This window comes from Merops nubicus, unplaced genomic scaffold (assembly GCF_000691845.1).
Source record: "Merops nubicus isolate BGI_N331 unplaced genomic scaffold, ASM69184v1 scaffold22816, whole genome shotgun sequence".
NCBI lineage: Eukaryota > Metazoa > Chordata > Aves > Coraciiformes > Meropidae > Merops > Merops nubicus.
The window spans coordinates 1-55,981 of NW_008617247.1; the positions used below are offsets into that span (position 1 = coordinate 1).

A 55,981-nucleotide genomic window follows, 5' to 3' on the forward strand; every position below is an offset into this window, starting at 1 on the left:
CCCGCCCAGCCCTGGCTCGACTGGTCCAGCAGGAACGTCAAGTGCTCCAACCCCCGCATCACCGAGGTAAGAGCTCCTCTTTCCAGCCCTTTCCCCTTCCCCGCTGCGTTTGCGTCCCCGTCCCCTCAGCGGAGCGTCCGCCCCGGCCCCTGCGGCGCTGAGGGACGGGGGATGAAATGTTTTCTGTGGGTTTAATGTGTGGATCTGCCGGGGCGTGCAGCCCGCTCTGCCCCTCGCCAGCGGCACTGCCAGCGGCGGGGTGACCGCCGTGGAGGGGTGCACGAGTGCTAATTGAACTAGGGAGCTAATTAGGCTGTAGTTGATGCTTCTCATGTTCCTGTTCAGACCACTGAGGGATGCAAAATGTCTCCCAGGAGCATCTTTACCAGCAAAACTACACTCGGTCTGTTAACGTTACTATTAGGAGTGACACTCCTATCAGGTGGGAAGCAAAAGGAGGTTTTGTTTTCTCGCCTAATTAACTCCCCAAAAAGGCTCCCTGGCCCTGGGCACGTATCCCCGCCACAGGAGGTGGAGACCATGGGTGTAAACCAGTTGGGTCCAAGCACCCTGTTGCACTGATGCAGTCTACCACATGTATGGGTGGAAGTTTCCTCTGAACTCAGATGAGTTTCTACACCCGCTCAGACTCCCTGGGGAGGGATCAGCCTCTTACTTATGGAGGACGGGAGGAAACCACAGAGTTTGGTGATGCTGTATCAGGGCTGGGGCTGTCTGGAGGAGGATGTTGCTGAGGAGGATCCATCTGTCCCACAGGCCTTTGGTATTTCTTTCTTAGACCTTGTGCCCAGCCACCTTACCCCTCTGATGGGCAAGTGTCTCTCCTGTGCAGTGTTTTGTAACAGCAGTGTGGAGCTTGCGAGGCTGCCGAGGAGCAGACGTGGTGCTGACTCTGCAGCGACGTGGAAGAGCTAAGAAATGTTGAGAGTCTGTCCCTTCCTTGTGGGGGTTTTTGTTTGTTTGCTTGGCAAGTTGTAGCTGTCTTACAGAGAGAGAAAATGAGCCTTGAAGGCTTGCCTGGATAGTCACCTTGTCCTGCCAGTAGTCAGAAACCAAAGTTTTCTTTCTCTGCTTTGCACAAGCTTCTGCTACAAGATGCAAGAAGCAAGACAGCCTCTGCCTGAGATTTTCTTCTCAGTAAACTGTTCAGACAGTTGTAACACTGAAGAAGTCCTAGATGTATTTATTCATCCCTCCTTGAGCTAAGCAGAGAAGGGGAAGAACACTGCTCCAGCCACCAAGCCTTTATCACTGTCCAGCCTGAGAGCAGTGCTCCTGGTCTCCATCCAAGGAGAGAAGAGCAGAGCTCTGCCATTGCAGGTTTCTTGTCTCCGTAACCAGGTCTGTGTCTCAGCCTTCACAGCAGGAATCGTGGGGTGCCTCACTAGGTGATGTTTTGAGTCCCAGGAGATTGCCCTGAGTGGATTTGGAGATGGGAGAATTGAGTAGGAATTCATTGTGCTTTCATTGGCAGATTGGCCTGTTCCCCAGCGAAGGTCAGTGAAAATACAGGTTTCAGGGGGGTGTATTATCCCCTGGCCTCTGCTGACCCTGGCAGTGCCTGTGATTTTATCACAGCTCTTGCTATTTGTTGTTTTTCCTTCAGCTCCCACCATTCTCCTTACAAATTCACAGCTTTGATTTTTTTTTTCATGCCAGTCAAGTTTGCAGTTTTTGCTGTTGTAGAAAAAGAAGGGGGAAAGCAGAGGGAACTGGTGTCCTTTTTTGTGTGCTTTGAGATCCTCTGATGGGAAGGGCCTTGTCATAGGGCTAAAAATCATCACAGAATTTTGCTAAGTTCTTGAGCAGTTAGGTCAGTAAGTGCTGTAGAAACTACTGCTGTAGTAACTGTAGAAAATGGCAAATTCCCAGTAGAAACCCTGCAGGGTCAATATTCCTAAACCCAAACCTTTCAACAGCACAGGTTAACTTCTCTCATCCCCCTTCCCCTTGAGAAAAGTCTATGAGATTGTCTTGGAGACCATGAGACCTTTACAGCCTTCATTGCTGTCAGGTCCTTTTTACTGGCATCCAAGTTTTTCAGTATTTTAGGGACCATTTGGCAACATCCAGAGCTACAGAGCTGTGCCCTGGGAGCCAGGGAGAGACCTCTCTGCTGTGCTGGGAGCAGCCTGCTCCTGGCAAGTTTAAAGCAGGCACTGGTGCTCTCATAGCAGGGCTCACATCCCAGCCTGGATGACTCAGATGAAAAGAGCCTTTACCACAGGCTGTTTTCTGCTCCTTTTGCTTCGTCTGGCCAGGTTCACTCTTCCTGTCAAGCCAGAGGTCAAGGGCCTGGCTGCCAGGCACCGGTGCCTTCGGGGGGTGCAGAACTAGTGAGAAGAGATTGTGTTTTAATGTCATAAAAGTAAATGAGCAGTAGGATATACTCAGCCCTTTCCTTTTTCTGAGTGAGAGCCCAGCTGTCGTCGGCGGTGTCCCTTTAACGGCGTAAAACTTCCCCACGGTCTGTGGTCGTAGCAATAAATAAATAAAAATCAGCTTTCTTGCGAACAAGTGGCACTCTGATCTCCTATTCATTTATTTGCAGGCCTCATTAATATAACATCAGTGCAACAAACAGCTGAAGGGGGGCCGGTGTCAGGCTGAATAATGGAGTTGCTCTGCTGAGATAACAATTAGGTTCTGAATGTGCTATCAGCTAAGGCAGAGACAAGGAGGGATCATGCCGGGATGACAATGCTTATGTGCTGGTTCCCTGCTGGGCTCATCAACTGGGATCCAGCTAGCTTGGAGCAGGATGAAAGAAGACAAAGAGAATGAAGGTGGATGACATTTTGGGAGGGAGCAGGGGTTGTGCCACTTATTCTGCAAGCCAGGCACTCCCGCCGCTCCCTGACAGATGCCAAGTGGTTGTTGTGCAGAACTGTCTGGGGCTCGTGGCTTGTCCCCAGCTCTGGGAGGAAAGTCCTTTCCATCTGACCCACAGCCAGCCCGGGTCTCCCTGTCTCATGCACAGATGACTTCTGGAGGCTGAATGTTGTCTGAAACTCTGAGCCATGCAAGCTCACGACATGGGGCTGAGAACATTTACCCTGCATCCTCATAGCTCTGTCTTCTGCAAGCTGCTGAGGGAAGCGTGGTAGCACCTTGTTGGGGCTCCTGCATCCCTGGGATCCCTTGGATTACAAACCCAGGGATCCCTGGGATCCCTAATTTGGTTTCAATTAAGCAGGAGCACCAACAACAGAAATGCAGCAGTTCATCTGCATCCCTTAGCTGGTGTAAAGGTAACTGAGCTCCCACCACCACCCATCTCATCCCTGCAGCTGGATCCTTTCTGTGAATAAGACAACGCTTCACACTTGCATAAATCCTTTCCCTGAGCAGCAGGAACAGGCTTTATTAGGGATGGTGGATTGCTGATGTGTTTCATGCCAGGTGAGCCTGGTGCAGAGGGAAGAGGGGACCTGTTCAGAATAACTTGGGAGATCAGTGAAACCAAAGGCTCTGCCTCCCACACCTCACCTTCAGTTTTGCAAACAACCTAAAATATTTCCAGCAGACATGCAGACCACTGAGCATGAAATGTACAGCTCCTGATAATGGTTTTGCTTAGCTGCCCTTTGCAGGTTCTTTTGGTCCTCTGCAGACCTCTGAGTGAGAAGCCACTCTGCTGAAGTATATTTCTTGAAATTGGGGAATATTTCTTCCTAATCGTGTCTGTCTCAGACCAGAAGTCTGGGCTGTCATTGCAGCCAGCCCTGCAGCCTGAGCAGCTCCCCAGCACCACCAGACTGGGGGTTTGGGGCAGACCACGCTGCTGGCAGCTGCCCCGGGCTGGGTTTGCTGGAGGTGCCTGGGCCAAGTGTCTGCAACACAGGGAGGTGACCCAGGGGTGCTGCTTGGAGGGGTCACCAGCGCTCCGTGCAACGGGACCTTTAAGACTTATCTTCTCTCTGTGATTTTGACTGAATCTCTACAGCTGTAATTAATTGAATGCATCTGTTCTAACCCTGGGGCTGCTTTATGGCACAGTTACTTCAAAACTGTTCAATTAGCGGCCACTAAAATCTAGGTCGAGTGGAGCTCCATATTGGGGATTTTCCAGGTCAGGACATTTTGAAAATACAGCATCAGCTGGGCTTTGTTGGGTGAGGCCAGTCGGCTTGGCTGCTCGTGGTGAGGTTGGGAAATGGCAAACTGTGACTTTTTTTGAAGGGCGATGAGACGCCGAGCCCGGCGGTGTAAGAGCTGCAGCAAACAGGTTTTAACATCACCCAGAGCTGCAAAGGACAGCTGTAGCTGTCGAGGACGTGCAGTGATGTGCTCGGGTGATCCCCAGTGAGAGATGTGAGCCTCACCAGGGCCAGGCCTTCAGGACTCACTGTGATGCAATGTTTGTAGTGTCTGCTGTGGCCCTGTGGTACTTCATGGGGCTGAGGTGCAAGAGGTGCTCCATGGTAAGAGTTACAGAGAACAGCAGCACAACAGACAGTGCATGGTGAATAAATCAGAAGTCTCAGTCATGCAGTGGAGGGGAGAGGGAGGCAGAAATTAAAGCAGGTGCAGAGGAAGGAGGTGGTGGTTTGGTGTCCAGGGTGGGTCATGGCTCTGCTGGGCACAAGGAGCTGGGTGAAGCTCAAATTCAACAGCAGCACCTTAAAAGGGAGCAGAGGTGGAGAGCAAGAAATGAGGAGGTGTGAGCAAGGGAGAAGGAAGATGCCTCCTGCTGGGGTTTGAGATGCAGGGCGATGCTGAGGGGAACATGGGGCCACAGAAGTGGTGGGGGGCAGGATGTCCTGGTGGTGCTGGCAGTTCCCATGGAGGAGGAGACGTGCCCTGTGGCACGGGGCAGTGCAGGGGGTCTCAGAGGGGCTGCTCAGGCAGCACTGAGCCCGTGGTGCTGCAGGTCCCCAGGCCATGCTTTGGTGGTGGGGCTGCTGTTTGCCACCTTCCCCACCCACTCACATCCAGGGAACAGTGAGCTCTTGAGAAGGGGAGAGAAAAGCAGCCATCCATCCAGAAATGCCAAGGAAAAGGTTTTGAAGAGCTCAAGTCTCCTGGCAAAGACAAAGGTGGAACAAACAAGCGTAAACAAGATTTATCCATTAAATTAATTAGATTGCATTGTTATGGATTATGGTTTTTTTTATTAATACCAGCTGTAACATGGGGAAGATGAATAGCTCACCCAAGAGCAACAACAGGCTGGTAGCAGATTCAGGGCAACTGTTTGAGAGTCTTAGGTCCAAATTCGGTGACTGTTTGTTATTGCAATTTACACTCCTAATTGAAGAGGTTATTGTTCTTAATGAATAGAAGCAGAGATGATTATGCCTGAGACAGGCTATAAACAGGAAGCTTTAAAGCACACACCTCACCCTTTAACATTTGTAAGTCATTTGATGTGCCAACTTACTAATAAAATGTGACATTAACATTCAGAGAACAGCCAAGGCAGAAGTTAAAGTTCTCCAAAGCAGCAGGCTCCTTCTGGAAGGTGACATACCATCTTTTGTGTATGTGAAAGGACCCAGGCTCATCCTTCTGCAAGGCTTTCCGGAGGATGGCATTGCCTGCACCTCTTGGCAGGCTCAGGGACCTCGATGTCCTCTCTTGGAACGTGGCACAGATGGATTTCAGCTTCCTTGGGGTTCTCCAAGACATCCAGAGGAGTCATGAGAAGGTGGCACTGGGCTTGGCAGCGGGAGCAGGTGGAGGTTGCAGCACTCGGCTCCCCTGAGCAGCCTGCAAAGCAAAACCCGGTTTCCGAGCCAGATATGGGGTTGAAGAAACACGAGTGTTGTGGGGACACCAGCTCAACTTCCCTGTGTTCTGTTTCCCTCTAGATCCTGACAGTGTCAGGCCCCCCAGAAGGAGGGACGAGGGTGACCATCCGTGGTGTGAACCTGGGCCTGGATTTCTCGGAGATCGCCCGTGGGGTGCAGGTGGCTGGGGTGCAGTGCACGCCCCTGCCCGAGCTCTACGTCGTCGCAGAACAGTGAGTGGCCTCTCGCGGGTCCCCAGGGCTGGCCAGCCCACACAGAGCCCCTTCCCTGGCCTCCAGCAAACACACAGGAGGCCAATAACTCCCCTGGGTCCCGGGCACCATCTCTCCACTCTTGCCAGCCCTGCAGGGAGGGATCTGGAGGTGGGTGGTGCCTGGACCAGGGCACGCCGTTCCTGCAGCAGAAAGGGGTGAGGTGTTTGGCTGCTCTCTGGTGGGGTTAAGCAGCCTTTAAGCTTTCATTAAGTGTTTTGTTTCCTTCCACGCTGCAGTTCCTGCTTTGCTAAGCAACTTTTCTGATGAGCACCTCGCTGTTGGTGCTGAGCCTCTCTGCCCCCTCACTCCTCCTCCCACTTGAAATTCAGCCGGTGCCGCCGGCTGCACGCAGCCATTTGTTAGGCTGCCGAGGTGGTGACAGCCACCTAATCCAAATGGGCCTCCACTGGAGTCAATTCATTTATTTCACTAAGAAAAATGTCAACCAAAAATTAGAAAATAGGCATGTAACAGAGAATGGGTGAACCAACCTCCCCAAGTGGCACAAGCTCCTGTTGCCGTTTAGGAGGTTCGGGTGTAGCCAAGGTGCTGAGGGGGCTGTTTGGGGGCTGGAGAAGAGCAATAGGTGATGTCTGTCCCCTTGGGTTGTCTGATCTCTCCTGCTGGGGACCAGGACCCTTGCTGTGTAGTGGAGCTGTGGCTGTGAGTGCTTCCAGCAGCATGGATCTGCCCCAGCTTCAGGAGCAGCAGGGAGCAGTTGTCCTCTGGTGGTGAGATGCGCTTGGTGGGTCCCAGTCTGACCTCCAGCGTGGTGGAAGGACCTGTCAGGAGCAGGTGTTGGTGTTGGTTTGGGGTTTGCTCACTCCTTGCCCGTGTCCCCAGCTGTTGGAGCAGCGAGGAGGTGTGCAGCCATCAGGGTCCCATCCGGTCACTGGGTGAAGGGTGCTGTGGGTGTGCAGAGCATCGCTGCTGCTGCTGCTGCAGGAATGGCTCCAGCAGTACCCTCACTGCTAGCAGTTTGGGCTGTTCTGCTGAGTGGTATTTTGTTTTATTTTATTTTTCAAATAAAGGACGGAAGATTATAAAATTATCCTCCTTTGATGGTATAAAGCCCTGATTTTATAATCATGACTCTAATTACGGCTCTTGAGCTTTCAAAGTTTGTTAACATCATTAAAACATTTACCCTGGGCAGATAACAGCAAGCGTTAGCATGAGAGCTGCCTTTTAAAGATGAATACAGATAAAAGGACCCTCTTAAGGGTTCTGTGGGCAGACTGAATTCCAAGACTGTAATGACTCACCATATGCTCCAGCCACGCAATCTATCAGCCAGCAATTAGGTTAATGTTGGTGAAAGGGCCACTTAGCCCAGCAATCAGCACCCCACAGCTCTGCAGAATGCATCATTTTGTAACAAGGTACCTGCTGGGAATTTGGCTTTTATCAGGAATTGGGCTCAGGTGTAGCAGGTCACTTGTGCCCTGTCCCATGCCCAGTGCTGTTGGGCAAGTGCTGCTTTACTGGCAAATAGTTGAGGATTCGATATTTCCCCCAGTATCTAGCACTTGGGGTGTCCTTGCTTCTCGTGGGAGAAAACCTCTGCTCTCCTCTCCTGCCTGTGGGCTGTCAGGGATCACTTCCCCTTGCTTTGTCTGGCTGTGGGCTGGCAGGAGCAGAGGTTGCTCCCTACCCACCTGGGCAGCACAGGAACTGGCTCCTCGCCCCGCTGCCAACGCTGGGCAGGAGGAGTAATGGAACAGGAGGCAGAGGAGAGAGGTGCATGGGCCGTGTTGGGATGAAAGGCAGAGAGAGGAGCGCATGGCAGATGAAGGCACACAGCTGAGATGCTTCAGTTCCTGTTCTCCAAAGGCAGCATCTCTCTAGGCAGCCCGTTCTGATGTGCTGCAATGAGGACTCTCACATTAGAGCTCTTTACTAGCGTGTACGTATTTCATTAGGCCTCCTGGCATCACTTCTGCATGCTGGCTGCAGGTTCTTTCTTCCTTTAGTCTTTTTATTTTATTTTATTTGTGGTGAATTTAATGCTGCTGATGGCAGCTGAAACACTGCCTGCACAGGCTGGAGCCTTTTATGCATTTGCACGTGGTGGGCAGAGGAGCGAGCGTCCGTGCCAGGGAGATGCTCTGGCCCTTCCTCTGGTCTCACTGTCAGGGCCAGACACTGAGTGTCTCATCACCCCCCTGCCCCGAGGCAGGCTGGCAGGATGCTCCTGAGTTTCTCTTTCCAGTGTTGCTGTGCAATCAAGCAGCATCCATCCCTTTCAGGTGCTGATGTCCCTTTGGAAAGCTCTCTCAGACCTGCTGCCGTGACAGGCACCTCCTTGGTCTCATCTCCAGTAGGCTTTAGGTATTCCCAGCACCCTGGGATTTTTGAATTATGAGCTCTCTGGGGTTTCCTCATCTTCCAGACTGGCCCTCTGTGGCTAACCCCAGCAGCCCTCCAGTCCTTATGGCTTTCCCTAACTCAGGATGTGCTCATGGGGCTGAGCTGGGCCATGTGAGGTGTGTGAGCTTGGTGTGTTTTGATGCCACTGACTCCCTCTCCCAGCATCAGTGTGTTCTGTGCTGGCCAGCCCTGCAAAGGCTGCTCTCCACAGCTGCTTCTGCCACCCCTGAGCAGGTGTCACGAAGGGAAGGGGTGGTTCAGATCACTGTCAAAGGTCTTGGCAGAAGTGGCTTTAATATTGTGGGGTAAAAGTGCAGCTTAACAAAGTTCAAAGGCAAGATTCACTCTGTTGCTGTGTGGCCCAATCATCTGAACAGTGATTCCACACTATCAAGGCACAGATCAAAGTTGCCAAGGTTACCAAACTATAAGGTTATGCACAATACCAGTTGCTTACCAAAGGTCTGCCATTGGTAGAAGGTCTCTCTGCCTCAAGGAGCAACCTTGAGAGATGTCCCAGCTCAAAGGGAGATCCCCACCGTGCAGCCACAGTACCACACAGGGCTCACTTAGGCTGTCATATTTGTAGGATAAAGTGGTTGTCTCATAGTCAAATTCCATGCAATGGGAAAGGTTGACTGGAAGGAAATGAGGCTGCTTGTATCCACAGCTTTCCTTGCTCCTTGATAAATGAGTCTTGGAAAAACACACACTATTGATGTGTCACTCTTGTGATCTGTGTTCCAAGCTCATCTGCATCGATGGTGACTTCAGGGGTTTGCTAGAGGAGCTCTTGACCCAACTGCTCAGGCCTTCACCTCCTTTGGAGCCTGCACCAAACTGCTGCTGGTGTGGTGAAGGGGCCGAGTGCATCCCTCACAGCAGCTCTCTCCAGTTTTGATTAACTGGGAGACTGCAGTGTGAGCTGTTCCCTTAATGAACTCATCTGTTACTCTAAGGACTTCGCACTCACTTTGCTACTGGCTAATATATTGCCATTAGTGCTCTGCTTTGCTCTGGAGTTTACAGCTTGTAATAATTATGTCTACTTTTGATTTTTTTTCTTTAAATTAGTACATGGGGTAAAAATAGACTCAGTAATTAACTTCTTCTAAAGAGGCAGATATCAAAGTTAAAGGGGGCGGTGGGGGGGAAGAAATGGAGCTGCACAGGGCTGGGTTGGCTCCTCCTGCCAGAGCCTCACAGCAGCTTCTCTGCTTCCAGGATCGTCTGTGAAATGGGGCAGGCACTGCCCGGGATCAGCTCTGGCCCCGTGCTCCTGTGCATTGGAGAGTGCAAGCCGGAGTTCATGGCCAAGTCCACGCAGCAGTACATGTTTGTGGTGAGTGTCCTGCCCGGGTGGGAGGGCTGGGGAACAGCCAGGCTCTGCGAGTGCTCCTGTCGGATGGAGCGGGGTCAACGCCACGGGACAGTCCCAAAATTGCCAGCTTGTTTCTAGTGCTTTCCCCACAGCACTGCACAACTCCATTGTAGCCCGGTCAGTCAGCCCAGTTTGCAAGATCTGCAGCTCGCACACAGCTACAGAATAAACAGGATTTGTGTGGAACCAAAACCCAGGGTTGCCCCAGCGTTTTGTTTCAGCTTTGCACCTCCAAACTAGTGATAAGTCCTGAATCACGAGGCTGGGTTCCTCCTCACAAAGTGCATTGCTGTAATCCCAGCAGGGGCACTGCGTGAAGCATTTGTCCTGTACCTGAGGACTTTCTGTGCATGAGGAATTGTGGGGGGGTTGGAGTCAGCACTCACTGTTTTCCTTTGTCTGTAAGGGATGTTGGTGCTTAGTTAATGAGGATGAATCCAGGGTGCTGCTTCTTGCTGATCCTGAAGCTGTTCATGTGCATCTGTGTGGACATGTACCAGCACTGAGAGGCCTGTTGCACCAACACAGACACAACAGGAGAGCAGCACCAGAGCCCATCCTTCTGCACCTCAGGTCCTGCTAGAAACTTAGTTTTAATCAACTCCCTGTGAAACCTAAACATCTCTCAGTTTCTGTGTCTATAGATTTAATCTTGCCCTTTGGGATGGAAGGGTAATTCTGCATCCAGATATTCAGGGATCATTTTTTTCCCCTCCCAGGATGCTATGTCAGTGTAGGGCTTTCTCCATCTGCCTAATGGGTTGGTGGCTTTCAGCTGGCTGCGCGGCTCGTTTCTTTCCGTTGTTTAATTAGCAGCCTTTTGATTCATAAACTTAAAGGCACAACTGGGGTTTCTCATATCTCCAGCTTTGCCTAAACAGGGCACTTCATCCAGCCACATTGATTTTGTGCTTAGTGGGATCTGTGTGCAGGGGGATGCCAGCGCTTGCCAATTGTCCGCAATTTGTAAACTAATTGAGGGATAAATCAGGCCAGCCCCTGCCACCCTGTTGGCGTCGAAAGCAACACTCTCCCCTGGGAGTTCAGTTATTCAGCAACACAGGAAGGGTGTAAAATACCACCACGTTTTCCTCAAACATGCCAGAGACCCCTCTGATCATCACGAGGTGCTGCCGCCGTGGTCCTGGGATTTGCTGTTGTCACAGGTTCCATGTGGCACGAGGAGGACACTCTCCTGCTTTGTGTTGAATAATAACCTGGAGCCCGTGGAAGGTAATTGGAGAGATGAATCTTGGGGTGGTACCTTGCAGCAGCCTGGTGAGCGTATACTGAGCATTATCATCCTTTGCATTGTTGCTTCTGATTTCCAGCCCTTACCTTGATTATATCGCTTCTTTTTCTCAGGCATCTAAAACTTCCAGCACATCATTTCCTTTTGTTAGTCAGCCTCTATTTTTCTCTTTAGTGCCGCCACAAATTCCATTACAGCTGGTTTATGCCATTAAAGGCAGTAGTAAAATTGATTGGTACCTTAAAGCAGAGCTTTGTTCTGACCCTGAGAGGGTTCATGCCTTAGTGAGCTCATCTGGTGCCTGACACCGCACTGGAGCGATGCTGTCACCTTAATTACACCCGTTTTATCTGGGGAGGTGGAACCTTGGAGCTACTTTGGATCTGTAAATCTGTCACAATTATCACCAAGTCATGAGTTGGAGATGGAAAATTCATATTCAGCGTTCAGGCCCTCGTCCGATGCTGGCCTCGCCCCAGCCTTGGGGGTTCCTGCAGGTCTCTAGGACATCCCTCAGCTCTCCTGTCTTTTCCTTGTTTACAGGAACAACTGCTCGGGTTTACAGCCTGAGTTTCTATTTTTGGCAATACTTTGTATTTCCAGGGATTGCAATGCTTGAGCAAGGTGATGCTCTCACCAGAAGCGTCAGATGCTTGTAGCCAGGAGGTGTTTGTAATTGATTTTGCATGCAGGGGGCTGTGCTTTCCAGTACACATGCAGCTCTGTCACTGGTGTGTGAATGGGAACTGCTGGAGCTCACGGACATGTTCAGTAACTGCTCCTGGCTCTCCCCTGGCTCCCACGAGCAGAATGACCCCAGGGGTGGGGCTGGAGCAGGAGCGAGGCTGGCAGTGGGCTCTCACTGCTGGAAGTGTTCACAGCATTGCAGCTTGTTCCTAATTCACCTTGGGAGCAGTCACCAACCTTGGGCTGGAGGCTGAAGGAGGTTTTTGTGGGCAATCATACATGGAACATCCTTTGGAGGTGTTTTGCATTTTGGAATCACTCCTCTTGATTGTATGAAGTGCTCCCAAGCCTGTCTAGTGTAACCATTGCTGTTACCATTCTGATTGTCTGGGATTGTCATTAGCTGGGGTAATCACAGAATATCCTGACTTGGAAGGGACCCACAAGAATCATCAACTCCAGCTCCTGGCCCCAGCTAGGAGAAGAGCTGTGAGCTGACCATAAGCAGCTGAGGTACAAGTCTTTCCCTCCTGTGATATAATATATCTCCATAACTATCCATAACAGGGCGGATTGTGTGTTTTTCTCTGGACTATTCAGCAGTCAGGGTCAAACAGACTTTTTTTTGAAGCTGCTTTGGCAAATGCTGCAGCACCCAGAAAAAAAAAATATGTTGTGTTATGAAAACAGTAGAGAAAAGAGGACAAATGCACCGAGCTGCCAAGCAGGTGGTACCAGGGGAGCAGAGCTGGGAGGCTGCCAGCCTCGGAGATGAGAGTCACAGAGAGGGTAATGGGAAAGCATTAGTAAAGCAGTTTGGTAATACCCACTGATTGAAAACAAATAAAAAGGTACCTGCTTTCTGCAGATTCTGTTAATGGGGATGGAGAGCTGTGGTGGTGCAAGGCAGGCTAAAGAGGTGGCATTGCTGCAGTGATATTGCCAGTAAAACGTTAGAGTGGGGTCTGAGCTTGCCCAGCAAGGCTGTCCTTCCATCAGCAGCAGGAAACAGGCTGTGCCCCTGCAGTGCCATGGCCGGCGGGTCGCATGGAGCTGGGGCTGGTGGAGCTGCCTCTGAGTTTGTCCTTTCCTTTCCCCAGAGTCCAGCGGTGAGTTTTCTGCACCCCAGGCGCGGGCCGGAGTCGGGAGGGACCGTGGTGACCATCTCCGGGCACTACCTGGGCGCTGGCAGCCACGTGTCTGTGCTGCTGGGAAACCAGACCTGCGAGTTCTACGGGTAAGGGCCGAGCTGGCCAGCGCGGGCTCCTGTCATGCACAGCCTGGCTACCACGTGCCTGCTGTAGCTGAACGTGCAGCCACGGCAGGAATTCATCTGGGACCCCCTGTGGGCTCCCATTCGCTCCTTTATTGCATGAAGCCATTTCCCTCTCGTTGTGAGCGAGCCTTGCTTGCCAAGGGAGGGGTTGCACCGGTATTAGTGTTGTCCATTAGTTCATTTTAATGCCATTATGATGTTAACTCATCCAAAAATCTCAGGCAAGCATCACTGCGGCTGTAAAATCTTTATAGTGGTCATCAGTACCTGCCCCCAGCCTGGCTGATCTGAAGAAAAGGTAACGTTTTTAAGAAACATCCAGTTTCTCTTTTCACAGATCAACAGCTTGCAGCACTTTGGTTGCAGCCACTGCTGCAGGTACCTCAGCCTCCTGGAAGGGCTCGGAGCGAGGGCTGGGCTGCCACAGGGCAGAGCAAAGCGGGGACCTGCACGTGCCTTCTGCTGAGAAACTCACACAGCCATCGATCTCCTCTGGGATTTCTATGGCAAATTTGCTTTTTACCCAGCAGTGTAAACACCGAGTTGACATTTGCAGGGTTTAATGGGTTTTCTTGGGGCTTAGTTAAAAAAAAGATACAGGCAGGATACATCTGTGTGCATCAGGTAGCCAGCCGTGCCCCGTGCCCAGCACCCCCCGGTGCCCCAGAGCAGCTGGCAGGTCATGTGGTGGGGACCTTGGCGAAGCAGCACGATTTGCAGAGGGATTCTGCCTGTCAGATCCTCACTCTGGCTTCCCAGGAGGAACCGAAGAAGTTGCTGGGAAAGTAAAGACCCTCAGAGGTGGATTTTTCATCTGGAAGACTGAGAGGCTCTCTGATACAGGAGCTGTGGGCGTTCAGACGTGCGAGCGTGTTGGGGTATTAGCAGTGTTTATTCTACATACATCCTGGGATGGTGCTTCAGGAGGTCTGGACATGCCAAGGTCTTTGAGTACAGATGAATTCTTCGAGTGCTGAGCACTGCAACCAATCCATCAACGTTTCTGCCCATATCTGAAGCAAAGAAGCCAGATTGCTTCCTCAGATGCACACGGGGAACGGCGTTACACCAGCAGAAGCAGCCTGCACGCTGGCCTGAGAGCAGAACCCCCTGTAATATAATCCCTTAAATATATGATTATAACCAGGCAACCTGCAGATACTGACCTGCAAAACCTGGAAGAGTTTGGAATTCTCTGTGTGTTCTAATGACAGCAGGCAAGCAGAGACTGAACCAAAGCAGGCGGCAGTCCCCGAGTGGCACCAGCCTTCCTGCAGGGTCAGCTGGCACTTGGTTTTGCTGGGACTGGTTTGAGGCAACGAACTTCAATTGTACTCGAGGGTGTGGGGGGAGCCTGATGAGATGAAGCAGTTTCTAATGAGATTCACTCTAATTACAGCTTCCCCCATTCTCTCCTCTCAGATCGGAGGAGTGGGTAGATTCACCATGACGACATAATAATAGTGCAGAAAGCTAATTAATGGATCCCAGGGAGCAGAGAGCAGCTCTGCCGGCAGCACCGCGTCACTCTGGGTCTGGCAGGGCTGGGCTGCTGTGCCAGCGTGGGATGGCAGAGCAGGCAGCAAAACAGGCAGCAAAACAGGAGCTGCCCAGCGCAGCTCTTCAGCTGCCCAGACATGAGCAAGGACACGCTGAGAACCAGCAAGGAGGGTGGAGAAACGCGCTCCTCACGCAAGGATGCCTTCGTGTTAAATTGGACCTAGCTGGAGAGGGAGAGGGAGGGAGGAGGAGGAGGAGAGTGGGAAGGGCTGAGTGCATAATTGCATCAACAGAAACAGTCGAGTCCGGTTTGCTTCAGGTATTTCAAGAGGTTGTTTCTGTTCCTTCAGTTGTGGTGGATGAGTGTGGCAAGGTGTGAGCTGGGAATGTTGTGGTACCCGCTGTTCCCTGAAATGCCCGGTGTTGGGAGATGTGCCCACACTCCTTAGGGAGGATGAGGAAGATGTTAAGGGCCCTGAGAAGGAGCACGTAGCACCCCCTCGCCCAGGCAGAGAAGCAGGAGGTTTGCTGGAAGCAGAGCTGGAGCTGTGGCTGTTCAGGTGCCTCCACGAGCTGCCCAGCCTCTGAGGAGGGCGAGGGTGGCAGAGGCTGGATGTTCAAAAGTGCCAGGCTTTGATTTCAGTGCCAAACTGGCAGCAAGGTTCTGAAGACCTGTTTGCCCTCTGCCCCATGAGAAGCCAAAGCTCAATGAGCCACAGAAACAGCACGGCCTGTTCTGCAAGCCAGGGGCAGGTTTGGGCAGACAGGACGACCCAGGGGTGGCTGTGCAGGGACACAACCTTCCAGGGCCATCAGCCTGGCACTTCTCCTCGGAGCAGCATCCAGGCTTGCCACAGAGCCATGCAGCTCCTCGCAGCTCCGTCCTGTCCCAGAAGAAGCCATTCAGGTCTCACTCCCCTTCTCCATCCATCCACACACCCACCCACCAATGCCTTTGTGCTTTGACAGCTCCTTGCTACCCTGTGCCTCGACCTTCTCCAGGGCTTGGTGGGAGCAGATGGTCTGTTGTGTCTGGGCAGGCAGCGCCGAGCCCGAGGTCGCCCTGCTCTGACGGGCAGACAAAGCTGGAGGGCAGCGGTGCTGCTGGCATCACCCTTCCCAGGCAGGGGCTCCACGGGCTCCATTATGCTGCTCACAAGGGCCCGTGTCTGCAGCAGGGTGGGGAGGGGAAGAATTTGGCTTTTGAGTGAGCTTATGCATCCCATTTGAAAAGCAGCCATCTGTTTTCACACGCCCAGCAGAAGGCAGCGGGTTCACCGAGGGATGTGGGAGGCTGCAGTTGGGCACAAAGAGGAATCTCAGGGAACCCTCACTTGGTTCTTGGTGGGCAGGCAGAGTCCCCTCCTGCACCCAGCTCCCAGCCCTCCTCCCGTGCCAGTGAAGCCCTCCTGCCCATCTTGGGAGCTCATCCCCTGCACAAGTGTCAGAGTCTGGGGCTGGCTTATGGCTCAGCCTTTGAGCGAGCTGCCCTGGTGCAGCTGCAGGGCAGTGCCAGGACACCTCTGTGCCCAGGTGGCCGAGAAAGTCAACAGAATCCAGGCTTCTATTAGAGACACTGTAGCCAACAGGACTAGAGTAGGGATTGTCTTCCTGTACTGGGTGCTGGTGAGGCCACACCTTGAATACAGGGTTTAGTTTTGGGCACCTTGCTCCAAGAAGGATCTTGAGGGGCTGGAGCATGCAAGGAAAAGGGTCTGAAAACCGGTGAAGGGTCTAGAAAACAAATCTTACAAGGAGGAGCTGAGGAACCTTGGGGGTGCTGAGCCTGGAGCAGAGGAGGCTCAGGGGAGACCTTCTGGCTCTCCACTGCTCCCTGAAAGGCAGTTGAAGCCAGGTGGGTCCCAGTCTCTTTTCCCAAGGAACAAGTGATAGGACCAGATGAAATGGCCTCAAGTTACACCAGGGGAGGTTTAGGTTGGACCTGAGGAAAAATTTCTTCCCCAGAAGGGTTTTCAGGGCCTGTGCCAGGCTGCCCAGGGCAGTGGTGGAGTCCCCACCCCTGGAGGGGTTTCCAAGCCGTGGAGATGTGGTGCTGAGGGACACGGGGCAGTGGGGACCTGGCAGTGCTGGGGGAACACTTGGACTCCGTGACCTCCAAGGTCTCTTCCAACTAAAAGGACCCTATGACAGAGGGTTGTTTTCTGCCCCCATGCTGTGCCACCCGTTAACACTCGCCTGGCTCCTCTCTCCCCCAGGAGATCCATGAACGAGATCCTCTGCGTGGCCGCCCCCTCTGCCCACGGCCTGGGCCCTGTCCCCGTCTCGGTCAGCGTGGACCGGGCGCGGCTGGAGCAGACCCTGCAGTTCGAGTACATCGACGACCCCAAGGTGCAGCACATCGACCCCGAGTGGAGCATCGCCAGGTAACGCGGGGCTCTGCCCAGCCAGGCCAGGAGAGGGTCTTTGGGAATGCCCATCCCAGCTGGAGTCCCGACCGGGCAGGGCTGGGCATCTGCCGTGTTTGGGGTTCCCCAGATCGGGTGCTGAGTTCCTGAAGCAGCTGGGAGTGCAGCTACAGCAGGAGCAGCCTGCACCGATTCTGGGAGCACGAATAAAACCCAGATCGCTTCCATCTGCTGAAGAAATGCACAATTGCTCATTAAAGGCTCCTTCTTGTGGTTCTGGAATAAAACAAAACCAGTCACCACCAAGAGAGGGAAAAGCTGAAGCTAATCCAAAGGTACTGCTCATCCCAGACTGGCTGCGAGGAACGGGGTGGCCAGTGCTGTCACACCACCCTGACATCCTCACTGTTAAATCCCTGGGCCATGCCCATCCCCTGGTGTTACCTTAATGGTTGTGCTCACAAGGGCTGTAACTCAGCTATCCGTTTGAAATTCCAATTATTTTTTTAAATTGAGAGAAGTAAGTGTCTCCCAGCAGGCTCTGTGAGATGTTTACTCTGAGTCCAGGCTCCAGGTTGTGTCTGGGCTGGGTTTGATGGGTTGGCTGGGATGGGTGATGGAGGTGGTCTGGAGGGAACAGCACCTGGGCTCTGCTGTGGAGGTGCTTGAGGCTTGGGTGGATCTGGGCTGTGCTGCTCCACTGAACATGTGAAAGAGGAAGCCAAGAGTGAAAGACTTTGCTCAGGGGCACTGGCTGTAGGAGAACGGGGGTACTGTAGCCGGGGGTTGTGTCCTCCCTGGCACTGATAGCACTTGATGCTCTTCATCCCTCCCCTGCCCTATGAGAACTTGCTGTGTCTGCAGTCCAGATGCCAGGGCATGTCAGTTCCTTCACTGTACATACCATTTATCATGTTCCTTAAAACATCACTGTGTAAATCATTAAACACTGTGACTAATTGTCTTACATCTTTAGTCTCAGCTCGGTGGACTCCTTTGGTCCCGTTTCTCAGCCTGCTGCCTTGCAGGGCTGTTAGGTGGGACAGGGTGGAGCTGAGAGTAGAAAATCCAGCTCCCTTGAGACACCACTCCCCGGGGAGTGGGAAATAATCCACGCTGTCACCTGAAGTGTCTACAGAAAACATCTTTCTGAGACCAACAAGCACCTGTGTTGCCGAGCACGGTCTGCTGGGCCCCAGCCCCTCTGCCAGATCTGTTAACTGGATGTCTCCTGGTTCTCCACAGTGGACACACGCCTCTGACCATCACTGGCTCCAACCTGGACGTGATTCAGGAGCCCAGGATCCGTGTCAAGCACAATGGCAAGGAGTTTGTCAACGTGAGTAGCTGCTGGCAGCGTGGTGCCACGGGGCTGTGCCTGGGAGCATCCCCCACCCACGGGCACGCACCCGCTGGCTGGTGCCGGTTGCTCTCGGTGTGGTGAGATTTGCTGCTCTGGGAGCATTGCCCTGGACTTACCCAAACTGGGAACCCTGGGAAGAGGCGTCCTGACACACAGAAATGGGAAATCACTCCCTCAGCAACACGGCAACTGCCAAGGAGCTTTTAAAGCTAGAAATGGAGGAGTCCATTTTAGGACATCCCCATCACCTCAGAATCTGTCTTGGGTCAGATAAACTTGTCTGACTCCTGGAATTCCCCCTTTTGTCAGAGCTCCTGAGCCCCAAGAGCTCTCTTCTCCCCAGCGTCCTTCCATTTCCAGTACCTGGCTCAGCTCTGCAGCATGTTATGATGGGAAGTCCAAGTGGAGCTGTCCCTGTCATTCCCAGCTGCTCCACACCTCCCATTTTAGTCCTGCTCGTTCTGTAAAAGCCCAGAGCTGGGTGCTGAGACCTGCCAGCTATGAGACTGCTATGTTTAACCAGTCTCTCCCTCGCTGCCTCTATAAATAAAACCCCTGTTTCTGCAGCTCTGGGCCCAGCAAGCCTGAGCCAGCTTGGGGAGGGAAGGGGAGAAGGGAACACCTTCTGAATTAGAAGCTTTCAGGGCACTTTTGCAGCTTGATCACCATGGTCGGGCCAGGTGCTGCTTCTCTGCACCCTCCTCACCATGTGAAGGGTGCTGGGCATGGGGCTCTGGGTATATTGGTGAAGCTGAGTGTTATTTTTATGCCTCCTTCCCCTCCTCACTCCTATCAACCTGATGTTCCCAAAGCAAGGAGTTGGTAGCAGAGTTTGGGGTTGGTCTGCAATGCCACCTCCTTCCCCTAGCTGTATTTTTTCAGTCCAAGAGTGAGGAACTAAAATAAAGCCTCAGCTAAAAGGGAACTAAGAGATGTTCTTGTGTGCTACAAATGAGAATTGTAACTCCAGGACCCACAGAAATTATCTTGACCAAGTAAAACTCAAATATATTGTCTCTATGTAGTGATCTCTCTGACTGAATCTGTATTATCTTGGAAAGGGCAAATCACTTAGCAGTCTTTTCCTATTCCCTTCTCCTTTCCCCTCTGAAGACCTTTTTCATCTGAGCTCTTTTTAAAAAGACATCTAATTTTGTTGCTAGCAGTTTCAGTTATAGTGCTTCAAAAATAATTCTGAAGACACCAAATTGAGTGAAATTAAATCTTCCACTTAGGGAGGGAGGCCAAACGGTTGGGCTTTTGGTACTTTATAAGGCAAGAGTCTCATAAATCAGCCAGCTCCCAGCTTCCAGGGCTGGAGGAGCTGTGGGTGTCCTCAGCCTGGCAGGAGGTGACCTTCGTGTTACCTCCAGCCCACGATGTCAGATGATTGTTCCTCTCCCTCTCTGGCATTTGGGAATTGTCTCTAATCTCCAGTTTGTAGCGCAGGCCAGGTGTTACCATGGGGCTGTTTCAGAGCTAGCTCTGCCAAAGAGGATGCAACAGGAAAGAAAAGCAAAAGTGGAGGAAAAGGGCTCAGTGATTTGCTGTGCAAGCCTCTAGCTCCTTTAAACCACTGCTCCTTCTGCAGCTTGCTTTCCATCTCTGCACCAGTGCCTTCGCTCTGCCCCGAGGGGAAGCAGAGCCCCCAAACCATGGCTGCAGGGCACCCAGCCTGGATTCAATATCTCCAGCTAAACCAGAGGCCGCTGGACTTTGCAGGGACTGTTGAAGGAATCAGAGCATCGTTGTCCAGGTCAGGATAAGTTCTTCCCTTCCATCTTTCAAAGCATCACTCTCCCTGCAGGTCTGCAAGGTGGTGAATGCCACAGCACTGGCCTGCCTGGCACCCCCCCTGACCCCCGAGTACCGGCCCGGCCTGGACGCCGTCGAGCGGCCCGATGAGTTTGGGTTTATCTTCAACAACGTGCAGTCCCTGCTGGTCTACAATGACACCAAGTTCATCTACTACCCCAACCCAACGTTCGAGCTCCTGAGCCCAACTGGGGTGCTGGAACAGAAGCCGGGGTCACCCATCATCCTGAAGGTAAGGAGACCCTTACCTTTGGGGGTCCCTTCCAACCCATTCCATTCTGTTCCATTCCATTCTATTCTGTTCTAGTCCTGTCCTGTCCTGCCCTATTCTGTTTTGTTCTATTCTATTCCTGTCCTGTCCTATTCTGTTCTGTTCCATGGGAAACAGAAAAAAATCCCAGAGAAGGGAGTTTCATACCCACTTTGGAGTATGAGTTGTGCTGGATGGAGTGCCATCGTTTGCACAAGCTGGGAGCGAGGTGAAAATCAGAGAAATGTGCTGCATCTCTGTACAGTCTTCTCTCCCCTTGTCCCCAGGGCAGAAACCTGTGTCCTCCTGCTCCAGGAGGAGCAAAGCTCAACTACACGGTGCTGATCGGGGAGACACCCTGCGCCGTCACCGTCTCCGAGACCCAGCTGCTGTGTGAGCCACCAAACCTCACCGGGCAGCACAAAGTGATGGTGAGGGCCCAAACACCCCCAGCAGCATCCCTTCCCTCCCTCCTTCCCAGCCTCCTCCTCCTCCTCTTCCAGCACCCTGACTCACTCGAATACCGAGTGCCATTTCTTGCCCAAGGTAGGATTTTAGATCTTTGTGGCTGTCTCATGAGAAGCTTACAGTAATTGGTGTGGATTAGCATGGAGAACCTTTTTCCCTCCTTGAGATTCAGCACCTACTATCAGAGCCCTCTAGAAGGAACAGATCTCTCTGGCAGTGCCTTCAGTAGCAGGTACCATCCTTTCTCTGGTGCTGCTTGCTCTTCCTTCTGCAGCTGAGACCATTGCCCATGGGCTGTGTTCTCCCTCCTGTAGGGATTTTATCAGTCCTTGTACCAGACCTGACCTGCTAAGTGGATGGAAAGGTTTTGCCTTTTCCTGAAGGAGAAGCAGGCAGGGACATCTGAACACTGGACTGGTCAGATCAACACCCTCCTCCAGGATAACAGTGGGCATCTTCCCCTGCTTTGGTTTTGGGCATGGCTGCTTCCTCTGATCCCCTCACAGACCAAGCACACAGCTGCTGAAGTGCTTGAGTAGAGCCCAAATGAGATGGTAATTGTGATTTATTTCCCTTTAAATTCAGCATCCAAAACACACTGGGATTATCACGGTGTGATTTAACAGAGGCACAACCTGGCTGAGAGCTGTGGGCATCTGTGACCAGGGCACGTCCAGGAAAGGCCTGTCCTGGCATTAACCTCCAAAAAAGCTCAGCAGCTTTCACATGGGGCTTTCTCTTCCCTTCTCTGTTCTCTCTTTCCAGTCGTGCTGATTTCTTGTCAGTGAAACGATCACTGGGTTGCTAAAGTCCATGGCTTGCAAAAGGGAGTTGAAAGCTTATAAAATGAAAGTCAAATGGAGCCATCAGATAATAAGAACAAAGCCCAGATAGTGAAGGGCTGGCACATTTATCATGACTTGAAGCCTCCCTGTGTTCACATAAGCTGCACCCTCTGTGTTTGAAGGTGGTCAGAGTTGCTGCAGTCCTGGCTGACACTGAGTTGGGTCAGACCCCCCCTTCCTTGGGGGTCTGTCCAGCGCTGACCAGGAGGGGTGGGACTTTGGGGCAGGCTGACTCCCTTACCCAAAACTGCTGCTTACCTCCATAGGTGCGTGTTGGTGGCATCATCTTCTCCCCTGGTTCCGTGAGCATCATCTCAGACAGCCTCCTGACCCTGCCAGCCATCGTCAGCATCGCGGCGGGGGGCAGCCTGCTCCTCATCATCGTCATCATCGTCCTCATCGCCTACAAGCGCAAGTCCCGAGAGAACGACCTGACCCTCAAGAGGCTGCAGATGCAGATGGACAATCTGGAGTCTCGGGTGGCCCTGGAGTGCAAGGAGGGTCAGTACTGCCCAGAACACTGCAGCTCTGTGCTCTGGTCCCCAGCTTTCCCCACCAGAGCCACCCAGTCACCCTGTTTCCGTGGTGAGGAGGGGGGTGGATGTCCCCGTGAGGTTTGCTCACTGCCCTGTCACAGGAGGGTGGCCAGTGACAAGTGTGGCAGTGGCAGCCAGGGCTCTGCTGCCTGGTGTGCAGAGAATAGGATTAGAGCTTGATCCTGCTTAAGTGACAAGCCTGGGCCACGCTGTGAGGAGCACACGAGCCCCAGGGTGGGTGCCCAGCACAATATGCCCCCTTGTCCAGTGGCCTTTTAGTAGAGGGCTTTCGAAAAGGCACAGGCTGAGATGGGGAGTGGAGGAGGTTTGGAGCTCCAAGAAACAGCATGTATCCCAGACAGAAGGCAGGAGAGCTGGAAAGCTGGTCCAGCCTCTCCACCAGTCTGTAGGATGTGGGCTCAGAGCAGCAGGACTAGGTTTGGGGGATGGGAAGAAGCTCTTCAAGCATTCAGGCTTTTACAGCCTGGAGAAGGCTCTAGGGAGACCTTATTGCAGCCTTCCAGTATCTGAAGGGGACCTACAAGAAAGCTGGGGAGGGGCTTTTTTTACAAGGGCTTGTAGAGATAGGATGAGGGGTAACAGTTTCAGTCTGGAAGAGAGGAGATTTAGATTAAAAATAAGGAAAAAATTCTTCATTCTGAGCATGGTGAGACACCAGCACAGATTGCCCAGGGAAGCTGTGGATGCTCCATCACTGGATGTGTTCAAGAACAAGGCCTGGAGCAACGTTGGTCTAGTGGGAGGTGCCCCTGCCCATGGCAGGAGGCTTGGAACAAGATGATCTTTAAGTCCCCTTCCACCCAAAACCATTCTCTGTTTCTATGATTTGCTTCTGGGCAGTTTTGTGTGTTGTTTGGAGCAGTGAGGCCTGCTGCTTGCGGGTCTCAGCACACGCCAGGCCCAGCCCCTGTGCCGGGGAGCGAAGGTGGAGGTGGGCAGCCCTCCCTGTGGCTGCTGGGGTGAGACAGAACGCCTTCTGGGGAGTTGTTCTGCTGTTGTTTTGTACGTCCTTCCAGCTGGAAGGCAGCTTTGTGTATCAAAGGCACATAAATAGAAAGCTGCAAATTTCATAGCATGACCTCTGTACCTAGAGAGAGTTGCGTTGGATTAGTTCAGCTGATTTTAAAAGGGTAGCCTTGAAAGCACAGGACAAAAAAATGAGAAGTATTCAGGAGAGACCACAGCTTCAGCATGGACACAGCCTGGCTGGGGTACAGAGACCTTACGGAGCCAGTGTTTTGTGCTTTGGAGAATGCACACGGGGGCACACGCAGCTCTGGAGCACAGTGATGTGATGTTACAAGACAAAGAATAAATTCCTTGCTGACCCCTGCAGCAGGCAGCCTCTGCTCGGGTTTGATCTGCATTGGATTTGATTATTTTGGCAACTGTTGATAGAGGAGGAGGAGAAGAAAGGGAAATACAGAAGGCACCAAGTTATGAAAATAGATCCTCATTTTTATCTGCAGCCTTTAAAGGTGGTTTAGGTGTGTGTACCCAGGTGTGAACTGCATACAAATTCATAAGCATCTTTTGTTCTCGGCATCTGCTCCGTGCAGTGTTTGCTCTCTCGTGCTCAGCTGCTGAGACAGTCTCCAAGGGTGAGGGTCTGTCTGAGCTAGGCAGCAAGATCTCCTCCGAATGGGTCTCCTGAGCTGGGCCGTGTTCCTTCCCTGCCGTGCCGTGCCCCAGGCTGAGCAGGCAGCTCAGAGCCCTTCCCCAGAGCCTCTGCCCCACAGCCTCAGCTCCCGGGCTCACCCGTGCTCCTCTCTCCTGTTCTGTTCTCCCTGAACAGCTTTTGCAGAGCTGCAGACGGACATCAATGAACTCACCAGCGACCTGGATCGCTCGGGGATCCCCTACCTCGACTACCGCACCTACGCCATGAGGGTCCTTTTCCCTGGCATCGAGGACCACCCCGTGCTGCGGGAGCTGGAGGTAGGGATCAGGCTGTGCCCCACCTGTCCGAGCTCCCCTGAGCCCCTGGAGAAGCATGAAACCCACCACACCAAACCTTACTGCAGGCTCTGGGGTTAGCAGGCTGAGCCCCGAGTTCGCTGTAGCTCAGAAGCTGGTGTTTTATCTCCATCACACATCCCTCGGTCCCTTTCGGTTTCTTCTCCCCGCTGTTGCTTCAGTTTTATTTTATAGGTTTTTATAGGGCTATAAGCCGGCAGCAAAGCATGCCAGATAAGTTATCGATGGCCTTTTAAAGCCCTCCTTAATCACCTCCCGGGCAGGAGAAGGCTGAGCCCGGGGCCATCAGCCTGGAGCATCAGGAGCTGCGCTGCTGTTCGTGGCGTGTCCACAGGAGGGCTGAGCCTGAGCCGTGCCCGGGCATGGCCAGACCCCCCCCGGCCCCCCCTGCCATCTCCCTGCTTTTGCCACCGCTCCCTGGAAATACTCAGAGAAGGTTTTCAATGAGGTGATGAGTGAGGGTCCATTTGACCACCTGTGAGAGTGCCAAAAAAGCCCTGATGGTGCTTCAAGGAACATCTGGCAGCCAGCGTGGGGCTGGTGTCCCCCATCCGGGATGCTCAGCACTCCCTCAGAGACTGGCATTGCTCCTGGAAATCCTGAAGGTCCTATTTGCCCTCACACAGACTAGGGGTTGGCCCAGATTTGCAGACAGAGATGTAAGAGGAAGAAATCTTGATTGCTTGTGCTCCACACGGCTCCAGGGCCTCTCCAGTGCAGCTGGTGCATCAAACCAGGCTCCTTCCCAGTGGCCACCAGCACTGAGCAGGTGTCGTGGGGCTGGTCGAGCTCACACAGGCTTGGACCCAGCCTCTCCCAGCCCATTCCCAGGCCCTGAGTTTTCCAGTCCCACACATTATGTTCACTGTTCAAATTGCCAAATAAGCTGGTGCTCTAGCAAACAAATATGAATGCTTTTTATTTGTTTCCACTCATGAAAAACAGAACTGCAGAAGTGATAAATGTGTTGCCAATTACACAGTTGCTTAATTACATAACGTTAGTAAAACCAATACATAAGTCTCCAAGATGTTTGGTAAAGAGTTGCTTAATGTAGTTCATCATTTTCACTTGTAATAAATCACTCGAATCTGCAACTGGCTGAAAGCCTCAATTAATTTTTTACACTTGTCCCATAATAAAGCAATAGTCTAAATTAGTATTTAATTTACTTACAAGAGTGTCACTTTTTGTGCAGAACAAGCAAAACTCTATGTCATTTCTAGGGCCGTTAGCCTCAAAGCAGCAGTTTTATGGCAGGCAGGGAGTACAGCTCGGAGCAATGATTAAAATGAGCCATGCTGGAGGGCTTGGGGGAGGACAGAAAGGGTGGCACTTGTTCAGGACGGGCCAGAGACCCTGCTTGTGCGTGCTGAGACCTGAGGGGTGGGGTGGTGGCCCGTGCCCCCGGGGTGGAACGATTCACCCCTCCTGCAGGGCTGGCAGCGACCCTGCCGCCCTGCGCCCGGGCTGACGGGCGTGCCCTCCTCTGCCACAGGTCCAGGGGAACGGGCAGCAGAGCGTGGAGAAGGCCTTGAAGCTCTTTGCTCAGCTGATCAACAACAAAGTCTGCCTGCTGCCCTTCATCCGGACGCTGGAGCTGCAGCGCAGCTTCTCCATGCGCGACCGCGGCAACGTGGCCTCGCTCATCATGACGGGGCTGCAGGGCAAGCTGGAGTACGCCACCGACGTGCTGAAGCACCTGCTCTCCGACCTCATCGAGAAGAACCTGGAGAACAAGAACCACCCCAAGCTGCTCCTGCGCAGGTAGCCCAGGGGCAGGGAGGAAATGGGACGACGGGGAGGTGGGGGGGGTCCCCTGGGCTGGCACAGCCACGCTGCTGGTGGCATCGGGGTCCTCTGCAGGACCGGGGTGCTGGGGCCAGAAAGAAAATGCTGCTCTCCACGGGGCACTCTGGATGATCCATCCATTTCCTTGCCTGTCGCCAGGATGTGGGGTTAACTCGACTCTGTGCTTTCACAGATGGCTGAACAGGGTCTTAAATTGGAACCAAGAGAGCTGTTACCTCTACTGTGTGTGTGTGTCACTCAGAATCTCCTACCTTGGCCCAGCAGCAGCCCCTCCCCTGGCTGGCACCTCTGCTGCCTTATCCCTCCCCACCCTGTGCTGGGCTCTCCATGACCTGCACATTGCTGGTACCCAGCAGTGCCCTCTGCATCCAGTCAGGGGAGAGGAGGCACCAGCTCAGGTACAGAAGGGTCTGGAGGAGCAGAGGTGCAGCTTCTCCAGTCATCTTACTGGACTTGAGGCTCTTAAGGGCAGGAGTCTCCCCTGAGCTGTGGTTTTATTATGATCTGTAGAGCATTAAAGACCTAGGGAAGAAAAGTACCTCTCAGGTGAGCAATGGCAGGCGCCCCGGGAGCCATCAGGGAAGGGCAGGCTGCCCAGCGAGGCTCTGTCCCCTCCTGATGGCAGCCAGGGTGCTTCTGTGACCTTCACCCTCATGGCTCTGAGCTACCTCACAGGTATTTCTGGGCTTTATCCTCACAGCATCTGTGTCTGCCTGGATGGAGCAGCGGAGTTTGTGTCTCACGTGGTGGGGCAGGAGCTCAAGAATGGATTAAGCAATTCAGCCAAGGTTGTGCTGGGAAGTAGGAGACAGAAAAAGGGGAAGAACTCTGAGTGTAGGTCAGCAGGCACAAATAAAAGGCTACCACTGTGCCATCGTGAGCCCCCCCTGTCCATGTCCCTGCTGCAGAGCCTGGCCTTGCCCGGATGAAGGCGAGGGGAGGATTTCACAGCTCTAGGAAAATTTCAGGGATTCCTCCAGCCATAATGAATATACTTGACAGGAAATTGCTTTAAATCTGGCTGTGTTTGCGGAGGCAATAACTCATCTCGGGGAAGGAAACCGTCTTAATTTCCCCCGTGGTTTGACGAGTCGCTGGGAAGGCGTCTTCTGCCTCAGCCATCAATAATGACTGTTCACAGTGCTCCAAAACATACACTGCTGGTGCTCAGAGCTGTGCCCCCTCCTCCCTGCAGCACCCAGCAACGAGACAGGGCTCCTGTGCCAGGATTTGGCCATTTCACGGGAAACCTCACCTGGGATGGCTCCAGGGATGGGGTGCTGACCACCTCTCTGGGCAACCTGGGCCAGGGGCTCAGTGTAAAAAATTTCTTTATTCTCTCTAGTCTAAATTTCCCTCTTTTAGTTTAAAGCCATCACCCCTTGTCCTGTCACTACAGGCCCTATTTAACCTCTGGCCTGTCCCTGCCCTGTGCCCTGCGGGCTCCTGGGTGGTGTTGTTGCACAAAGCAGCCTGGATTGGAACATCTTGCTCTGACTTAATAAGGAGTGATCAACCACAAAGTGAGATACTTTTTTTCTTTTTTTTTTTTCATTTTTTGAGCTCTCTGGTGGCAGCAGTTGATAATTGGCACTCAGTTCTTTCTCTCTTTCTTCCTCATTTTCCCCTCTCTCTTTCTTCCATGACTACCCCTCGCGGGAGACAGCAAGAAAGTTGACATTAAATCAAATAGCTGCTCTGGTTCCTGGCACAGAGCGCAGCACACAGCAGTTCACAGACCTAGATAGAGCAGGGAAAATTAATAAAATACATATTTATTTTTTGGGTTCTCTCAGCTCTTTCTGTTTAGTTTTGTTTTATTCCCGGTGCCTCAGAGAGTCGGAGGAGCAGCCAAGGCTCTGGCTGCTGGCGTCAGACTCCTTTGGCAAGTCATCATCTGTGCCTTGCCCTCGTTGTGTGGTCAGTGTGAGAAGGGTTTTCTCCAAGTCCAGGGGTTCTCCCCTGCCACGTTAATCTGCAGGAGCCTGGGGTTTATCTTGGAGGCAGATCTCCAGCAGTGTTTCAGATAGCAGCCCGGCGATGGAGCAGCAGCGCTGCCGGCCCAGGGGCAGCTCCAAGCCCCACAGCAGCTCTTGCTGGGGCTCAGCAGAGCCCTCCCCACGCAGCAGAGAGGAGAGGTCAGCTCAGGGCTCCGCTCCCAGCCGCCCAGCACCACTCCCATTCCAAAGGCAGAGGCGGGCTGGGAAGGCACGTGGGGCACTGGAGGCTCCTGCTGCTCCCCGCAGCCATGGGGGCTCTGAGCAGCCCCTGCTCAGCCAGTGCAGCACAGGGATGATTAGTTAGCTCCCTTGCTGGCCACCCCCAGGACTGATGCTCTGCAAACACCTCACAGCACCAGTCTGTGCTGGGAGAGAGGGAGAATCAGGGCTTGCAGGTAAGGAGAAATGGGATTTGACAGAGATGTTCTGAGGTGTTTCTTTTTGCTGTTCCATTCAGCTGATCTTGTATTTCTGATAAGGAAATAGAAGGGGACAGCTCGGCACGAGTACCTGACACCTTTCTGCCACACAATACACCCCAACTTCTGTCACTCCTTATTTCAGTTATCTTCAGAGTGCTGGTGTCAGGCTGTGGGCAGCCAGCAGGGACAGGACTCAGCATTACTTCACTGGTTGGGCTAACCAGGAGGTTTGCCAATTCTTAATTCAATATTCTATTAACAAAGTAGTTTATTAAATTAATATTCACCCTGAAGTCCCAAATGTATCGTTTTCTGAGGTTTTCACCTATTCTTTAGTCTGTATCACTGACTCTCCATATTCCATGGCTTCCCAGCACAGCACTGTGCTGGTGCTTCTCCTCCTTAATTGGGTGGCTGAAATATTTTAAATAGGAGAACAATGTGTGTGTCAATTTGTAGGATGAATTTTTAGGCAGTTAATCAATTCAGGCTTAAATTCTTCAGGGAGCTGCAGACATTTTCTCAGATTCCTGGCAGATGTTGTGATCTGAGGAGGTGCTGGGTAATGTGACCCTGGGTCCCTTTACCGACTGGTGCCAGTTTTTGTTTGCTGAAAGCTGTGGCTCCTTTTTATACTTGATCTGCTTGACTTTGGGATCAAACCCTGTTGCTTCCATAATGTGTGTTTTTCATTAAATGCCAGAGTTTTCAAACATGCAGGATGCTGTATAAATACATACCAAGAAATGCAGGGCAACAGAGCAGATGAGGGTTGGAATTAGATGATCTTTAAGGTCACTTCCAATCCAGGAGGTTCCATCTGAGCAGGAGGAGAAACTTCTTTGGTGTGAGGGTGCAGAGCCTGGAGCAGCTGCCCAGAGAGGCTGTGGAGTCTCCTGCTCTGGAGAGATCCCAAACCTGCCTGGATGTGACCCTGGGCACCCTGCTGTGGGTGAGCTGCTGGAGCAGGGGGTGGGAAGATCCCCAGAGGTCCCCTCCAGCCCCTACTTCTGTAAGGTGCAGAGAGGTGCCCAGACCTGGTGAAGCTGCTGCAGGCTCCCAGTGAGGGCAAAGTAGGACATGGTCCCCAGAGGAGAGGGTGCTGCAGAGGGCAGGGTGCTGGATCCATCCCTCTTCACTTGCTGAAATCTGGACCAGATCCTGGTATCACACATGGTGTGAGGAGACGGCTGAAGGGTGCCCGGGGTGAGGGCTGCAGCTGGCAGAGCAGCTCTGCCCTGCACAGCCATGCAGGCAGGATGGCAGCCCTGCCAGCCTTCCTGTAAGCCCTGCCAGCCTTCCTGCCTGCCTTCCTGCCAGCCCTGCCAGCTTTCCTGCCAGCCCTGCCTGCCTGGCAGCCACCCCCAGCATGAGCTGTGTAGCTGGGGCTCAGATGTGGACTACAAGATGCTCCGTCACCAGCACAGCCAACTTGTCCCTATCCCAAGAAAAGGGCTTGTGGTGCTTTAAGGAAGGTCTCTGGGTCCTGCAGAGCCAGCATTAAAAACTATCATTAGGAGCCATTGTATTTAAATTAGAGATAATCTTGGGCACAATGTGGGGAGAGGGACTGGGTGGGACTGGGGAGAAAGCTGCAATTTCCCTGCCATTGTCACTCTGCCGTCCCTGATTGCAGGAGCTGCTGCAAATCCCAGTGATTTTCTGAGCCAGGCTGTAATTTGCACCACGTGCAAGGAGCTGAGTGTCACCAGGCTCCCTGTCCCCAGCCCCACCAGAGCTGGCAGCTGGGCTAGCTGCTGGCAGCTCCCAAGGGGACAGCGCTGGCCACATCCTGCTGCTTGCCAGCTCCAGAGCACCACAGGAGCAGCTGGGTGGTGCCACCTGGGGAGATCTGGGGTCTCTGGGGTGTGGTTTGGGTTTGGATGTAATCTGCTTCTCCCCCTGCCTTCCCTAGGACGGAGTCGGTGGCTGAGAAGATGCTGACTAACTGGTTTGCCTTCCTCCTCCACAAGTTCCTCAAGGTAAGGAGGGGTGGAGCTGAGGCCATGCAGCTGCTTTGCTGTCTCACCACCAGTCATCCCCACGGTGAATCTGAGCTTGAAATTCTTCTCTCAGGCTCCAAGTCAAAGGATGTAGCAGCAGGGCCGGGGAGGTGGCAGTTTGCTCAGAGGTGCCTCCAGCTGGGGCTGCTGGTCGTGGGCTGGGGCAAACTGGCACAGCCTCTGTGCTCAGCCTCCTTCAGCCCTCAGAGCACCCGCTGCAGTTCTCATGTGGTGGACTTGCTGTTGCTCCTCTGTAGCACTTAGGAGAAATTCTCACAGCCCTGTGCCTGGACTTCCATGGGTTTTAACTTTGTGGTTCTGGAAGCCCCTCAGAATTTGCGTAATGGGAGTGAACAATGAGATCAAGATCTCAAATTCCTGTTGTTTTACAGCCACATGGATTCAGTAGAGCTTTACCAAGCCAAGGACAACAAACCCATTGAGCAATGGAGCTCATGGTTTGGCTGTCCTCTCCAGGAGCTGAGGGGGCTGAGCCTGGATTGCACATGTGCTAAAGATGGAGTCAATGGGACTGTGCCTCAGCCGAAGTGAATCGTGTGCCAAACCTGTGTGCAGGCCGTGGGCCTGGAGGAGATACACCTTCACCTCTGTGTTAGTTTTGCTGTCTGTCTCATTGTGCAGGAATGTGCTGGAGAGCCTCTCTTCATGCTCTACTGTGCCATCAAGCAGCAGATGGAGAAAGGTCCCATCGATGCCATCACAGGGGAGGCTCGTTACTCCCTCAGTGAGGACAAGCTGATCCGGCAGCAGATTGAGTACAAGACTCTGGTGAGTGGCCACTGTAGAAGCTGCTGTTGAACTGCTTCTGTCCTCCTCACTTGGACATGAGCTGTTCTGACCTTTAAGCCAGTGAGGAGGAGTGAAGGATAAGTGTTGCCAGTGCAGCACAGCCTCATGCTGGGAGGCTCATGCCCAAGGAAGGTGTGTGCAGGTTTGCAGGTACCAACAGCCTGAGATGAGCGTTTGAAAGGTTGGGTTTGGGGGGAGCAGTTTATCTCTCTGTGCACTGAGCATTGCCCTCCCTCTAATAAATGGAAATGGACATCCAGGACTCCTCTAGAAATCATTCCAGAGATGTACTAGGTGCAGTTAGGGATGCAATGGATTTTTAATGAGAATGGGCTGTTGTGACATGTGGTCACATGTGGTTACAGCTCTCCTGGATGCTTGTCTGAAGCCCTTTAGAGCACGATGTCGTTCTTCTTCCCTTCCAGATCCTAAACTGTGTGAACCCAGACAATGAGAACAGCCCAGAGATCCCTGTGAAGGTGCTGAACTGTGATACCATCACTCAAGTCAAGGAGAAGATCCTGGATGCAGTATACAAAAACGTCCCGTATTCACAAAGACCACGAGCTGTTGACATGGACTTGGGTAGGAGCTTCCCTGCCTCGTGGGAGGGTGGAGGTCAGAGAGGTTGAGCAGTGATTTCTTGGTGGGTTTTGCAGAGCTTGTGAACTAGAGCTCAGGCTGCACACCCCCGTGCATGTTTCTGCCCCTAGAAGCCCTGGGCACTGCTCCTGCCTGGTGGGTTTTGAGCAATGTGGGATCAGCTAATTGTCCATCAACCACAGAGCAAATGATTCCTGAGGCCTCCTTCACACTCATGAGAATTCAGCTTTCTCTGGCTGTCTCTTTCTGGGAGGTGGGCTTTTCCGCAGCCTTATCTGTCCAGTGGTTAGTTGGGCCAGAAGCAAACAGAGCCAGCTGGTGCCTTTTCCCTCTCTGACCCCTTTCTCCTCTCCAACAGAGTGGCGGCAGGGCCGGATAGCTCGTGTGGTCCTGCAAGATGAAGACATCACCACCAAGATAGAAGGAGACTGGAAACGCTTGAACACCTTGATGCATTATCAGGTGAGAAAGCAGCCCCAGCAGACAGCTCCCAGAAAGCTGCCAGGAGGGAAGAAAAGCAAAGCAGAAATTTAATTCCCAAGTATTTCGCTCCTCTACCAAGACAGGCAGGGAGGTCACATTTGTATGATAAACCAGAAGGGTTCAATGTGCTTACACATTAGATGGGAAAGCAACCTTGACATGGATCTTGAAGAAACTAGCAGAGTTGAAAATTGGCTAAATTAAAACCAGCAGCCGTGCTAGTGAGCTAGAGGGAGCAGGGTGAGGGCTGAGCTGTGGCTGCTGGAGGTGTGGGGCCAGGGCAGGAATGGCACGTGGGGGGCTGAGCCAACCAGGAGTGCAGCAGGGAGGGGAGAGGGGTCCCTGCCTGCCTTCAGAGCTTTGCAAACACCACAGGATGTGATGATCTTATGCGAGGCACAGGCTGCAGCACCAGCACATCTCTCATACTCATGATCTTCCTACGTGTTGACTCTTGAGCATCGTGCAAGGAGTGAGGGAGGGGAATAGAACAGATACTTCAAATACTGCCACAGGGGAGGGTTGAGGGAGTGCTGCTGGGAGGTACAGGATGAGGCCAGGACAAGAAAAAGTGAATATCAAGAGCTGCTTCTTGACAGAATGACATCAAACCTCCCAAGCCCCAGACCTAGTCTTCCAAGCCAAGAAGCAGCAGGAGTTTTCCCACTGGAGTCATATAAAACTAGGTGAGGCAGCAGAGATGTCTGTTGAGCATTGGCCAGGGTGGGCAAGGTGACCTAGGAGCTTGTTGCCATCTTTTGCAGCTTGCATGCTCCAGCCCAGGCTCTCTGGGGAGGCGTGTGGCTGCTGGAAAGGGCTTCGTATGGTGTGTGAAAGATGGGAAGAGAGGTGGAGACAGAGCTCAGGAAGGTTTGGCTGAAGAGAATCAAAGGCTTTAACTCAAAGCCTGTCTGCAGCAGAGGATAACTGCATTAATTGGGACCTGTAACCTACTACTGTCCATCACTACCTCCACAGAAGCGTTCTGTATTTAATCTGGCACCTTTCCCTGTTTAGACACCATCTCGAGTCCATCAGCGTGCCTCACGCTGTGTAAGGGAACGTGAGCCAGTATTGACAGGAGCCATAGAACCAGGGAGCAAGGCAGAGAGAATGGCATAAATATGCAAAGTGCATGTAAAACAGCACCTCAGGGTCAGCTCTTCCAGCAGCCCGAGGAATTTCAACACAGATTACCAGGAAATGTCACAGGAGTTGTGCAGGTGAATTCCGTTGCTTCTCAAATCTGTTTTACCTGACAGTTGCAAGGAATTAACCAACATGGAGAGAAGCAGCGAGGCTTTATTATGCCTTGATCTTTAAAAGTCATCTGGAGGGAGCTGGGAGGGAAAGCCGTGCCTGGCGGGTGCTCGCTGGGTGCAAGGGGAGGGAGCACATTTAGTTTAGTGCCTGTGGGAAAATCCAAGCTGCAAGTTTACCCTGAAAATAAACAAAACCCTCGCAGCACTCAAGGTGCCACAGCTCTTCCTGCCATCTGAGCATCAGTTTTGTGCTGGAACAAAGTGGAGGTTTGCTGCCAAGCATCCGAGCAGGTACCAGCAGCACATGGCTCTTCCCTCTGGCCCGAGCTCTGCACAGCCTAGCTGAGCTGCTTCAGCCATAAAAAGAAGCCAAGTTCTCTGCACTGCAACAGCAATCCTGTCAAGGCAAGGCTTTTGCCAAAAAACAAACAGCAATTTATTTGTTTTTTGGTATTCCCACCAGGTTTTTTTTCTGTTTGAGTAAGAAATGTTTTTATTAGGTATCAAAAATACAGATGCTCCAGGACTACACAGTAAAACAAAGTTGTGGGCAAAGGCACAGCATAGAAGAGGGTGTAAAGTCATTTAAGTTTCAAGTGCTGTAGTCTCGCCAGTTTAACAGGAGTTACATAGAAAAGAGGCGTGGTTCCAGCCATAAAACCAAAATCAGATGATTTCCACCTTTAATTTGGAGCTGTCTTGTCTTTATTCCCATCTGAAGGCAAAGTGATGTCTGGGTTTGCATGCAGTAGTTGGGGATGCCCAGCCCACGTTCCCATCTGAGAACAGCAGGTATTTTGTGGTCTTTTGGAGAGGTGCTGTCACCTGGAGTAAGCCCTGGAGCGAGGAGCAGAACCTGCCTGGTCCCACAGCCTTGCCCCAGCTCCCCATTTCTGGGGTCTGTTTGATCCAGAGCCCCAGTCCCTGCAGCTCCTGGGCTCCAGCTCCTGCCAAGGACCCAGCCAGCTTCTCCCTGCTCCCCAGGGCAGGGCGGGAGGCTCTGCACAGGGCAGTTATTTCTTTAATGTCTTAGCTTCAGACTTGGCTGCTGGATTTTGCCACTATTACGTTTGTTTTCTACATCTTTAGGTTTATAAAAATACAATATATCTGCGTCAACCAATATTTTTCATGGGCAGCCTTCCCATGCACAAGCCAGATTGCATTTTAAAGGAAATATTAATCGTTCTGTAATATTTTTGAACTTCTTTATAGAATTCTGTAGAGGAATGTATCCCTGCTGCTTATTTCTTCATTTATAAAAATAGATGTATAGGTTAAATAGGTGTCATTCTTTAAGTTCTCTGGAGCCTTTAAACTATATTTCAATGAATTGTATTACAGTTGTGTAGTATCCTTTTGGTTTCATGCCTATTAAACTCCATGGGAGAGTCTCGCCCTGTGTGGCTTCACTCAACAAAAACGAAACACTGAATTTAATATCAAATGATTTACAGTGGCTCATGCAGGGTTAACTCTGAGGCAGTGGGGCATGAATACCTGTCAGCCACTGTGAGTCTGGAAAGGCTGAGGGACTAGAATACTATTTTAAATGAAAAATTGGAAGCAGAGAGTGAAGAGTTGTGTGGAAAATGAGACTTAGGAGCTGAGGGTGGCGTGGATGTGGAACCAGCATCCTCCCGACCCACGCAAACACTGGCTCTCTGCACTGCAGCTCTCCTAGCTCCAGGCTTTATTTTTCTATTCTTTAAGGTGTTTTGTGCAGCATGTTACCAGCTCACAGAAGAATAGGAACGTTTCTGAAGTTGTAAAGCTGCCAGCCAGCTTCACAGGCGTCTCGGGGGGTTTTTTTGGGAGTGTGGCAACAGCAGAGCGAGATGGGAGACGAGCGTGTGCTCCATTGGATGCTCGTTTGCACGCTGGTGTTTTTTAGCTGACAAGAGTCACTCTACCCAAAATTTAGAGCATGAGAGTGCTCTGTGTGTGTGTGTGTGTGAACTTTAATGCCTCTCTCCCAGTTAGCCCCAGCCCTGGTGGAAATGGCTCCAGCACAGCAGCCGGGGAGCTGCTGCCTCGGTGGGAGCTGGGCTCGCTCGGCTCTCTCCCGAGTGAGATTGAGCTGAAGTGGCAGCTAATAACAGCCTAAGAAAATAATATCACCACTGATCATTCCTTCCCTTGACTTAATAAATTGGATGTAGTGAGGCAGGAGCAGAAGAGGAAATAATGGAGGTGTTTGAAGTGTTTTGCTTAGAAATATCTCACTTTTGTGCTGTGAAACACAAGTGACTATTATTTCCACTGTCACCAGCGATAATATTAACTCATGTTTACATGAAACCTTTCATCTGAGTGGAACCCAAAGCCTTGAAGGCAGCGAAGATCCCTGTGTGCAGGTCACCTTGTGGTGAGGAGATGCTGGGGAAGCAAAGTCCAGCTGCTGCCCCAGAGCTTCCCCATGTGTAGGGATGGTGCCAAGTCCCTCGCAGGAATCTTGGCAAACACTGGAGGGCTGAGCCCCAGAAGCAGTTTCAGTGGTGTGAAAGAGGTGATTCTGCTGTGCAGGTGTCTGTGGTGCCTCCACTCTCTCCTCCCTTGCCACGCTGCACCAGGGGCCACGAGTTCAAAATTAACAGACACTCAGGCCCATGCCCTGGAAACCTGCAGATTCTTAATTAAAGGAAATACGTTAAAAAACTTCCAGTGACTACGAGATTTATAGGGAGGATAAAATTAAACATGGCTGCTAAAATCTGCTATAACAAAATCTTGTTAGCACTAATGTTCATTTATAGTTGGACTTCTCAGCATTTAATTCCTTCTCTGGTGCAGTTGGAGGGGCTGACAATCTAATACCCTGAAACGTGGTTCCGTGGCTTGCTCAGCTGTAAATCAAACTTTTAAAGTTCGTAAAAATTGCTAAAATAAAAAAATGCTTTAATAGGAATGTTTTATGGCCCATAACGTTATTATAGCCGTATTATTCCCTCTGCATTGTTACTTTAATTGGATCACAACAATTCCTGAGATTCTCATTTTTATTGGATAAAATGTAACCTTAAATCAGAACGACCAAAACCATCTTCAGGGCGTCTTTTGATTTATCCCTTCAGTCCCCTGCTGCAGAGCTGCTGCCAGCCCAGCGTGGAGCACTGGTGGATCTCCCTGATCTTTTCTCTCCCTTTTCCTCCCCAGGTATCAGACCGCTCAGTTGTGGCTCTTGTTCCCAAACAAACCTCCTCCTACAACATTCCTGCCTCTGCCAGTATATCCCGGACGTCTATCAGTAGATATGGTAAGAAGCAGGGTTGAGATGATGATGATGGGCACTGCTCCTGCTGCACATTTACAGCCAGCTGTGTGCTCCAGTGTGCTGTGCAGCTCAGGGCTTTAAAAGGGAATTGTCTAATGGGGCTGCTATTGAAGCTCCCTTTGTTGCAGGAGGACAACCCTTAAGGGAGTTAAGTAGGGAAGAAGCAGCAGCTTCCCCCGAGGAACCACACCCATCACCCAAAATGAGCAGAATTCAGGCACCACACAGAAAAATGTCCTTGGCTACTGGTTTTTTTGCAAAGGCTTTTCCACCTGTGAGCAGAACAGCAAAAAGACCAGAGAAGCTGAGGGGAGAGAAAAGGAAATGCCAAGCCCGTGAGCAGCCTTTGGAAATGGGGAAAGGCTTTTGGTGCAAAGGGGGTGGATGCTGCAGAGCATCTGTGGGGCTCCCGCTGTGGGAGAGCAGCTTTGGATCCTGGGTATGGAAGCAGGGCTGCAGGAGAGGAAAGCCAGATTCTGTCACCTATTTCTTCTCTGAGTGGAGGATCCTGAGTTGTTAGCTAATGGGTCAAAAAATGGGGAGTGCAATCTGTGCTCGGATGTGCCCGCCTGGGAGTTTGTTATTTGCATAATAGCAGGACTCAGGGTCCCTGAGGATGCTGCAGCCTGAGTAAATGAGGCTGCGAGGTGCCAGGTCTGCGTTTAGAGCACTAAATCCCCAGTAATGGCAATAATGTGCTTCCAGAAACAGCAGCAGTGGCAAAATCTCTAGTGCGCTGATCTTTTGTTATCGTTCATTTTACAGAGTGTTTTACAAATGAGAGGTCCCCTGACAAACCCAGCTCCTTCTCTTGTTTATACCTCCCAAAATGTTTTCTTTTTCCTTGGGCAAAGGTTCTGAGGAGCCCTCCCCAGGAGAGCCTTTAGGCAAAGGCCAGGAGCAAAGGCATTTCTCCCTGCGAGGCGTGGTCCACCCCATCACCCAGCACTTCCCACACTGCAGGTGATGGAAACACCAAGGCTGGGTCACACAGCCCCAGTCCTCAGTGCTCATTGATCTATGTCAGGTGGAAAAGCTTTTGCAAACTACCAGTATGAACTATCATTGCTCATGGAAAGATTAATACTTCTAATTGTGCAGACAGAATTTAAATGAGATACTTATTTACTTCCCCCATATATATCAGTACAGAGCTACGTTTAAAAATAGAATTACTAGATGCTTCCTGAGCTGTCCCCCTGTCTGTCTCCTTAATTATATCAGTTGGAGTACTCATTTATCTAAGCCTTAATCAGGGATGAAAATCTAGCTAGTTTGGTAATGACTTGCGTATTTCCCTCGGCTGATTTATGATTGATCCGCTTACTCTGGGTGAGGAGGGTGAGCTGAGAATTGGAGGCTAAACTTGCAAAAACACACAAGGTTCTCAGAGAACAAAGAAATTTAGTGAGAGGAAAAATCCCAGCAGAGCACAGTTGTGCTACTCGGCCCCGTGTCTCGGCTTGGAGACAGCATGGATGCAATCCAGGGAGGCACGTTCTTTGGGAAGTTAAATGTATTTCACATCCCTTTGAGGTTTCTGAGCAATTAAAGGAAAAACCTTTGTCTGCTCCCCCTTGAGCTCCCCTTTCCCTGCAGGGGAGGAGGGCAGAGACAGGGACCCCACAGCCCCGGGGGTGGCACAGCCAGAGTGCAGGACTGGCCTTGGGCTCTGCCACTGATGCTCAGCTTGAGCCCTTGTTGCTCTAATGAAAGCCTCAGGAACAAGAACAGCAGTTTCCTCTGCCCTTCGTGCTGCTTTGGCTGGGCAGCTTGTTATCTACAAAATGTTGGTATCAGGACTCTGGTGCTGCAGGAGTTGGTGCCCAGGGCAATGTGTGTGAGCTGTAAGTCATGGAGGAATCTTGTGTGGACCTGGATTATTGAGTTCACATAAGTAAAGGATGTGAATGGAGCAGGAAAGTCCCACATGTGGGTGTGCAAATGGAAAGGCTTAAATCTGAGGGACTCTGTTCAGTGAAGACCAACACGTGTCCTCGGCAAACACCAGATTTTGTTGGTGCCTGGGTGGTATTACATTCCATTACCCCACAAAAAAAAGCCAGTGCAGATGATTGTTTGCCTTTGCAAACACCGTGGCACTGCTGAGAGGAGACCAAGAAATCAAAAAGGGGTTTGCTTTGGGTGTGACCAGCTTCTTTCCCATCGTTCAGACTCCACGTTCCGCTACACGGGCAGCCCCGACAGCCTGCGCTCCAGGGCCCCCATGATCACCCCCGACCTGGAGAGCGGCGTCAAGGTCTGGCACTTGGTCAAAAACCACGACCATGGGGACCAGAAGGAAGGAGACCGGGGCAGTAAGATGGTGTCTGAGATTTACCTGACCAGGCTGTTAGCTACAAAGGTAACTGCCCCGCGCTAGGTTTGCTTGGGAAATGCAGGGGGGGGTCCCTCTAGACACACTCGCTGGGGGTCCTGTGCAGTCCCCAGTGATGCTCAGCTCCTGGTGAGGACTGTCCCTGTTGAAATTCCCTGAGTCCCATAGTTTGGGTGGTTCCTGGAGCAGCAGCAGAAACACAGCCCAGATTTCCTCACGCTGCAGGGTGATTGCTGCAATACTTCATTCTTCTGCACAGTATTAAAACAACAAGAACTGGAGGACACACAGCAGTAACTGTAAATATTTGACTGGTTTCCTTGGCCAGAGAGAATTTTCCTGCCTTCCACCGTGCGTTCCTCACTGTAGATAATGCAGATTTGCTTTTGAAAGCAAAAGGCATTCTTTCAGGCTAGAAATACAGAGTGAGTGCAGCCGTGAGTAGCTGCAGGCTGGAGCAATCCCCGGGGCCCTCCGGCAAGCCCCAACCTCCCTTATCCCGCCGGCTTCGCAGAGCTGGCAGCACCATCTGGCAGCCCCTCCTGGCACTGCTGCTCAGCCAGGCGTGCGCCCGGCGCCCCCCTTCACCCTCTCGGTTGCTGCCCCCATTAGGGAACGCTGCAGAAGTTCGTGGACGACCTGTTTGAGACGCTGTTCAGCACCGTGCACCGCGGCAGCGCCCTCCCCCTGGCCATCAAGTACATGTTCGATTTCCTGGATGAGCAGGCGGATAAGCACGGCATCCACGACACAGATGTCAGGCACACGTGGAAGAGCAATTGGTAAGAAGGGAGGAGGAGGGAGGAAGCCAGAGGCAGAGCCGAGTGGTGAGCGATTCTCTGTGCCCTGGGGAGACACAGGGATGGGGGAGAGCTTTGGGAGGGCTGGGCACAACCAAGTGCTGTAGCTCCGAAGCAGGAGGTGTGCCCTGAAGCCCTGCTGATGCTGTTCAGCCAGCGCTGCTGCTGCCCCCTCCAGATGTGGCAGTGGAGTTTGAGCCTGGTTCCTGCTGCCTCCCATGCACACACGACCTGAAACCCCGGTGCAGTGTTAAACCACACACCCAGCTGCCCCTGAGTCCTCCGGCCATAGATCCACAGAGCTGGACTTTGCAGATGGCTGGGATTGGAAGCAGGATGCCCACCCTGCCTGCACCACTGGAAGCAGCTGCATCTTCCCTGTCACCTTGGGCAGCAGCTGGAGCATTTGGGCAGCTCAAGGAGGTGGTGAGGGGGATGGAGCCAGCCCCATGTACGACCGCAGCCGGGTTCAGGCTCCTCCGAACCATGGGAGCTCCTACATCTCTGCCTCTGCTGTTATTTTAGGATTAAAAGCTCTGTGGGTTAGACATTTACCTCTGCGAGGAAGAAAAAAAAGCACAACAAATGGTTGCTCCCCAAACACTTTTTATTTTCCCCCTGAGTCCCTCGTGGTTTAAGAGGCCTCTAATCATCTTGGCTGCAAGAGCCGCGTTCCCCGCTAAGGCTGTGGGAAGCTAAAAACAATTTATTGAAAGCTTTAGAAAAAGGAGTTATTAGGATAAAAACTCGAGAATAACAAAAAAAATGAAGAGACTCCTTAAAGCAGTACAAAAGAAAGTGCCAACCAGCAGAGTTTGCCCTGCCAGAGCCATCAGACCACACGAGCCCTGGACACGCCAGGGCACGGGGGGCTCGGGAAAAGGGCAAAAATTTGGTCTCTGAGCTACCAGCTCTGCTGAGCACTTTGATCAGCTGCAGCATCCCCAGAAAGGGAATTTCAGGGGGCAGATGGGAGAAGGATCAAGCAAACAGGGTCTCATAAGGGAGAGCTGGGGCTTGGGGAGCGGCGCTGAGCCGCTTGCCTGCAGTGCAGCAAGAGTTAAGGCTGGAGCCCTGCGTGGGGCTCTGGCTAGGTGGAGAGAGCCCAGACTTGAAAGGTAATGGAGAGCAGCAGCTGGTTTTTTGATCCTGCTATACAGCCAAAGAAAAAAGGAATAATAATTCCCCTTTGATTGCAAAGGCCTCGGGATTTGGGGACAAAGGCTCTGATGGTGCTGCCCCGCTCGCAGGGGATGGGCTGGGGGGTGCTGGGCAGCACTCAGCACCACTGCCCTGGGCTCAGCCCCAGCGAGTTCACTGTAATGGGCTCCTCACAGAGCTGCTCAGCACCACCTTTCTGTGCTCGGCTCTGCCCTGGCACAGGCAGCCTGCCCTCGGTGCCTGCCTGTCACTCCTCCACCTTTCCATGCAGGATCAGACCCCAGCACAGCTCGGGGTGCACAGGGCAGCCGTGGCCAGGCCAGGCAGAGCAGGACCCCTCACAAGCAATCTGGGCAGCACTGGGCTAACTGGTGTTTGGTGGACCTGGCTTAGCTCCTGTTCAGATCATTGCTGCTTTCCACTGGTTGTACTCTGCTTGGGAACACATGCCACACTGAGTGTCCTTCCCTAGCCTTTGTCTTAACATTGAATTCTGTTTCCTGATTGCCCTACAGCCTCCCTCTCCGATTCTGGGTGAACGTCATCAAAAACCCCCAGTTTGTGTTTGATATCCACAAAGGCAGCATCACAGACGCCTGCCTCTCTGTGGTGGCTCAGACCTTCATGGATTCCTGCTCCACCTCGGAGCACCGCCTGGGCAAGGATTCCCCCTCCAACAAGCTGCTGTACGCCAAGGACATCCCCAGCTACAAGAGCTGGGTGGAGAGGTGAGTGGCAGCAGCGTGGGTGCAGGGCTCACCTGGGTGCTCTGGTCCTGCCTGAGCTCCTGCACTGAGCAGTTCTGCTTTCAGTGGCTGGTGCTGCAGCAGAGAGGTCCCTGCAGCGAGCTGGTGGCACAGCTCAGCCCTGCCAAGCATCACTGCTCTTATTGTCAGCTTAGAATCACAGAAACATTTTGGCTGGGAGAGACCTTTCAGATCATGAAGTCCAACCATTAACCCAGCACTCCCAGGTTCCCACTAACCCACATCCCTCAGCACCACATCTCCACGGCTTGGAAACCCCTCCAGGGATGGGGACTCCACCACTGCCCTGGGCAGCCTGGGACACTGGCTCAAGGGGAAGAAATTGTTCCTCAGGTCCAACCTAAACCTCCTCTGGTGTGACGTGAGGCTGTTTCCTCTTGTCCTATCTCTTGTTCCGTGAGAGAAGAGAGCAGAACCCACCTGGCTCCAGGCTCCTGTCAGGGAGTTGTCAAGAGCTTGTCACAGACCAGAATCCTGCTGGGCTAGATGTAGGCATCAAGCGAAATGATGCCCTTTTCCCCATGGATCTGGGTCAGTGCTGGGGAGGAGAGGGTCCCTCTGAGCCCCCTGTTTCTCATGCCCTGGGTGTCTCCCCGCAGGTATTACGCGGACATCGCCAAGCTCCCGGCCATCAGTGACCAGGACATGAACGCCTACCTCGCCGAGCAGTCCCGCCTGCACGCCCTGGAGTTCAACGTGCTGAGTGCCCTCAACGAGATCTACTCCTACGTCAGCAAGTACAGCGAAGAGGTGGGTGCTGGGGTGGGGGTGAGGGTGGGCTCTGTGCTGCCACCCCCTGCTCCTTCTCCCTCGTCCTCGATGGGGCACGCCCGTAGCTTGTGCCGCTGCTGCTCTGGCACAAAGAGGTTCAGGTCTTGCAGCGTGCTGTTCAGAAGGATGGAGGGCTAGAGTCTTGTGGGAGCAACTGGGTTTCTCAGTCGTGGCAAATGACCAGTGCAGCCCGTTCCTAAATCCAGTGGAAAACCATCGTGACCCAGTGAAGCTCCCTGGAAACCTCCCTGTCTTTTGGGATGGTACAAATCCCCTGTTGCGGTGGCGCAGACTCCTGTTTGCAAAGAATCCCTGGCAGCATCAGCTCCTTTAATGAATGCATCACTTGAAGCCGAGTTCTCACCATCTGTTCCACGCCTTCATTTCAGCTCAAGAAGAACCTATTCTGCAGTTATGTCCATTAAAAGGAAGGGTTTTGTCATTTAATTGCATGTATGCATTTGTGATACAATGCCACAGCTATTTTGCGGTTAGGGTTTTAAAATCTCATAACTTCCATGTTAAATGAGACAAGAAACGTGGAATCCAAGGTGGCAGAGTGGGGAGGATCACGTGGGTGACGTGCACCAAGAAACCAACGAGCGTGGCGGCCGCAGAGCGCTCCTCACGTTGCTGTCCTGGTTGTTAGTTAAGTTTCACACATCCACATTTCGAGTTGCTCACATCTCACTCCCTGCCCACCTCAACCACCCCCTCTCCCACACTGACTCCTTCCTCTTTTTCTTCTCTCCCTTTTTATTTTTTCTCTTCTAGCTCATTGGGGCTCTGGAGCAGGACGAGCAGGCGCGTAGGCAGCGTCTGGCATACAAAGTAGAGCAACTTATTGGTGCCATGTCTATTGAGAGCTGAAGAAAGGTTGTGGTGCTCCTGGATGGCAAAGGGCAGAGGACTGCACGGACTCTTGGGAATTAAGAGGGAGAACAAGCACGAAAGGCTCTGGACACATATAAATAGCAAGGCTCCTCTGGAACGAGCAGAGACTGACCCAAGGACTGGCTGTGTTCAAAGTCCTGTAGGATCTGGTTTGAAAAGGCAGAAAGAAAACAAGTCAAAACATCTCAATCGAAGTCAAATCAAGATGGATCATTTTTTTGAGCATTCACGGAAAGAAGGAACCTGGAAAGTCTGGATGTCTCCATGACTGCTGCTTTGCATGAAAATTGTTCAATGTATATTAGAAAATAAAACTTTATTTAAAGGTTTTTTTTAAAAAAAGGAGAAAAAAAAAAAAATAGAGTGAAAACCACAGAGGCCACAGAAATAATCCTGTCAACAAGGTCCAGCTCTGAATCCTGTCCTCGAGAGACTCCTGGGGACACGGCTCAGGGGCTCTGCAAACAGACTCTTACACCAATTGGAAAGTCTGGAAAACCTGAAATGTTCTCCTTTTTGGGATCTTACAAAAAACATGAGCACAAGTTTGCACCACACCTTTTTACACAAGTGAAATAGCAGTTTAGCCAGAAGATAGTTCAGTGGCTGAGGAACTTACAGGCACTAGAAGGAACTTTACCTGAGTGGCAAAACCATCAGATCATCCAACCTGTCCTGAAATCCAGCTTTATCTATGTATTTATATAGCATCAATATATATCTATTTTTTTTAAGTCCCGTTTACTGTTGAACGTGGAAAGAGCTGAGTTTGAACACCCTCCCCTTCTCCACCCCACTCCTCCTCACAGGCCAGCTCTGGCGTGTTACTGGTCTCTGCAGCTCCAACATGAGCAGAATCATAGATCCTAGAATCACAGAGTCACGATGGTTGGAAAGGACCTCTAGGATCATCAAGTCCAACCTTCAGAAGCACCCAGCCACCCTCTCCCCATCAGGCAGAGCTGGGGTGAAGCCTCTTGGTTGCGTTTTGGGGGTGGTTTCTGGTAGCCACCTCTGATTTCTTGCAGTAAAACCCAACAAACCCCAACGTTTGCAGTGAGTGAGACTTGAACAGCCTCGGCGTGGAGGGGGGAGGTTTATTGCTTTTCTGTTTGACTGGCAGAGTCCATCAGCACAGGCTCCTCCTGAGTTCCTCTGCCAGCATCTGCGGGGTCAGGCGCAGGACCTGGGTTCCCACTGGGGAGGGGAAGGAAATGTTTGCTCTAGGCCAGGGGGGAGGGTAACAGCACCCCCAGGCCAGCCAGCACTGCCCCTTGTCTCTGTCTCGGCGTCTCGTCGTTATCTCCAGTCCCTTGCTGGCCCTGGTGACACGTGGTCCTGTGGCCAGCGACAGGCAAATGTTTGTGAGTGTTATTCCTTTCAAAGACACCAAAGCTTATGTGTGTCCCTTTGTAGAGTGCCAGGAGGGGAAGGAACGCTGTAAATATTTCTCTCTGTAATAAATATTGATATTTGTGCAGGCTGCAGCGGGGAGGACAGGGTGAGGAGGTCTGATGGAAATGCCAGTACTGACTGCATGAGCTTGGCAGTGGCAGCAGAATAGCTCCCAGCATCTGCTCAGCCGTGCCCGGGCAGTGCTGTGCCAGACTGGGATCTTAGTTTGCAGCTGGTGTGTGTCAAAGGAAAATCCATTTTCATATCCATCCCCCTCCTCCACTGGTCCTGCCCAGAGGAGCCCGAGGGGGTCACTGTAGAGACTCTCAGCTTTTGGTCTGGAGGTGCAGTCCTAAGGAGAGCCAGCACGTAGAGAAATACTCAGGAAACTTGTTTTAATTGCCATTCAGTAAAAGCCATGCCAAGTCCACTTTCTTTTGGTAATCCACTGCTGTGAGTTTCTCTGGGCCCTTTTAATACTCTGGAAGAAAATACTAATGACCAACCTCGTGCAATAAGTCCTTGACATTTACAACAGCCTGAGCTTTGTAACTGGAGGGTTTGGATTTGCTGAGAGAGAGAGAGCTGGCAGAGAGAGCCCAAGCAGCAGAGCAGGAGTCACACAGCCTGTTATCAGGGGAGGTCCTTTTCCTTCAAGGGTCCTTCTCCTGCAGTCAGCCTAATTTCAAAGACAGAAAATGTGCAGATGTCTGGGTTCTCCTGTTAAAGGCTGGGACCCCAGAGCCCAGCACCGTGGATGTGGTGAGTGAGCTGTTGTTGGGGCAGCCACCAGCCTGCCCTGCTCTTTGCTGCTGCTGCTCCAGGGGATTGCAGAGGGCCAGGCTTTGAAACCCTCCAGGTCTCATTGTTTACTGGTTTCTCTTACTGGTATTCACAGGGATCTGACAGGCAGCTTCTGTGAGGGATTTCCACATTTAGATTCTAGTTGTGGTCAATGCTTTGGGTATTCATATTCAGAGTGTTCACCAGATTCTTATGGTACCCTGAAACCCAAGGAGAGCATCCCAAATGGTTTCCAAACACTTCTAGATATTAGTCAGACTAGTTATCTCTGCAGGCTTCACAAAATGTGAGTGCTGCCCAAATTAAAGACCTGGCTTTTCATTACCCAGGTGCTGGGGAGCGTGTGCTGGCCCTACAGCCCCGTTCAGGCCCTCGTGGTCCCCTTCTCCTCACTTCTGTTTGAGAGGGGTTCACGTAGCCACCTTTAAGCCTCCTTGCCTCATGCTCTCTCCCTTCTGCCCAGGAGCACCCCATAAGCAGTCGGTCTGTCATTCCCCCTTGCCCAGTCTTCTCCTAGCAGAGGTGGAGGTCCCCAGCCATCCCCCTGGGCTCTGGGAAGGGGTTTGTGGGGCAGTGCTGAGGGTGGGTGCTGCAGCAAGGACTGAGTTTATTGCCTGTGCTCTGGAAGGCAGCTGAGCAGAGGAGGACAGGGAAAGCAGCAGCACTTTGCACACCCGTAGTGTATTACACTTCTGACTGACTTACAGGGGAAGCAGCAGAAACCTCTTCTTCCATCATCCAAAAAGGCTTTGGGAGGATGGCACAGGGAACAGCACAGTGCTGACTGGAAGGAGTGGTCAATAAATAATCTGCCAAGCATCTACTCATAGTGGTCAACATGAATTATGGATCTTTACAGGCAATTATATGGAATGAAGCAACATAATCCCCTTGGGGCAAAGCCTTTGTCATCTATTGCCCTGTTTGCATCCAGCTTTTTGGTTACTCCTTTGGGGAGAGGAAGCCTCAGATCTCAAACTGGCAGTTTCTTCACGCTCGCAGCAAACTGGACTCGAGGTTTGGTGAGGAGGGGGTGGTGACTTTGCCTTAGATGAAATGATTTCCCATCCCTCTCATTGTCCTCTTCCTCCTGCCAGGAGGGTTGGTGTTTTGATTCTCCAGTTCACTTCGTTTCAGGTATTTCGACATCAAAGTGGGAGACGTCATTTTCCGGAATCTCTCCACTGCTTAAATAATTCCGTTTAATCTTCTGCTCATGAGCTATCAAAGCACCCACTCCACGGGGGAGCAAGGTGCTAATCAAACGCTTCTCCACCTTGAAAGCCTTTATTAAAAACCCCTATACAAGAGTCTGACTTAGAGGCAAGCATGAGCCCTGCTGTGGAGCACCACAACGCTGCAGCCCACCAAAGTACAGAGGATGTGGACATCAAGAGGTCCACGCTTTGCCATAAAAGATGAGTTTATATTTAAAGGGAGGCAGGAGAGATCAGCATGGCCAAAGTGCTGGACCCCTGGGAGATCCAGCGTGGACCAGTCCACAGCTGCACAAAGACCCCCTGTGGGAACCAGCGTGGAGGGAGCAAACCCCTGCCGGGGGGCAGTGTCCCTGGCAGTCGGGGAGATCCATCCCTGGCAGTTGGGGGGCTCCATCCCTGGCAGTCAGGGGGCTCCATCCCTGGTGGGGCTGGACGTGGCCATGCTGGTGGTGCCTTCCCCCAGGGTCTCACAGCTGGCACACTGTGGGGATGGCGAGTGCAGCCGCTCGACACGGTGGCAACAGAGACCTTCATCACAGCAGTGCCTTCAACACACTGTCTTAAAATCCTAATGGCCCATCCCCACCTAAGTTCTCTCTCCTACCTTCAACTGGACTTCACCAAAAATGTCATAATGTAGGAAACAGTTTGGGTGGGCCATGTGGAGGACAGAAGCAAGAGGACTTAAAGCTCTGGGGTTGTGTTCCTGCACACGGCTGACTCAGCACCTCGGTGTGAGTTGTTTAAGTCTGTGTGGAAAGGGTCGAGCTGCTTCCCTCCTCTGGTGGGCTCGACCTACAAACAAGGTCTGGTTTCCAGAATTCCCAAGCATCCAGCAGGGATGAGGAGCACAGACCTGCCCGCTGCCCTCGCAGCGGTTGGCAAAGGGCAGAGCAGCTCCCTGCATGGTCCCTGCGATGCTCCTGTCCAAGCCTGTGCCTCAAGCCTGGTCCCTGGCAGCAGCCCAGCCACCTTCTCACCCATCACTGGCTCTTCTCCATCCAGTCTGCAGTGCTGTCAGAGCTCACCTGTCACGGGGACTCAGCTCACCAAGCTAACTGAAACTAAAATAGACTGACTTGAATAAGCTTGGACATCAGGGAAAGCTCACGAGTGACTGTACCCTGGAGAGAAGAAAAAATGTTCAGAGGAGGATAAATAACTGACATCAAAGATGCATTAAAATGCCACAAAGCTTCAGCCACCCGATTTCAGGATTGCCTTTGTGCCATAAGCCACAAGCCCACAGCGTGGGGAGTGCAGCGTTGTGCAGCCGTGTCCCAGGTGGAGCCACGCCGGCGGTCCTGCCTCTGCAGTGAACGTGTCTTGGGTGGCCACCCAAAGCCATCACCCAAGGCCACTGAGACCAGCGGCTCGGAGGCTGGAGGTACAGCACTGGTGACAGCTATGAGGCCACCCAACATCTGTGTGGGCAGGACGTTTGTTTGGTTTTTTTTGTCTTTTTCAATTATGGATTTGGTGAGGAAATAATTGGTGTAGAAGATGCCAGCGTGCAACACAAAGAAGGTGCCGTTCAGGATCCTCAGCCCTGGATGTGCCAGTTAAATGTAGGTGTCAGATGAGTTTTGAAGGGGAAGAGGATGGGATCTTCAGATTGATTTTCACTGCCTGGAAGGCTTTGTGCAAAGCCTCTGCTGAGCAGGACTAACCCCCAGCTTCGGGCAGCGTCCTGTGCCAGGCGAGCCTTGGCACTCTGTGTCTCTGCTGCACGTGGGACCCGTTGCCTTCCTGGCTCCCAGCAGCACACTGTGGGTCTCCAGTCCGTGCCTGCAGCCCGGGGTGCTCCTCGGGGTGCTGGGAGCTGTGGTGGGAGGTGGGGAGGCAGAGGCAGTGGGGCTGCAGGGGTCCCTGGAGCCCAATGCTGCCTTTGCTGGAGAAGCAGCTCCTCGGCTGTGGCCGTGGCTGGAGCAGCTCGGAGGCAGCTGAAGGAGTTTTGGCCGTGCCCTGAGCACGGCGGTGTCTGTGTGCTTGTTATTTCAGACCCCCCTTTGCCCCAGTGTTACCCACTCCTCTCCTTTCTTTGTCAAAGTGGAATATAACACTGAAAAAAATAGATGTTCCTGCAGGGTGTAAGAACGTGCTCAAAGGACCTGCAGGGTCCATCCGATTGCATGGACAATATCCCAAATTCTCTGAGCCTCCTGAGGCTGCCACATCAAATACAAGATCTGTATGGCCTTTCCTTTGAGATTTTTAATACCTCTCTTTCAAATAAGCTTGGAAGTTTATGCAACAGCTTCTCCATCAGACATTTCCATCTCGTAGACTGGGCAGCAGAAAGGTGCAAGAGGAGCTGTCGGAAGGTAAATGATGAGCTGATTTTGCCCCGTTATTTCATAGCTTCAGAAGATACTGCAGTAAAACGTCCTTCTCTTCTTAATGAGTGTTTCTGTGCTAATGGCACCTTGGGGGGCGTTACGAGAAGCGGTGGGAAGCAGCAAGGAGAAGGGAACGTACAGGTACTAAAACTTCTGGAGTCCCCAGGAATGTCACGGAGTGTAGAGGTATCAGCCGTGGGGAAGATGCTGATTTCTTCTGCCCCCTCTTTAAAATAAAGACGTGCCAGCTTTGGGGGACTTGTGTACTGACAGGAATAATGAATTGATTTGTATCCGTACCCATTCCACCGTATCCTTCTCTGGCTCCTCCCCTCCCCGGTATACTTGACACACTGGAGTTCTGTATTATATTTTTTTTTTAAGATGATTGTCTGTTTTTTTGTTGTTTTTACAAGTGTTGTGGAAAAAAAAAAATGTAAGAAAGTTTAAGTATTTAAAAATGTTCCAAGGAAAAAGGGGGTTTTGTTATTATTCTAATATATTATTGTGTACCTATTGTAAATATGAAACACTCCTATTTTGCAAGCCAAGGACTCACTTTGTACTGTTGTTATATATAAATAAAGTTTACTGGTTAAAAAAACCCTCGGGAGTGGGTCCTCCTTTCCTAACATGTGGTGTGTGGCATTTGTTGTATAAACCAAATGTAGTGGTGAGAAATATTTACTTAGTGAATCACACCAGCAATAAATGGGTGAGTGGAAATCTGGAAATAACCCTTGTCTAGGGAAGCTGGGTTCATGAAAACATGAGTTCTTCATGTTTTCCCCTTCTGGAAATTATCAGTCCTTGAGGTAAAACGCATTTGCTTCCATTTCATAAATTCAGGCAAACGTTTTAGCAAACGCTGAGAGGCGTCTGCTGAGTGGTAGGAATCAGCAAGTGACTTCTTCAGCAGCTGTCTGTCAACTTTAATGACCAATATGGTTGCAATTACAGCAATGAACTTTCTCTAACAGCCCAAAATTACTCTGGATGATGATAAGTGACAGAAAAATGGAGACCCTTAAGGAAGCATTAAAAAAGAAACAGAGGGATCTGGAACAAGAGGTCTCAGCGCTTTTCCTGAAGGCTCTTAGGGGTTTTTTTCTTTCTAAATTAAGTACTAAAAAGGATGACTCTAACCCAGAAGGGGAGGGCATGGAGCACCGTGGATCACAGCAGGGAGTTCAGTGCTGCCCCAAGATGTGATTTTGTACAGACGTTTGATGCTGGGTCCACTTGTTCCAGTGCAGTGCTGGTTAGGGCGACAGAAAGCTGCTCCTGTCTGGAGCTAATGCAAATACCTCATGTCAGAGCAGCAGTCGGCTCCTCAGGCAGGTCATTTCATCTTATTTTCCTCAAAATTGAGAGCAAAGCTTGACACGAACCTTAAGAAGGCAGTTGGGCCACATCCTGCCATCTCCCACTTCAGACCAGTGGATTTTAACCTCAGCAGATTGATCCCATGGGCTCTCTTAGCTCTGTTGCTGGTGGTCCCATCACCGTTCAAGTGCTGAACTGGGATGTGTCAACCCAACACTGAGTGAATTTTCACATCATCTATGAAGTTAAGGAATAAAAGAGGAGATGATTGTTTTTCACTTGTGCCGTGGGTTAATCTAAATTTATACCAAGAATAAAATATGAATTGAACTGAGGTTCCCAGAGCCTTCCAAAGGGCCAGAGGACAGGGGTGTAGTATTTTACAGGGAAATCTGGAGATGCTGACCTCTGGGCTGACTCTCTCGTGGCTGTTGTGTTGTAGCACACACCAGAGGCAGGTGGCAGGATGGCTGCTGGCAGGAAACATTTCCACTGTGTGTGACCTTTGGGAGGTTATTGACTCCTTCAGCTCAGCAAAGGCAAAAGAAATTTCGACGTGAATCGACAGCGTTGACCATGGGGTCATTTGTATTCATCTGCACCTCGTTAATATATTTAATATAAGTACACTCCACTAAAAATTACATTTTATCTGGCTTGCACTTCACAGGCCTTTATCTGCACTGACAAGGTCAAATGATGTTTAATAAAGGTTATATAAAATGCAGGCAGCTTAGACCCCTCTATCATTTCCCAGAAGAGTGAAGAGCCACTAATGCTTTGGAAGGCACCACTGAACCAGCAGCTTTGGACCTTCCTTGGGCAAGGCTGTGGGTGCCAGCAAACACCCCTCTGAAAGCTGCTGTTGCAGCACTGAGCTGGGGTACAGCAGCTCTGCGGGCTGCCCGGGGCAGTTTTTCTCTGAAACAGCAGCAAACCAGCTTTGAGTTCACTCTCCAGCCCCCGTTTTAGCTTTGTGCTCCCCCTCTGTATCCCCTGGGCCAGCTTTGATTTCTCCTTCTGAATACACAGCATTGTCCTGTTGTTTAATGACGATCATGCTGTAAATAGTGGAAAGGATTTTGGGCATCCTGGTGCTGGCTTTGCAAGCCTGGTGAGCTGGGCGAGCTAATGGAAGTGACACTTTCAATTATCAAATACAATCGTAGCATTAATTTTGACCTGTTTAAATTCCAGCATCTTTTCTCTTCTGTGAGTGCTTAGCTAGCGGGTGACATATAATTGTATGTAATCAGACAGTTATCGTAAACTGGCAATAATAACCACAAAAATCTCTTGCTTTTTATTCCAATAAGCACACGTGGTCTTGTTGTAGTTAAGTGGCTAACTCATTTGTCATGGAAATTTAGCTTCATGTTGAGTGGACGCTTCATTGCTTAAAATGGAGCAAGCACATCACTAAGAGCTGTGTTTCCACCCCTCCTCCCGCAGCCAGGATTGTTTCAGGGGGTGCTCAGGACCCTTTCCCCTGTTTCCCCAAGTGCCAAGTCAATCTGGAACCTCCAAAGCTGATGTAGAAAGGGGGGAGGCTACTGATCTGACATCATGGGGCTGAAAAGGAGCTAATTACTTTAGAGATCTTCCAGAAGAGAAATCTTGTCTCTGCTCCAGTATATAGATAAGTTTGTGCAGGCAAGTGTATGTAAAATAATGCAAAAGTAATCTAACAATATAAAATAGATGTACAACATGAGCGTGTCTATATCTGTTTGTATCAAGAGTATTACCCCAGGGTTCGTGTTAAACTTAACGTTACAAATATTGATGCCAAAACAAAGGATTTGTTTTTGCTTCAAAATAATACTCAGGAAAATGGGAAGCAGTCAGGCTTTATTGGCGCTTCATAATTAACTCCAGTGGAGGAATCTAATTGCAAATGTTCAATGCTGCCCCGTGGCAAAATGTCTGAGAGAAGGGAAGGAGGATGGCCAGGCTTAAGCAACTCAGGTAAAAATTAACTCCGTGGCAATATTTGATAATTAAGAATGTCTCTATCAGCTTGTCTGGGTATTAATGAATTGGGCTGTTCCTTTCACGTTTGATTACTGTGGTTTTATGGCTGCCATTTCACACTTATTACTCCTGGAAATAGGCTCGTCTGTGGCCTGAGCACAGGGATGATGTTGGGGGGATTATAAATAGATCCTGCTCGCCCAGGCTTGTTTCAAGGTGAATTTTGGAGCTCTGTAACTGGGTCCACATGGGGCTCTGTGTGTGTGTCTGTGTGTCCCTCCACGGAGCTTCTCCTCTGGAGCAGGCTGGGAAGGCAGCAGGAGGCTCTCTGAGCAGCATGAAATACAAACCATGGGTTTGCTGCTTTGTAGCTCGTTGAAAGCAAAATTAGCAATGATCCTTCTCATCTGAAAATTATCCTTCGCTACGGTTGCTTTGCTTCACCAGGAGCTGGGGGGATTCGACCTGTCACCCAAAAAAAAAGGGGGAATTGGGCCTGTCCCCCCCCCCCCAGCCCTGCTGCCCCCTCCTCCCTGAGGGCCACCGATGGCCAGCTACTGGGCAAAGCAAAGAGCCCAGGACCAGGACCAGAGCCACAAAAGCTGGAGGTGCCACAGCCTCCTGGTGTTCAGAGCAATCAATATCCTCCATTTACTCCTGCAGCGGAGAGAATTATTCTCCCCTGTGGTTCCCTCCCAGCTCTGCAGCTGCCTTGCCATGTGAGCAGTCTGCCTGCCTCTTTCTCCTCCAAAATAATTCAGCAGAGCTGCTTCCCACCCCTGATGCCAGCGTTGGGAGATGTATTTTGGGGCACTGCAGAAGCACCAGGGACTCCTCTTCATCAGGGGAGCCCCTGCTGGGTGCCAGGCTGGCTCTGGGCACACGCACCCTTGGTGCTGACGTGGCCGTGGGTGTCCTGGGAGCTGGTGGGGCATGGGGCAGGGCTGGGTGGAGCTGGTGTCTCTGCAGGGCTGGCATTGTCACTCTGCTCCAGCTGCTGCCGGCCGCCCAGCGAGGAGAAAGCTTCTTCTCTTTCGCTAGTGCTCAATTAGGCTGAGCTTTGAGGAGAAGATATAAATCCTTATAAGTTCTCTTTTTTTTTTCCTGCCGTGTTCATCTTTCACAAAGGGAAGTGTTGGGATGATCTCGGGGGGCAGAGTTGCTCTTGCACGAGTTTTTAAGCATTCTTTTGAGGTGTATTTGATTTTTGCAGCGGGAACCTGCAATCTCTCTGAGCTCGCCACAAAGGCTTTGCCTCAGGCTGTACAGGAGTTTATAGACTAGGTCACAGACCTCATGCATATTTTATGTGTGCTCAAATAGCATTTTAGCCTTGGATAAGCACAGGTCAGGGTGCCAGCACCCTGCCTGGGAGGGAAGTGGCTCAAGGCTAGTTGCACTGAACAAATACACCTAACAAATAGATCAAGCAACAGAAATCCTCAAACCTGCTTTGGGAGAGAGCTCAAAGGATTGCTCTGTCTGTGGTCTGGCCTTTCTGCCTGTACAGGTAGGAGCAGGAGGATGGCTGGATGCTTCCAGAAGGATTATAAACTCCGCTGGCTGCAAGGCTGGCAGCAAAATAACAGCCCTGGCCAGCAGCTCCAATCATGCTAATGGGTGGGTTTCACCTCTCCTGCTACAGATACATAAAGAGACCAGTGCTTCTGGAGGATAAGTCACCCCAGCTGAGCTGTGTCACCCTCTGGAGATGCTGCAGTTCCCCATGTGGCACAGAGCACCGTGTTCCTCCTGCTGCAGCAGGAGCTGGGGTGGCAGGACGCTGGTGAGGCTGCAGGAGACGTGTCCACCGTGGCCTCAGCACCCTGCTAATTGCAGGTCTCAAACAAACTCCTCATTTACACACACACACATGAAGTGACAGCCTTTTGCTGTGAGCTGTGAAGTGGGGAGCTCGCTCCTGAGGATGCAGCTCTGAGCCAAGGCAGCATCTCCTCCCTCTGCTGAGCAGCAGCGAGGAGCTGCCAGTGGGGAAGCTGATACCCCCGGGCACAGGGTGGAGGATTAGCACCTTGGTAAAGGATATGGGTTGAGTAATTACCTGTGGAATGATTAATATGGATATGATTTTTGGATTAATAAGGATGCAGCAGAGCTGCCTGCTCAGGAAAGATGTTTGCACTCACCAGTTTGAATGCAGTGACCGTTACCTTAATGCTGTGATTAAATCCACATTTAAGACACCTCATTAAATTAGAGTGTAAGAGTGAATTCTTATAACCCACAGCAAGAAATATATTCAGGCCTGGTGGGTGTAGAACGCAAGAAGATCCCTGGGGAGCCTCAGGAAATGTGCCTTACAGCTGCTGTGGGCCAGCCCAGGCTGGCACTGCTCACAGGCATTTCTCTGCCAGCTCCTTCTCCCCTGTCTTTGGAGCTGCTGCCCTCCAGCATCACTCCTGACCATGGTCACACAGCCACGAGTGTGGCCATGCAGCTGTGTGACCTCCAGGCGACTCCCTTCAGCTGGAGGATGAGGCTTGAGCTGCAGCATCTGCTCGGGTGCCTGCAAGGTGCTGAGGTGAGTTGAGTTTTCCCATCTCTGCAGAGCCCTGAATCTGGGGGTGTCCTGACTTCAAACGGGGTCAGACACACAGGTGGATCCCTGACCTGCCTGCACAGCACTGACCTAGACAGGAAGGAGATTTTCAACTGCCTTATTACCCACCCTGCAGCCCAAACCTGCAGGTCACATCCCCCTCAATTGCCTTTCACTGGATGAAAGCAGCTTTTGGCAGAGGGGACTGGAGAACCAAGGGCCTGGAGATCCCTCCTGGGGGAAGCAGAGGGCACCCGTGGCTCACCCCTGCAGCTCTGTGGGCACACAGGCACGTGCCCTTTTGCCAGTCTGTAAAAAGCTTTTCAATTTTCTGGCTGGCTTGGCAAATCCCAGCTGCTCCTTCCACAGGGCTCCTGGGCACAGTGGCACCAGGTCCCCTCTGCAGCCAGCGTGGCTTCTCCTCTCCTTCCCACCACACGTCTCCCAAAGAAAGCATCTGAAACGTTGCAGGTGGCTGGGATGGGGAGCAGGGTGTGGGATGCTGAGGGGAGGGTGGAGGTAACACACCTTTCACCCCACAGCAGAGCCCAGGGTTGCTGGGGCTGTCCTGTGGTTGGAGCATCACACGAGGTTCCCTTGTTTTGCTTTGACTCGGTGGCTTTGTGTTTGCCAGCACTGAGCCAAGGTTCTTGAGTATTAATTGATTCTTGCTGCTGAGTGAGGCTCATTAAGCAGCAGCTTTGGGGTGCAAGTGGCAGCTCCAGAGGCAGCAATGAGCAGGACAAGAGGTCCAGGACTGAAACTTCTCTCTTGCAGCATCTGCTATCACAATGACAACCCCCAAACCTCATCAACAGCCCCCGAACA

General features: G+C 51.7%; 1 protein-coding gene across 1 annotated transcript; it reads left to right on the plus strand.

Annotated features, from left to right (window-relative positions):
* Positions 1 to 6: 6 nt before the first annotated feature.
* On the plus strand, positions 7 to 43,840 carry PLXNA2 (plexin A2; the record flags this gene model as incomplete). The annotated part of the gene is made up of 21 exons (XM_008943098.1): positions 7 to 66; positions 5,835 to 5,986; positions 9,623 to 9,740; positions 12,819 to 12,955; positions 16,711 to 16,878; positions 18,106 to 18,199; positions 20,031 to 20,270; positions 20,576 to 20,719; positions 21,868 to 22,102; positions 23,954 to 24,096; positions 25,634 to 25,902; positions 30,285 to 30,351; positions 31,015 to 31,161; positions 31,608 to 31,767; positions 32,144 to 32,247; positions 36,687 to 36,786; positions 38,979 to 39,169; positions 39,755 to 39,924; positions 41,619 to 41,831; positions 42,470 to 42,620; positions 43,416 to 43,840. Coding segments are annotated over 21 exons (3,159 nt in total), but the record flags the coding sequence as incomplete, so codon positions are not given.
* Between the last annotated feature and the right edge of the window lie 12,141 nt (positions 43,841 to 55,981).